The 67736-nt window shown below is 36.9% G+C and overlaps 2 protein-coding genes across 2 annotated transcripts; both read right to left on the reverse strand.

Annotated features, from left to right (window-relative positions):
* Positions 1-11939: 11939 nt before the first annotated feature.
* Positions 11940-12987, reverse strand: LOC141393088 (uncharacterized). Its single transcript, XM_073966039.1, has 2 exons — positions 12872-12987; positions 11940-12807 (listed from the first exon to the last, which is right to left on the reverse strand). Exons 1-2 carry the CDS (start codon positions 12875-12877, stop codon positions 12370-12372), a joined length of 444 nt encoding a protein of 147 aa, XP_073822140.1. The 5' UTR covers positions 12878-12987; the 3' UTR covers positions 11940-12369.
* Positions 12988-25799: 12812 nt separating this feature from the next.
* Positions 25800-30882, reverse strand: LOC141393089 (uncharacterized). The gene is made up of 2 exons (XM_073966040.1): positions 30755-30882; positions 25800-26636 (listed from the first exon to the last, which is right to left on the reverse strand). The coding sequence occupies exons 1-2, from the start codon at positions 30758-30760 to the stop codon at positions 26175-26177; spliced, it is 468 nt and encodes a 155-aa protein (XP_073822141.1). The 5' UTR covers positions 30761-30882; the 3' UTR covers positions 25800-26174.
* Between the last annotated feature and the right edge of the window lie 36854 nt (positions 30883-67736).

Genomic DNA, 67736 nt, shown 5'->3' on the forward strand with positions numbered 1-67736 from the left:
TCCGTGTTTATACACCTTTTTAGCGGGGTCATCATCGCTCATTCTTATGATATGGCCTAGCCAATGCAATCGCTGCATCTCGATACGTTTAACAATATCGTTGTCGTTGTACAGCAGATACAGCTCGTGGTTCATGCGATGTCGATATTCACCGTCAACGCAGATTGGTCCGTAAATCTTTCGAAGAATTTTTCTCTCAAACACACCAAGCACTGCCATGTCTGCTTGCGCAAGTACCCAGGCTTCGGAGCCATACATCAGCACGGGTAGTATCAGTGTTTTGTAGAGCGTTATTTTTGTTTGACGAGATGTGGCTTTGTTTTTAAACTGCTTACTTAAACCAAAGTAGCATCTGTTGGCCAATACAATTCTTCTTTTTATTTCACAACTGATGTCGTTTGTTGTGTTTACGGAGGTGCCGAGGTAGACGAACTCTTTTACTACCTCAATATTATAGGAACCAACTTCCACAGTCGGTCCGAGCTCAATGGACGCATTGCGCGTCGACACCATCAATTTGGTCTTCTCACCGTTTACCGCCAGACCCACTTTAGCAGATTCTCCCTCGACCTTAATAAAGGTATCAGTTACTTCTTTTACTGATCGGCCTATGATGTCTATATCATCAGCATAAGCAAGTAACATGTGACTATTGGTGTAGATTGTGCCATTTCTTTTGACGTTTGCCTCTCGTATAACCTTTTCCAGCAGGATGTTAAAGACATCACACGAAAGGCTGTCTCCTTGTCTGAAACCTCTTTTGGTACCAAACTCTTCGGAGAGGTTCTTTCCTATTTTAACTGAGGACCTCGTGTCAGTTAAAGTCATTTTGCAAAGCCGAATGAGCTTTGCGGGGATACCAAATTCAGACATGGCTTGGAATACCTTTGAACGCAGCGGGCTGTCGAAGGCTGCTTTATAATCGACAAAAATGTGGTAGGTGTCGATCTGCATCTCTTGGGTCTTCTCCAGGATTTGCCGCAGGGCAAATATCTGGTCAATGGTGGATTTGCCAGGTCTAAAGCCGCATTGGTATGGCCCAATTATCTCGTTGACCATAGGCTTTAGTCGTTCGCACAATACCCCTGACACGATCTTGTAGGCAATAGGGAGTAGACTTATGCCCCTATAGTTAGAGCATACAGTCTTATCTCCCTTCTTGTGGACGGGGCACAGGATACTCAGGTTCCAATCGTCGGGTACTCGTTCTTCCTGCCAGATGGTGCTAACTAGCTGATGAATACACCTTATCAGCGTGTCGCCTCCGGTTTTGAACAGCTCGGCTGGTAAGCCATCGGCTCCTGCTGCCTTATTATTCTTCAGCCGATTTATTGCTGTCTTTACCTCATCTTGGCTGGGCGGTATACAATCAATACCATCTTCTGGGATTGGGACTGTGGTATCTTCGTCGTCTTCGCTGCTATTGGATACCAAAAGTTTTGAAAAATGTTCTTTCCATATCCTGAGTACACTATCTGTATCAGTTACCAAATTACCTTGCTGGTCTCTACAGGAGGATGTGCCTGTACCAAAGCCATCAGTTTGATGCTTGACCCTTTGGTAGAATTTTCGGACTTCATTCTGGCTACTGTACATCTCGATTTTTTCGATCTATACCTACAAATTTCTGGCGGAAAGTATGTAGAATCAAAGAAGACTAAATACCAAATTTCCGATATTTCGGTAAAACTTTCAAAATTCCGAAAATCAAGAGGTAGGCTTCTATGGAGGATATAGAAACCCGCGGACTCATACTGATAATTCTCTTCTGGAATATTTTATAAACACATGCAAGACTAAATATCAAATTTCAGTTTTTCGGTGGGATTTTGACGTCGCAACTTTTAAAATTACAAAAATTAAATCGAAACGTGGACCTATACCGACGAATTACAGTCAAAAAGGTTTTTGTGGCCACAGCCTTCAAAATAGCGAAAATCGGGAGGAAACGTTCTAGTGGGGCTATATAAAGGCGTGGACAAATGTCGGGGGGAAGTTTTATACCACCAACGAAGACTAAATACCAAGTTTCAGCCATTTCGGTGGAATATTGAGGCCACAACCTTCAAAATACCGGAAATAGGGCGGTGCCGTTCTATGGGGGCTATACTAAGACGTGGACCTGTACCGACAAATTTCATATGATAAGTTTAATACCCCAAATGAAGACCAAATTTCTAATTTCAGCCATTTCTGAGGAATATTGAGGCCACAACCTTCTAAACACTGAAAATCGGGAGGTACGTTCTATTGGTGCTATATTAAGGCGTGGAACTATACCGACAAATTTCATATGAAACGTTTAATACCTTAAATGAAGAGCAAATATAAAATGTCAGCCATTTCAGAGGAATATTGAGGCCACAGCCTTTAAAACACCGAAAATCGGGAGGAACCGTTCTATGGGGGCTATATGAAGTCGTGGACCTATACCGACAAATTTCTGGGGGAAAGTTTTGTACCCCCAACGAAGAGTTAGTACCAAATTTCAGTGTTCTGTGTTATAGTGAGGCTAAATCCTTCAAAACACCGCAAATCGGGTGGTACCGTTCTATGGGGGCTATATCAAAACGTGGACCGATATAGCCCCTTTGCAATGCCAAACATCCTAGGATAAATAGAAACTTCTATACCAAATTACATGGTTATATCGACTTAGAATTTTACCCTGATTACGATTATATATACTTTATAGCGTCTCCGATTAATATTTCGATGTGTAACTAACGGAATGACAAATTTATTTATACCATCCATATTATGGTGGAGGGTATAAAAATGTGACATTTGGAAGCGATTTATTTAAAAATACCCCCAGCCATGTTTTTCTTGTTTCTGGATTTTTCTCATCTATGAACATTGTTGTTTCAGAATCCGCAAAAGCTTCCCAGGTGTAAGCACCTTTCATTTAAAGTTCGTTAAGGCGCATCGTGACATCCGAGGCGTTGATCCCACATCTAGAACATATTTTCAGAGCTTGTTTGTGTTAATCGTTCATTTCGGTTCTATGTGGGTGTCTTGCTCAAAGTTGTGAAAAACAAATTGATGATCTGTGGTCTGAGACCCCAACTCTTAACAATGGAATACTTGCATGAATATAGAGCTATTAGACCTCTCTCGGTACGCTCATTACAATACATTTCACACGTTAAATTGTGGTCCAGAATGATGCCGAGGTACTTGACTTCCAAATAGGGCTCAATGTTGGTCACATCCAACACCGGTAGGGTGAATGGTTTGAATTTTCTCTTGCTCGTGAACAAAACTAGTTGTCACTTTGGAGGAAACACCTAAGTTTATGAGTAAACACTCTATCAAGTCAACGGCACCAGGCTATAAGGTATCCAAGGCAATGTGGCCAATTCTCCCCAAGTGAAGAATTACATCTCTACTTTCAAAATCCAACCTGAAACTAGGAACAATTACGGGTTACTGCAGAATCTGTAAGAGATGAAATATAAATAAATCAGCGTGAGTACTAATGATCTAGTGACGTTAAATAATATAAAATCAATGTTTTGCAACTGAGAAAGAGATGAAATTGCTAACTACTGAAGGTTATAAAGAAACAGAGACACTACGAATCATGGGTGAACACATGCTGAGCCAAGAAGTCTGCCTCTCCCTGCCAAGGATCTGAAATAACTGCAGCGAGGGGGAACTGCCGTACCACAAAATATGGCAAACTCTCTCTCCCTTCTTAACATCTAACATTTACAATATATTTTGATATCTTGGGGACTAAGGTCGTGGCTTATGCTGAGAGGTATTCCTCCATAAAGACCGAAAATTTGTTGAAACCCTGAGAAGCGCACAAAGAAAGGCTTAATCGCACTCTACTTCTGTAAGAAGCGCTGTAGCGCGTATTGGCTCAGCATATGAATATGTGGGGCGCTTCCACCCTTCACAAAGGAAGCTGTCTGAGCCCTGCAGAAATCACCTCCAGAGCATCGAAGATGTTGACTCCAACTAGGAGGGAGAGGGCGCTGGAGTCGGTCTTGTTGGCGAGTGGTTCAATGGATTAGTAGAACCAGATCTGTACTGTCTTCTAAGCGGAAGTGGAAACTATTTTAAAGAACCTGGTGCTGATACAAGCCAACTTAAGTGGTTCTGAGAGGCCGGTGGTGGTGTTTGTCGACAGTCAGACTACACTCTGGTTACTTAAATCCAGCTTTACCAAATCCAAGGGTGTTAACATGTGACGAGATTTGCTAGTATACAGAATTAAACTAATGGGTACCGGGAAACTGTGACATTGTCGGGAACTAGATTGCCGATGAGCTAGCACGTGTGTTACCGAAGTCTCTCAGTATTGCATTTGATTAATCTGTACATAATTTGTTGTTGGTGGGATGTAAGCAATGTCGATAACTGCAGGTTATGTAATGATGAGGAGGAGACAGAGACTATCGAACACCTACTATGTCAGTGTCCAATGTAAAACAATAATAGGCACAGGCTCTTCGGTGATTATAAGTTCTCGTCTGTTTTGTATCCAGACTTGGAATCAATTTAGATGCCTATAAAGGTTTGCACCGCCAACGAAGACTAAATATCAAATTTCAGCTATTTCGGTGTGTTAATGAGGCTATAACCTTCAAATTACTCTAGAGGTACCCTCCTATTTGGGCTATATGAAGGCGTGGACCTATACCGACAAATTTCAGATAGAAAATTATTCCAAATTTCAGCCATTTCGGTCTGTTAATGAGTCTAAAATCTTCAAAATACCGAAAATCGGGAGGTACCGTTCTATGGGGGCTATATGAAAGCGTGGACCTATACCGACAAATAAGTACAAAATTTCAGCTATTTCAATGTGTTAATCAGGTGGAAAGTTTTGAACCCCGAAAGAAGACTCTATTCCAAATTTTAGCCATTTCGGTGTGATAATGGAGCAAAAACCTTCTAGATACCGAAAATCTGGAGGTACCGCTCATTGAGGACTATAAGAAGGCGTGGACCTATGCGAAAAATTGTTGGTGGACATTTTTCTACCTTCAGAGACGATTATATTTAACATTTCAACTCTTTCGTTGTAATAATGGGGTTAAAACGTTCAAAATCGGGAGGTACCGTTCTATGGGGCTATATAAAGGCGTGGACCTATACCAATAAATTTTTAAGTGGATAGTTTTGCACCCCCAATGAATGCTTAATACCAAATTTTAGCCTATTTGGTGTCATATTGAGGCTAAAACCCTCAAAATACCGGAAATCGGGAGGTTCCGTTTTATGGGGACTATATCAAAACGTAGACCGATATAGTCCATTTCCAATATCAAACATCCTAGGAGTAATACACATTTCCATACCAAATTAAAAAGCTCTATCTTACAAATTGCGAGCTGTATCTTGATTTCAACAGATGGACGGACATGCTTATAGTTTTATGCTGATCAAGAATATATGGGGGTTTCTGAGTGAAATCGGACACTTTTTCAAGATGAGGTTTTTGATTTCCTTTATTTTTTGCTGTGGTGATGCTGCTCATTAGCAAAATATTTTAGTATAGTTTCAGATTTGTTTGACTAACGGTTCCAGAGATATCGCGCCTTGAAAAGGTCAAATTCTGTAAAAACTACATGCAAAGAAATACTCATAACTTCTTTAATATTGGTCCAATGTGAAAAATTTTTTTTTGTATGCTTTGTTTTTTTATCAGCTATTTAATAAAAAATAGCAAAAAAATTTGCACAGTGGGCTTGGATGCTATTTTCGCGATTTAATATTTAAAATCAATTTTTAAAGATGTTCGACCATGTTGTGTAAAATAACAAATGTTTCACGCTGGTATAAAGGAAAAATTGTATTGACAAATTTTAAAAAATTCAGAAAAAATAGTAATAGTCCGAATCCCATTACCACACAGGACATAAAAGTTTTGTAATTGAACGTAGTTTAATACAAAAAAATTTAAAGAAAATCGTAGGGGTCGAACATCTTTAAAAATTGATTTTAAGTATTAAATCGCGAAAATAGCATCCAAGCCCACTGTGCAAATTTTTTTGCTATTTCTTATTTAATAGCTGATAAAACAACAAAGCATACAAAAAAGATTTGTTCACATTGGACCAATATTAAAGAAGTTATGAGTATTTCTTTGCATATAGTTATAACAGAATTTGACTTTTTCAAGTCGCGATATCTCTGGAACCGTTAGTCAAAAAAAATCTGAAAATATACTAAAATATTTTGCTAATGAGAAGCATCACCACAGGAAAAAAATAAAGGAAATCAAAAACTTCATCTTGAAAAAGTGTCCGATTTCACTCAGAAACCCCCATATATACTTTATAGGGTCTGCGACGAATATTTTGATGTGTTACAGATGGAATGACAAATTTAATTATTTCCTCCATATTATTGTGGAGGGTATAAAAATACACAGTCACACGGCGGCGGATTCTTTAATAACTGTTTGACCCGGAACCACACTACATCAGCGTTTCTGCCAGCGGATGTCTCCTCAGTGTACACCTATTTGTATTTATATTGATTACACTGGTCAACAGGACTTTTGTTTCAATCGAAGTTGCAGTTGTTTCTAGATGAAATCGGCGAGTTATTTTCAAATCCGGTCCCCGTTTTTCTCCATCAGCTCTTGTTTTTGAGATATAGCTCAAAATCGGTTTTTACGAGTTTAACCCAGACTGTCGTTATTTTCGGATACAAACAAATATTTTTTTGTGGGTTTTTCGACATTAATATATTAAGGAGATGTTGTACGCTCGATATAAATCGTTTTTGAAATAGTTATGGTGAGTATATATCAAAAAAATATAGAAAATATACGACGGACCTTGTAAAAATTGCATATTTTGAGTACTTTAAGCTGTAATTACGTCATCGGGGGAAGTCATAGGATCTTCATATGGTACTCCGGATATGCTTAGGGTGTCTACTATATAATCCAGTATTCAAATGTATAATATAAAGTTCATAGCCCCCATGATTCGGCCATAAGCTAAAAATCGACATGAAGACTGCTAAAGGGAAATAATTTACTTGTGATATCATTACCACATAAGCCATTTACTTTTCAATGGCAGTCTTCATGATGATTTTTAGGTTATGGCCGAATCATGGGCGCTATGAACTTTATATTATATATTTGAATACTGGACTATATAGTAGACACCCTAAGCATATCCGCATTACCATATGAAGCTTCTATGACTTCCCCCGATGACATAATTACAGCTCAAAATACTCAAAATAAGCAATTTTTACAAGGTCCGTCGTATATTTTCTATATTTTTTTGATATATACTCGCCATAACTATTTCAAAAACGATTTGTATCGAGCGTACAACATCTCCTTAATATATTAATGTGGAAAAACCCACAAAAAATATTTGTTTGTATCCGAAAATAACGAAAGTCTGGGTTAAACTCGTAAAAACCGATTTTGAGCTATATCTCAAAAACAAGAGCTGATGGAGAAAAACCGGGACCGGATTTGAAAATAACTCGCCGATTTCATCTAGAAACAACTGCAACTTCGTCTGAAACATTCAACTTTTTCAATTTTGTTGAGCAGTGTTATCTGTGTTGGGAGCAGCTGCGACTGCTCCGGATTCTTTTGGTCCGTGCCGTGACGGAGAAAAACCCAGGACCAATATGGTTGTTCTCAGTTTGTCACATCCGCATCGACAACACTCAAACATATATGCAATAGACGCCGGGAGTGAGCGCTCAGGAGTGGCTCTATACTAGTGCTTGCTGCGTGAACACAGCTCCCAGTTAGTCGTCGTCATCAGAATACGATCACTTAACACCCGCCCTAAAAATTCATCCTTTTTGCTATTTAATTGCAATGGAATCCGAGGGAAGTTCGAGGAAATAGTGGATTTCATGAGTCGGAATACATCATGGGCGCGGCGGTGCATGAAACAAAACTCAACAACTGCTGCAGCTTACAGCTATGTGATGGTTACAACATACTGAGGAAGGGTCGCACCAGAAGTGGAGATGGGGATTAAATTTCCTATTGCTCCCGAGCCTGGCTCTAATGACTCATATGGAATATACCGCTAGCAGACAGGTGTGGAACTTCCGAGGTACATATACTCGTACATCCCGCAAAATTGGTCTAGCTTCAGGGAGTTCACTGTAGCTTTTTCAAAAGTAATTCAAAATTTCCAGTTGTAATTCGTATCATTTCATTTGTAACTCGATTATTGTATTTGTAATTCGAAAGAATTCAATTGTTATTTGAGAATTCCAATTGCAATTCGAATTATTTCATTTGTAATTCGAATTATCCCATTTGTAATTAGAATAATAATTCCATTTACAAATAGAATAATTCGAATTTCAAATGGCATAATTCGAATTACAAATGGAATAATTCGAATTACAAAGGGATACATTCGAATTACAAATGGAATAATTTGATTTAATAGGTATGTATGAAATAATAAGTAATTTCATGGGCGATGAACACTTGGTAGCTTTTCAAATCTCCCGGACCAGACGGTGTGTGCGATGTTGCAAATCTCGCCAAGGGTAAGAGTATCACTTGAAGTGTAGACCCAAAGGCTGTTGACCAATTAACCTTTCTTCCTTTCTAATAAAACCCCTTGGATGGTTAGTGGACCTTGAAATTTGATCTAGCAAACCATAACATGCTTATTCCAAATGAAAGTATATCGAAACCGCTTTAGATGACGTAGGGGGGTACATCGAGAGGAACCAGGAGGGATCGAACTTCAAACTGGCTACCTTCCGCGATTAATAACGTGACGCCCAAATAAATTCACAGATTTTCGAAAGACCTAAATGTCTTCGCTATCGTGAATGGGTAGATGATTTTCGATGTGCTAGCACATGCTTGATGACAGTCTCTCAATATTACAATTGAAGAAGATGTCATTTCATAAAAAAGCTCCATTCAGATGTAACTGTTCCTGAATGACAATTCGTGATGGGCAGTAGAACTTGTTCCTTACTTCTATTACTCTACTACTCCGTGATAGATATTTTCACCACTGCTTAGGCCAATAAACGAGATACTAGAGGACTACGTAGACTTGGGGACTAAGATCGTTGCTTATGCTGATTCTTATAAGCGGCAAATTTGATTCAACACTGTTGGAGCTCATGCAAGGCGTTCATTGTCGGCTATACATATGTGCAAAACTCAACGTGCTTGGTATAAATCCGACAAAAAACTGAGCTCGTACTTTTCACAAAAAGAAGGAAAATCGGTAGTTCTTCACCAACGGTTTAAGATGGTATACTATCAAGTTTTTCTACAGAAGCAAGATATCACGACATAATCCTTGCGAAGGAAGAGGAATACAAAGAAAAACATAATCGCACTCTCCTTCTGTAAGAAGTCAATAGGTAAAATATGGGGGATAAGACCTATGGTTATACATTGAATTCAGTCGGTGGTATGTTACGCCTTGATATTGTTGTAACAACTTGTATTTGCAAGGGCAAGTACATACTTCCTGCGAAAATGGCCTGAAAGCTCTAAAACCCCGCTATGGCTCCATGTGTTGTGGATGAGGCGCGCGGTAACTCTCAAACGGATAAACCGATTCGATCCAAAATTTGGCAATCGTAATATTTTGCCCAAACTTAAATCATGATCTAAGATGAGCCTTATCGGCCCACTCTTTCGGTACCTCCCCCACAAAAGTTCAAAACTTTTCGCTAAAATAGTGCGCACGATAACTCTCGAAGGCAGTAACCGATTTGGTCAATACTTTGCATATCGCAATATTTCTACTAGGCATGGGTCAGGCTAGAACATGGACTATATGTCAACTCCTTCGGATACCTACCACACCAAATTTCGGAAAAGTGCAGATTAGTACATCCGAATTGTTTTGATTTTTTTGGAACAGGTTGCACTCAATGTCCCTATTATGATGGTACATGGTTTATCAGTGGCAAGTCCATACATCTTGAGAAAATCCGGAAAACTGTAAAAAAAAAATCTACCGTCAGCATGTGTGCACGACAAATCCCGAACCGTATACTGCGTTGGTCCACACTTTGCATATCATTATATTTCTTAGAATATTAGATGAAATTCGAAGATGGTGCTTATAGGTCAACTCCTTCCGGTACATCCCCCAAAAAAGTTAGAAAATATCCGGTAAAATATCTCATAAACGGAGCAACCGATTTGGTCCAAACTTTGGATCTCGAAATATTTTGTCCAAACTTAGTTTATGTTCAAAAGTGGACCTTATCAGTCCATTCCTTAGGGTACCACACACTCAAATGATCAACATTTTTGTTTAAGTGCGGTTAAGTGTCTGTGCGAAAATCTTTTGGTACTCCTAGTAGCCCTGTTTACAGCGATATGATGTTTTTTGTGGGCAAATCCATGTTTCCTGATATAATGGTTCTATCGAGAGGCATGACTCCCAAAATAAGACACACTTCCAAAATGGACTATGTCGGTTCACTCTTTAAGATACATCCCCCTCAAAACTCTTGAGATTTTATCTTAATTCATATCTTTATCGGCAAATTCATATCTTTACGCCCAAAATTCTGAAGACCTACGTTTTTTGGGAAAAACAAGTGTTTCAATTCACACAGGCTGAGGGTATACATCTGTCGACAAAGTCGGCTGATACTTTTATACTTCTTTAAATATAATTTTATAATAAATTTTTGTATAATAAATTTTTCAATAAATAAATACCTCTCACCAATATTCAACTTCATGGCTGGCTAAAATCTTGATTCCATCTGGGAGTCACACGAACCATGGAAGCTTGGCCATATATAGAAATGGCTCCAAAATGGAAGAGGTCATAAGAGGAGTTCGATAGGATAAGAGGAGTTCCAATCAGATCTGTATCGTTTTCCACGAGGAAATACTGTATATTTTAAGGGCCCAAATCAAGTTAACTGGCTCGGAAAGGCTGGTGGTGCACAGTGTTTCCGCAACTATACAAAAGTGGACAGAAATAGAAGGCGTTGACCTAGGTTGATTAATTTTTTCACAAGTACTCATGAGGGTACCGGAATGAAAAATATCAACTTTGGTCAATATCGGTTCAGATTTGAATATAGCCCGCATATATATCGTTTTCAGATTTTGCTACAACTCGTTCAATTTTGATCGTATAGCCTTCAAATTTAATATGTGTTATTTTCTTAGGCCCCTGAATAGCTACACCGATTTTCACAAAAAATCGGTTCAGATTTGGATATAGCTTCCATATATACTTTTCCCCGATTTTGTTATAAATCGCTCAATTTTTGATGAATAGCCTTCAAAATTTGACATGGGATGTTACCTCAGGCCCCTGTTCAGTTTTATTGTTTTTTTTTATTTGATTTGGATATAGCCTCCATACATATCTTTCCCCGATTTTGCTTTGTTTGGTGCCGGAACATTGTGACATTGTCGCAACGTGATTTTCGATGTGCTCGCACATGCTTGATGACAGTCTCTCAATATTACAATTGAAGAAGATGTCTTTTCGATGTGTCATTTCATAAATAAGCTCCATTCAGATGTAACTGTTCATGAATGACAATTCGTGATGGGTAGTTATGTAGAGTAGTAGAACTTGTTCCTTACTTCTACTTAGCAAAAGTTTAGTGGTTTTTACGGGACACTACTATGTAAGATCCCGAAATTTTTGTTGCGATGTAAACAATGGCTTTGTGAAGATGAGTAGGCGACAAAGACATTCGAGCACCTACTATGTCATTATCCGAAGTAAAACATCATTAGACACAGAATCTTCTGTGATTATGAGTTCTCGCCTGTCTCGTACTTACCAGTCCTTTCCTAAAGAAGTCTATGATGGCTTTGGAAAAAGTACTCTGAATGATTCGACTTCCTCCTTGAAGGCTCACGGCAAAATACTTTCCCGTAAAATACTCTTGTCTATATTCCCACCTTTTTCATTTCTCGATATACCGGCAGGATATTCAATTAAAATTGTGCAACACCATTTTGAGATTTTTCATATCTTTATTATACTTTCAAAAGATATTTGTTTTTAAATTTTTTTTAGATTTATGTTGTTGCAATGTTTTGTTGTTTTTTTTTATATTTACAGTTAAAGAGTACAGACAGAATATGGAAAATAAGGCATAGAGATAGAGTTTTGTGTTCTGTTCGTAGTTGGTGTTGAGTATTGCCATTGTTCTGGGACTTTGGGTGTACAGGACTTTGGATGATGTTGGATATTTGGCCCAGAAACGCCTCTATAACCAGATGATGGTAAAGGTTGTGTGTGCTAGTGGTGAAGTTGGCTATGGAGGACGTAAACAAAAATAAAAACCGAAAGAAACTCCTTAGATGTGGAAAATGGGATTGAAGCATGAAGTATCGTAGACTTTGTAAAACCAGGTTTGTCAGTTCGGTAGCTTAATAATTATTTAATGGGTACCAGGAGCAGGGGCCAAATTGACTGAGGTGGCAGAGTTAACATGACCAGCCAAGGGAGCAGTGTGAACAGCGCCACGAGTCTTAGCAACATAAACACCATGTCCGTGACCACCAGGTCCACCGGGTCCTTGGCTCAATGCAATACCGGGATAGCCATGGCCGGTAGGACCCCAAGCACCATGACCGGCAGGACCCCAGGCGCCATGATCACCAGGACCCCATGCACCAGCTGGTCCCCAAGGTCCAGCAATGCCACCCCATACACCAGAAGCATGAGCACCAGCCCAAGGTCCACCCCAAGGACCAGCCCATGGAGCGCCACCAGGTACGGCTGGAGCCACAAATGACACACCAGGTGCAACCTGAGCTGTTAATAATGATGACTGGACTCCGGCGGCAAGGGCCAACATGACTACGGCAAAAACGAACTGAAATGGAGAAACGGGAATGATTAGGATAACCCAAATTTATTTGGAAATAAATTATATGTACCTTCATGTTGAAGGATTTAAGGATAAGGAGGATATAAAATATTTCGATAAATTAACAACGTGTTCAATGAACGCTCTGCAATTCGATTCTATGCAGTTAATTGAAAAGTTGCTAACTTTTATACACAAAATCTCGCCTGTGATATACAACATTTCTGACAGTTTTCTGCTTTTTGTTGCTGTTTGTTTTATTTTGTGTGTGCCACGCCAAAAATTAGAAAAACTACAACTAAACAATTCAAAACTTTGGACATTGTAATCAGAGAACTAAAACTTAAATCAGCCACCACTCACACACACACGCTAACATGACTACAAAGTTGAAGTACACGCCCGTTGTTGCAGCAACAGAAGAAGTTGTAACAAAAGGCAGAGAATAGGAAGTGCACGGTCTTGTTTATTGTTTAAATAGTTCAATTTACATTCCTTGTCTTGTCGAATTCCTTTCTCTTACAATATCGAAAAGATACGAGGTCGTATGTTCTTGCAACATTTTATGTAAACAGAATCAATCGATCGAATTATGTGTTTGTTTGAATTTCAGTATTTAATCCTTATAATTATACCATTTAGAGTATATTAGATTCGATGTGCCAGATAAATTATCCACCAGATGGTGGGAAGTACATTTTATACTGTCAACGTTGTCTCTGACTAAATTGTAGTAATGAAAGAGATTAAGAAGCCGGGAAAATGATGCCATGCAAATACGCCACGAAAGGTTATACCAGGCTTGTTTTAGCTTAATCCAGGAAAATCCTACAGAAGTCTTTAATATGATGAAAACTTATGAAAATATGGTTGTCGAGCGGGCATCACCGCCGACAGTCTGCAAGGAAGCAGAACTAGACAGACTGAAAGATTCACCCACGCTACTTACAGACAAAATATAAGCCTCGGGAAATGAACTACAAAAGAGTATGTTAACCCATTTCATACTTGGTGTTCGATTTTTCGAACAGCAAAATCACAAAAATAACAAAAAACAATAATTTCAAAAAAAAAAAAAAAAAAAAAAAATATGGTAAGTTTTAGTATATATATCAAGTCTCATCTGTCAGCAAATAAAAAAATCTTCCCTTGAAAACTACCACTCCCCCCTCGATGGTAGGGGTACATTAGACTGGCTTTAACTCAAAGGGAAAAAATCGATGTCGGATTTTTTATGCGGCACCCACCTAAAATGTTTAGGTTTTTTATAAATAAAGATTGCCAAAGTTTGAGCTCAATCGGAATATGTTAACACGTGCCACTGGGGCCTCAAAGTTTCCATGAGCCCTTTAAATAGCTAATATTAAAATCTGACCCGCTTTTCAAAATTTTTTGTAGGATTACTTGTTTAGCCACTACAAAGAACTGGTAAACTGTTTTCATCGATTGGACAAAAAAATTTGGTCTGTAGAGTGATTTTGTGAGAATTCGCCTTTGATCCCGTACAAATTTTAAAGAAATCGCTCTACAGACCAAATTTATTGTCCAATCGATGAAAACACAAGTAATCCTGTAAAAAAATTTTGAAAATCGGGTCAAGTCGCTCCACGGACCATATTTATTGTCCAATCGATGAAAACAGTTTACCAGTTCTTTGTAGTGGCTACACAAGTAATCCTACAAAAAAAAAAAAAAAAATTTAAATCGGGTCAGATTTAAATATTATCTATATAAAGGGCCCATGGAAACTTTGAGGCCCCAGTGGCACGTGTTAACATATTCCGATTGAGCTCAAACTTTGGTAATCTTAATTTTTAACAAAACTAAACATTTTAGGAGGGTGCCGCGTACATTTTTTAAACCTACATTTTTGGATACTTTTTAAATTCGACCGGGCCGAACTTGTTTTACCCTCCATCACGAGTTGTATTGAAGAAGAATGGAAAAATTAGTTTCCCTTCGTTTAAGAACAAGACTAAATATTAAATTTCAGCAAGTATGTGGCAATGTCGATCTATACCTGCAAATTTCTGGCGGAAAGTTTTTAGACTCAAAGAAGACTAAATACTTCGGTAAAACCTTCAAAATAACAAAAATCAAGAGGTACGTTTCCAGGGGATATAGGAATTCGCGGACCTATTCTGATAATTCTCTTCTGGAGTATTTTATAACCCCATGGAAGGCTAAATATAGGGGTGCTATATGAAGACATGGATCTATACCCGCAAATTCTATATGGAACGTTTAGTACCCCAAATGAAGACCAAATACTAAATTTCAGCCATTCTGGTGGAATATTGAGGCCACAACCCTCAAAATTTTGGAAATAGGGAGGTGCCGATCTATGAGGCCTATACTAAGGCGTGGGTCTTTACCGAAGACCAAATACGAAATTTCAGCAATTTCGGTGAAATATTGAGACCACAACATTCAAAGCACCGAAAATCGGGTGGTACCGTTCTATGATGGCTATATGAAGGCGTGAAGTGCTAAATTTCAACCATTTCGGTGTGATAATAAGGCTAAAACCTTCAAAAATACGGAAAATCGGGTGATACCGTTCTATGGGGGCTAGATGAAAGAGTGGACCTATACCGACAAATTTCTGGGCGAAAGTTTTGTACGCCTAACAAAGACTAATTACCAAATTTCAGCCATTTCGTTGTGATAATGAAGCTAAAACATTCAAAATACCGAAAATTGGGTGGTATCGTTCTATGGAGGCTATATCAAAACGTGGAACGATATAGCCCATTTACAATACCAAACATTCTAGGGGTAATAGAAACTTCTACATTAAATAACACAGCTCTTTCTTAAAAATTGTGAGCTGTATCTTGATTTCAACAGACGGAATGGTTATATCGACTTAGAGTTTTACCCTGCTCATGAATATATATACTATATATGGAGACCCTATATTTCGATTTGTTACAAACGGAATGACAAATTTAATTATACTCTCCATATTATGGTGGAGGTTATACAATTATTAATAAATTAAAGTATCAGTCGGCTTTGCCTACAGAAATATACTCTCAGCCTATGTGAATTAAAATTTTCATCTACGGACAGATCGACACAATTGTTGAACTTTAGTGGGGGAGGTAACATAAAGAGATGATCGATATCGGCCATTTTAGAAGTTGAGCTAAATTTGGACAAAATATTAGGAGATCCAATGTTTGGATAAATTTGGTTGGCCCGTTCAACGGATATCTTGCATAACATTTTAGTGAAATTTTTAAATATTGGAGGGAAGTACGAGGGCGGTTCGGAAACTTCTTAGCCTATCAATGAAAGAGAATAGTTAGTTTTTCAAAAATATTTTTATTTTTCAATATAATCTCCTGAAACTTCAATACACTTAGTCGCTTTTCTAGCAATTCTATCCCTTGATTAAAATAGTTTTCCTCAAGGTCTTCAAAACAGTGGTTTACAATTGTAATTGCATCTTCATTTGAGGAAAACGCTTGCCAGCAAGGAATTTTTTTAGATTTGGGAACAAGTAAAAGTCACTGGGAGCTAAATCAGGAGAATAAGGTGGGTGGTCAAGCAACTCGTACTTTAATTCGTTGATTTTAGCCATTGTTAAAACACTCTTGTGCGCTGGTGCGTTGTCTGGATGAAAAATTATTTTTTTGTGTTGTAAGCCAGGACGTTTTTCTCGAATTTGTACATTTAATTGATCCAAAAGGTTGCAATAGTACACTGAATTTATTGAATTTACAGATAGTCAATCAATAAAATACCTTTGAAGTCCCAAAAACCCAGTGTTCGAAAATAAACACTATGATATCGTACCGTACCGTTCTGTACCGTACCAAGATGGATAGGTACACTACGATAGTGTACCGCTCCGGAACACAAACACTAAAAAATATTTTAGTGATACTGTACCGGAACACAACGATAATCGTAGTGTACCGCATGCCGGAGCACTAAAAATCGTAGTGCTCCGACTGCGGAGGACTAAAAATCGTAGTGTTCCGACTGCGGAGCACTAAAAATTTTAGTGTTCCGAGCGCCGGAGCACTAAAAATCGTAGTGCTCCGACTGCGGAACATTAAAAATTTTAGTGCTCCGACTGCGGAGGACTAAAAATTTTAGTGTTCCGACTGCCGGATCACTAAAAATCATAGTGCACCACGTGTTGGAACACTAAAAAATAATAATGGTATTATGTTTTTTAGGAAAATTAAATATTTGGGTAAATTTGATCAAATAACAATTAAGATAAACTGTTACATCCATGTATGTTTAAATTAGTTAAACACATTGCGAAATTTGGTCAAAATTGTGAAAAAACTATATTTAGTTTTTGTGGAATGAAGCACAAAGATCATCGTGCCGGAGCACTAAAAATCGTTTTGTACCACGTTTTGAAACTATAAGCTAATGAACCATACATTAATTTATTATGATTTCTGAGGAAATTAAATATTATATATATGTAAATTTTTTTAATAAATAAAAATTAAAAAAAAAATGTGAAAAACATCTGATTTGGTTTTTGGACAATGAAGCACTAAAAATCGTAGTGTTCCGACTGTCGGAGCACTAAAAATCGTAGTGTACCGACTGCCGGATCACTAAAAATCGTAGTGCACCACGTGTTGGAACACTAAAAAATAACAAAGGAATTATGTTTTCTTAGGAAAATGAAATATTTTGTTAAATTTGATTAATAAAAATTAAGATAAAATGTTACATACATGTATGTATGTTTGATTTGGTTTTTGGACAATGGAGCACTAAAAATCGTAGTGTTCGACTGCAGAACATTAAACATCGTAATGTTCCGACTGTCGGAACACTAAAAATCGTAGCGTACCACGAGCCGAAACGCTAAAAAGTAACGTTAAGGTAATCGTCTGTTTATTATGATTTATGAGGGAAATTAAATATTTTATGTTTTTAGGATAAATAAATACATATTAATAAATAAAAATTAGAAGTAAATGTGTAAAATATCTGATTTGATTTTTGGACAATGGAGCACTAAATCGTAGTATACGACATTGGAGCACTAAAAATCGTAGTGTTCCGACTGCTGGATCACTAAAAATTGTAGTGTTCCGACTGCCGGATATCTAAAAATCGAAACAATGGAACAATAAAAATCGTGGTGAGCTGATGGCCTTTGTCGCTAATGCTGTATCTTGTATATTAGTCTTATATTTACTATAAGCCTAATTATAAATAAATAAATAAAAATCGTGGTGTTCGGTTGTGAAAAACTAAAAATCGTAGTGTTCCTACTGCCGGATCACTAAAAATCGTGTGTGCCGACTGCCGGATAACTAAAAATCGTAGTGTACCACGTGCAATACAATATGGTAATGTACCACACATGAGTTTATTATGATTCGTGAGGAAAATTTAATATTTTATGTTTTTTTAATAAATACATATTAAGAAATAAAAATTAGTAGGAAATGTGAAAAACATCTGACTGATTTTTGGACATTGGAGCAGTAAAAACGTTACTGTTCGACGTTTAGGTAATCATCTGTTTATTATGATTTATGAGGAAAATTAAATATTTGATGGCTTTCGGGTCAAGTAAAAATTAACAAATACAAATTAAGATGAGAATGTTATATCCATGTACTTAAAATTAGTTACAAAATTTGAGCGGTACAAATTTTTATAAAACACTATTTATTACATTTTTTGTTACATATAATCTAAAATATTACACGTTACTGTGGTTGCACATTTAGACGCTCAGTATATACTTAATTTTTTAATGTGAACAAAAGAAATAAGGAACGGAAAATATTGATAACAACACAATGTTTGCGGAAATTGTACCTGTAACTTTTTGTATCAAAAACAAAATTGCTCAGTGAATGCAGTTGAAGAAAGTATGTGGATTTTCCCAAGTAGACTTGCACGTTTGAAGACACTTATTGTTTTGGGGAAATTGTACATGTTGATATTTGCCAACAAACAATATCACTCAATGAGAATGTGCTGATTTTCCGCAAGTATGATTGTACATTTAAAGTCGACTTTATGATTTCGGGATATATACAACCACACACTTCTTATTTTGGGGAAATTGTACCTGTTGCCATTTGTACAAGAAACAATATTCATAAATTAATGATGATGATTTTTTTCTAATTTTCTACTAAAGCTCTCAACGTTTGTAACTAATTTAAAACACGTGCGTTTTATTTATTAATTTTTATTTTTAATTTTTACTCGTCCCACAGCCCATAAAATATTTAATTTTCCTCAGAAATTATAATTAGCAGCTTTTCGATTTTTAGCCGAACACTACGATTTTTATTGTTCCATTGTTTCGATTTTTAGAGATCCGGCAGTCGGAACACTACGATTTTTAGTGATCCGGCAGTCGGAACACTACGATTTTTAGTGCTCCGCAGCCGAACACTACGATTTTTTTGTTCCATTGTTTCGATTTTTAGAGACCCGGCAGTCGGAACACTACGATTTTTAGTGATCCGGCAGTCGGAATCCCGCGATTTTTAGTGCTCCGCAGCCAAACACTACGACATTTTTCTTTCATTGTTTCGTTTTTTAGTTATCCGGCAGTCGGAACACTACGATTTTTAGTGATCCGGCAGTCGGAACACTACGATTTTTAGTGCTCCGCAGCCGAACACTACGATTTTTTTTGTTCCATTGTTTCGATTTTTAGAGATCCGGCAGTCGGAACACTACGATTTTTTGTGATCCGGCAGTCGGAACACTACGATTTTTAGTGATCCGGCAGTCGGAATCCCGCGATTTTTAGTGCTCCGCAGCCAAACACTACGACTTTTTTCTTTCATTGTTTCGTTTTTTAGTTATCCGGCAGTCGGAACACTACGATTTTTAGTGCTCCGCAGCCGAACACTACGATTTTTTTTGTTCCATTGTTTCGATTTTTAGAGATCCGGCAGTCGGAACACTACGATTTTTAGTGATCCGGCAGTCGGAACACTACGATTTTTAGTGCTCCGCAACCGAACACTACGATTTTTATTGATCCATGTCCAAAAATCAAATCAGGCGTTTTTCACGTGTTCTATTAAATTTTATTTTTTAATTTGTATTTATTAAAAAAAATTATAACATATCAAAAAATGTTGTCATGGCGTGTTAGCGTTCAAAGCCAACTCATAACTTCAAAGTCAGCGCAAAAAGCGTTTGTCATGAAGAAAATACATTTCTGTGGCCAAGTATCCGCGTTAATGTACAAAAACACATTTGCATTTGAAAAACGATAAGTTCTAGGACAGAGAAGCCATTACATAGTCGATACGTCCGAAGATTTGCTTTACCACCAATGAAACCAGGTAACGTAATTTGGTGACTATGTGGGTTCGAGTCCTTGGCTTTCCTTTTTCACTTGCAAATAAATTCAGATCATCAAGCTTAACTCTAAACGAGAAAATTAACAAAAATATAACATATTTAATTTTCCTCAAAAATCATAATAAACTCATGTATCCACAGTCAGAACACTACAATTTGTAGTGCGCCTTTGTACAACAACCGAATCAATGTTTTTCATATTTTCTACTTAAGTTCCCAACGTTATTAATTAATATGTATACATACAAGGATTTAAGAGGTGTATCTGAGTTTTTATGTCTTAATTTCTACTTATCTCAAAAATTATAAATATTTAATTTTCCTCGCAAATCATAATAAACTCGTGTGTGGTACATTATCATTACGTTATTTTTTAGTGTTCCGACATGTGGTACACAACGATTTTTTAGTGCTCCGACTGCGGAACACTACGATTTTTAGTGTTCCGACTGCGGAGCACTACGATTTTTAGTGTTCCGACTCCGGAGCACTACGATTTTTAGTGTTCCGACTGCGGAGCACTACGATTTTTAGTGTTCCGACTGCGGTACCCAACGTTTTTAGTGTACCAAAATGTGGTACACTACGTTTTTCGTTGTGCTCCGGAACAGTATCACTAAAATTTTTTTTAGTGTTTGTGTTCCGGAACACTAACGCTAAAAATATTTTAGTGATACTGTTCTCGGAGCGGTACACTATGTTAGTGTACTGTTTATTTTCGAACTCTGCAAAAACCGTTGCCATAACCTTACCAGCCGATTGAATTGTTTTTGCCTTCTTTGGGGCACTTCCTCCAGCTTCAGTCCATTGTTTGGATTGTTCTTTTGTCGCTGGAGTATAGTGGTGGATGCATGTCTCATCAACAGTTATGAAACGACGCTTAAAATCCATTTTATTTCGCTTAAAACGATCCAAACAAGCTTGAGAAATGTTCATTCTTATGCGTTTTTGATCGACTGTTAACAAATGCGGCACCCATCTTGCAGAAAGTTTTTTCCTCTGTAGTTCTTCATGCAAAATTAAATGGACTCGATCATTTAAGATGCCCATGATATTAGCAATATCACGCACTTTTATTCGTCGATCATTTTGGCTACAATTTCTGTTGTTGCTGCTATTTTTGGACGTCCACTACGTGGTTCATATTCAATGCTTGTACGACCACGTTTAAATTCAGCAACCCAATTTTTTACTGTTGCATATGAAGGAGCACTTTCACCTAACACATGCACCATATCATTATGCATTTCTTGTCCCGATAAACCTTTTTATGTAAATATTTAATGACAGCACGCATTTCTAATTTTTCCATTGTAAAAAAATTGCGTATGCGTCTTTTTTTGAACACCTTTTTCTATATGTGTTCATAACAGAGATGGAAGTTTCCAAAACACTTAACTTTTTTCTGTTTATACCGCGCTTTTTGTGCTAGGCTAAGAAGTTTCCGAACTGCCCTCGTACAGAAAGTTGTTGCCAATCTTCGAACTGAAACTATGTTTGGACACCTTTTGGGCTGTTTTCTTAAGAAGTATGGACTTGCCCATGAAAAAGCCTTTATCGTTGTAATTGAGGCAGCGAATGCAAGTTGCTTCAACAGAAAACAAAGTGATTCGAGAGCAGGTCTTAAAGTGAATTTATCCAAAAAAATTTTGTGGGAGGTACCCGAATGAGTGGACAAATATAGTCAATATTCACACCTGATACACAGAAAAAAAAATATTTCAAGAATTTTTTCATATTTTCGTTCGTGATGTAGCTTTTCCATACTGTAGAGGTACCTCACATAAGATACATGTGCAGTTTCTTATATCAAAACAAAAGCCACTATTTTTTCAAAACTATGTAACTATGTAACTATGTAAGATTTTCATGTGATGTAAAATCACTCTCCTGTTATTCCCTACATTCTCATCGTCTCACCATCACATTCACAATGTATCAACAAACAACAACACAACCACCACCATCGTCTCATCATCACATTCCCAGCAAACACAATGTCGGACGTCCGACGCGTCTGCTCAAAGTCGGAAGTTTTTTCCGACGCGTCTGACCGACTTCGGTCCGAACTCTGTCCGACTAGTCTGACGAACTTTTCCCGTCCTCTCTCTCCCTCTCTGAAGGGAATTTTTCTATTTTCTCTTGTGCTGCTTTGGCAAAATTAAGTGTAAATAAGCAGAGAGAAAAGAAAGTGTAATTGTTGATGCAGTACTAACGAAAAATTTAGTGCTCGGGTTTTAATTTCTGTATCGGGGAACAAATTTGGTTTACTTTTGTTATGCGTGTTGCATAATAGTGTTTAAATGTTATTCATAGTGATCGGTTGCATAGATATTTCTTTATTTTTATTAAGGTAATGAAAGTAAAGATTTTCTTCGTCAAACTTCAACACTATTCCGTGGAAAGTCATATGTTTTATATTTGTATATGACCAAATTTAAGTTTTTGAACACTTTTATGTGTATCAAAATTTTTTGCATGTGAAGACATGTATTTTTCATATATTAATAACAATTGTTTTACATCTTTCACAGATCGTGTTGACGAATTTTTTGTTCTCCACAGTTTGTTTTTCCACCAAATTTAACACAGCATAAGATGATATTAAAACCTTTAATATGTTTATAGTAGATAAACTTTTATAGGATTTGGATATTTCATGAATTAACTGAGTATTTTCAACATCTTTTAATAATAAAAACAAATTCTGTTCGAATATTGGTAAATAAATCAGAAGTTCATACGATATATCATCTGACTTCGGACCAAATTCGGTCCGAAAGTCGACAAACACTTTCGAATTTCAAAAGATTTTACTTCCGAATTCGGACCGATATCTGTCCGATAGTCGGTAAATAAATCAGAAATTTATACGACAGTTCATCAGAGTTCGGACCGAATTCGGTCCGAAAGTCGGCTAAAACATCCGATTTTCATCCGAATTTCGGTCAGAGAACACGTCAACCACGCCATATGACTTTCGGACAGAGTTCGGACCGAATTCGGATCCGAACTCGGACGTTTCATCCGACTTTCGGACCGAATTTGGTCCGAACTCTGATGTTTCCTCCGATTTTGGTTTGCTGGGTTGAGACTATCAACAAACCACACACACAACAACTAACGCTGTCGCAAGAATTGTTGTTAGTTAACTGACAAACCAAAGAACTACAGTGCGTTTGGTGTCGAAAAAAACAAATTTTGTATAGTCAAATACTTCGCAACTACAAATTTGTAATTTCTTTAATATAAAGGCAACATCTAATATCTCAACCTAATGCTGATAGACTTAACATGTATGTACATATGGTTCATATTGTTCTGCTATGCTTACAAGACGATAACAACTACAGTGAAAATCTTTAGAAGAAATCGTAAGTTACAATATTACAAAATACAAGAATTAATAAATAACAAGTAAGAACGGCGTTAAGTTCGGCCGGGCCGAACTTGTTATACCCTCCACCACAAGTTGCATTTAAGTAAAATGGAATAATTTGTTTCCTTTCGTGTATGAAGATGACTTAATACTAAATTTCAGCAATTTCGGTAAAACAATGTGAGGCACCATTCTATGGGGGCTATTTCAAAACGTCGATCTATACCGACAAATTTCTGACGGAAAGTTTTTAGGCTCAAAGAAGACTAAATACCAAATTTCCTATATTTCGGTAAGAGAATGTGGCTAAAACTAAAAAAATACCGAAAATCAAGAAGTAAGCTTCTATGGGGATATAGGAAGACGTGGACCTATACTGATAATACTCTTCTGGAATATTTTATAACTCTTGGAAGACGAAATAACGAATTTCAGTCATTTCGGTTGGATATTGACGTCGCAATCTTCAGTATTACGAAAATCGGGAGGTACCGTTCTATGGGGGCTATATCGAAACGTGGACCTATACCGCCGAATTTTAGTCACAAATGGGGCAATATGAAAGCGTGGACCTGTACAGATATATTTCTGGCAAACAGTTTTACATCACATTGAAGACTAAATACCAAATTTCAGTTATTTTGGTGGAATATTGAAGACACAACCTTCAAAATACGAAAAATCGGGAGGTATCTTTCCATGGGGGCTATATGAAGGCGTGAACCTATACCGACAAATTTAAAGGGGAAGTACCCCCAACGAAGTCTAAATACCAAATTTCAGCCATTTCGGTGGAATATTGAGGCCACGACGTTCAAAATACCGAAAATCGGGAGGTACCGTTCTATGAGGGCTATATGAAGGCATGGACCGATACCGACAAAATTCTGGGATAAAGTTTTGTACCCCAAAGAAGACTTCGTACCAAATTTCAGCCATTTTGGTAGGATAATGAATCTGAAACCTTCAAAATACCAAAAATCGGGAGGTACCGTTCTATGGGGGCTATATGAAGGTGTGGACCGATACCGACAAAATTCTGGGGGAAATTTTTATATCCTTAAAGAAGACTACGTACCAAATTTCAGCCATTTTGGTAGGATAGTGAAGCTAAACCCTTAAAAATACCGAAAATCGGGAGGTACCGTTATATGGGGGCTATATCAAAACGTGGACCGATGTATCCCATTTTCAATACCAACCATCCTGCAAGTAATAAAAACTTCTGTACCAAATATTGACTCTCTATCTTTAAAATTGCGAGCTGTATCTTGATCTGTATCTTGTATCTGTATCTTAATATATATACTTTATAGGGTCTCCGACGAATATTTCGATGTGTTACAAACGGAATGACAAATTTAATTATACCCTCCATATGGTGGAGGGTATAAAAAAGCAGCAAAATTTGTCTCTGCTTTGTTTGGTGGTGTGTGGTGGTTGTTAGTCAATAAAAACAAAACAAAAACTCGCCAAAATTGTTTTGTTTTTAATCTCTCAGAAAAACCAGTATTTTTTTGCTTTATGAAAGGCGTTCTTGAAATGGAGAAATTTGATTCTTGGCAAACTATATCAATGATGCACAAAATAATATGTGTGACTGTATTTATGCCATGAATCGACGATAGAGTACTGCTTTGTTCATAGCTGGACTATATGAACACTATTTTCTGTGTAGGAATACCAAATTACACCTATGTAATTTGGGCGGAAAATGTAGCTTAAATCCCCCACAATACGGAAAATCGGGAGGTACCTGATATTTTTGATGGAAAAGTTTAGTGACCACTAGTTTAGTGACAACTAATTTGGAAGGAAAGGATTGCTTAAATCCTCAAAATACCGAATATCAGGAAGTACCGTTATATGGGGGTGTTTCATCTCTACACTACAACATGCTATACCAAAATATTAGCCAATCTTATTGATATTTAGTCCATTATTACTTACGGACACATACTACGTTTATTTAAAATTTCAAAAACATATCTTCATTCGTTTGCAAGTTATTAATTTCGCGCCGCTATATTAGTGATTTCGACCACTGTGTAGCGGTTAGATAAATGAACTACTCTCTAACATATAAATGGGTTCCTTTGTTGTTTGGTTTTGTTTGTATGCAACTACATTTAACTGCCATAGAATTCATATGTAATGTCACAAGATTTTTGGTAGATTAAAGATTGCAATGATCGATGTTTCTTCATGGCTCGTGGTAAAAAGTATTTTTATTTATTGTGCTTAATAATTTATTTAATATTTCCATATAATAAAAAACAATGCTTAATTTTTTGGTTTTATTTATTTGTTTAATTTTTTTGATATTTTTTGCTTTGTTTTATTTACAGTTGATATGTGTATATAATAGGGTATACAGGTACAGTCGAAGAAAATAAATCCTTTTTAGGGAGAAGAAATGTGTAGAGTATGAAAAAAGTGTTTGGAAGTTATTAATGAATATTTGATAGAAGAATAGATGGAGAGTAGAGCATAATAATACAGTTTAACAGCTTAACAAAGTTTGAAAGGGAAAGAACAGAAGAAAGACGAAAAGTGATGAAGAAGGTGATATGATTAGAAGCTTAAAATTACGAAGCTAGCTTAAAAACAACGTTTCGTCATTTGTTGCGAATAGATTTTCTTGGTGGGATTGTCGTTTCTCTTAATGTGTACCAGGAGCAGGAGCAACGTTAACGGATGTGGCTGAATTAACATGACCAGCCAATGGAGCGGTGTGAACAGCACCAAGAGTCTTAGCTACATAAACACCATGTCCGTGACCACCATGTCCACCAGGTCCTTGACTCAATGAGATACCGGGATAACCACCCCATCCACCATGGCCAGCACCATAGCCCCAGGCACCGTGACCGTCCCAAGCACCAGGTCCACCCCATGCACCATGACCGCCCCATGCACCATGACTAATATCAACAGCAGCTGGTGCAGCCCAGGCACCACCATGACCTCCCCAGGGACCACCCCATGGTCCGCCCCATGGTCCTCCCCAAGGTCCGGCTGGATGTGCGGCAGATGTTACATACGATACACCGGGTGCGTGTGCAGCCAACAATGATGATCGGACACCTACAGCCAGGGCCAACATGACTACGGCAAAGACGAACTGAAATGAACATTTCAAAAACCTTTTAGTAAATAATTTAAACATAGTACTTCAATATATATTTTCTTAAACGGCTAAAAAATGAAATGATGACAATGTTTACGGAGATTCAACGAACCACGACGTCTTTAGAGATTTAATGACAGTCCTATAAAGTAACTAAAAACAAGATTCAAAAAAATTTTGAGTCGGTCAGACAAAAATTAGCTAAGATATGAGCATTAGAAAGGAAAAATTCATTGTGTTTGTAGGTAATATCGAAGTTTTAAACGCGGTTTTCTCGAAATTAAATTTTTTGAAAGTGGTGCCCACTGTAGCTCAAAAATACGATCTTCATATGCTTTTTTAGGATCATTATACACATAAAAAGCTTGTCCTTAAGCTGGAGACTTTTTTAAATTTTTTGACGGATTTATGATGAAAAACCTATACATTTTTTATTTAAAATTGAAATTTTGATATTGACAGTTCACCATTTTTTTAAAATTTGATATTTTTTAATCCCGTTTCTCTTAAGGACAAGATTATTAGGTTCCTAATATTCCCACAAAAACATATGCTGATCGGTTTGTTCATTTTCGAGCTAAAGTTGGCAATATTTTTCAACAAAAATATTTCCGAAAGTAGCTCAAGGTGTGACCTTTCAGATAAAAACAAAATCTTCTAACAAGGTTTGGTAGATTTCTTGTAAAAAAATCATAAAATGGTTTTTGCGTGGTCAATAAGTGGCCACAACCCCTTGAAGGAAGTCGTCGACCTGAAGAACGGGTTATATAAAGACGAGCTGAAGAAGAGAGTCTTTATAGACGTGCTGAAGATGGCAGTTTTTATTGACGAGTTGAAGAAGGCGTCTTTATAGAAGAAATAATATTTACCACAGGACATTAAGGCGGTGGTGCACAAAATATTTTGAACATTAGTCTTTCTGAAAGAGTCATTCCTTTGCTAGATTACGGCAGATGATTTTTAAAGAATATTTTCCAAGGTTAAATAGAGTCATAAAACGTGGATTTTTAAAGAATATTTTCCAAGGATAAATATAGTCACATAACGTGGATTTTTTGAAGAGTATTTTCTAAGGATCAATGGCGTCATAGAACGTGGATTTTTAAAGAGTATTTTCCAAGGATTAATAAAGTCACAGAACAGGGATTTTTAAGGAACTATTTCCAAGGATCAAAGGAGTCACAAAACGTCGATATTTAAAGAGCTTTTTCCAAGGCTCAATGTAGTCACATAGTATGGATTTCAAAGGACTTTTCCAAGGCTCAATGGAGTCACAAAACGTGGATTTTTAAAGATTTTTCCCAAGCGTCAATGGAGTTACAAAACGTGGATTTTTTCCCAAGGATCAATGGATTCACAAAACGACGATTTTTAAAGAATATTTTCTAAGGATTAATGGAGTCACAAACTGTGGCTTTTAAAGAATATTTTCGAAGGATAAATAGAGTCGTAAAACGTGAATTTCAAAATAATATTTTTTAAGGATAAATAGAGTCACAAAACTTAGTTTTTTATAAGAAAAATTTTCAAGGATAAATGGAGTCAGAAAACATGGATTTTTAAAGGATATTTTCTAAGGATAAATACAGTCAGAGAACGTGGATTGTTAAACAATATTTTCCAAGGATGTATAGAGTCACAAGACGTGGATTTCTAAAAAATATTTTCCAAGGATAAATAGAGTCACAAGACGATGATTTTTAAAAAATATTTTCCAAGGATAAATACAGTCAGAGAACGTGAATTTTTAAAAAATATTTTCCAAGGATAAATACAGTCAGAGAACGTGGAGCTTTAAAGAATATTTTTTGATGACCAATGAAGTCAAAAAACCAAGGATAAATAGAGTCACAAAACGTGGATATTTAAAGAGGATTTTCCAAGGGTATAGAAAGTCACAAAACTTGGATTTGTGAAAAATATTTCCAAGGATAAATAGAGTCACAAAATGTAGGTTTTTAAAAGAATATTTCTCAAGGATAAATAGGGTAAGAAAACGTGGATTTTAAAAGAATATTTTCCAAGGATAAATATAGTCAGAAAACGTGAGTTTTTTTAAGGATCAATAAAGTCAAAAAACCTAGATATTTTGAAGAATATTTTGCAGGGATAAATAGAGTCACAAAACGTGATCTTTTAAAGAACGAAATGGATTTTTAAGGATTTTTTTCCCAAGGATCAATGCGGTCATAAAACTTGGATTTTTATAGAATATTTTCCAAGGATAAATAGAGTCACAAAGCGTGGATTTTTTAAAGAGTATTTTCAAAGGATAAATAGTATTACAAAACGTGGATTTTTAATGAATATTTTCAAAGGATCAATGGAGTCACAAAAGCAACTTTATCCATGGATCAATAAAGTCACAGGAGTTTTAAGGAAAATTTTCCAAGGATCAGTAGACTCCCAAAACGTGGATTTTTAAGTAACTTTCTCCAAGGCTCAATGGAGTCACAAAACGTGGATTTTTAAGGATTTTTTTAAGGATCAATGGAGTTACAAAACGTGTATTTTAAAGGAATTTTTTCTAATCATCAATAGAGTCACATAACGTGGACTTTTAAAGAATTTTATCCAAGGATCAATGGAGTCACAAAAAGTGGATTTTTAAAGAATTTTTTTCCAAGGCCCAATAGAGTCGTGGATTTTAAGGAACTTTTTCCAGGGATCAATGGAGCAAAAAAACGTGGGTTTTTAGGGAACCTTTGCCAAGGCTCAATGGAGCAAAAAAACGTGGGTTTTTAAGGAGCCTTTGCCAAGGCTCAATGGAGTCACAAGACATGGATTTTTCCAAGGATCCATGGAGTCACAAATCGTGCATTTTTCTAACGACCAATGAAGTCACAAAACGTGGATTTTTAAAGAATACTTTCCAAGGATCAATGGATTGGCAAAATGTGGATTTTAAATAAATTTTTTCCAAGTATCAATGGAATAACAAAACGTGGATTTTTAAAGAATATTTTCCAAGTATCAATGGAGTCACAAAACGTGGATTTTTAAAGAATATTTTCCAAGGATCAATGGATTGGCAAAATGTGGATTTTAAATAATTTTTTTCCAAGTATCAATGGAGTAACAAAACGTGGATTTTTAAAGAATATTTTCCAAGTTTCAATGGAGTCACAAAACGTAGATTTTTAAGGAATTTTATCCAAGGATCAATGGTGTCACAAAAAGTGTATTTTTAAAGAAATTTTTTCCAAGGCTCAGTAGAGTCACAAAACATGGATTTTTTTTAAGGATCCATGGAGTCACAAATCGTGAATTTTTAAGGATTTTTTTCTAACGTCACAAAACGTGGATTTTTAAAGAATAGTTTCTAAGGATCTATGGAGTGACGATTTTTTTTTCCAAGGATTAGTTGAGACACAAAACGTAGATTTTTAAAGAATATTTTCCAAAGATTAATGGAGTGACAAAATGTGGATTTTAAGTAATTCTTTTTCAGGTATCAATGGAATAACAAAACTGACATTTTTAAAGAAAATTTTCCAATGGAGTAACAAAACGTGGATTTTTAAAAAATATTTTTTATCGACAAGTAGAGCCACAAGACATGAATTTTTAAAGAATATTTTCCAATGATAAATAGAATCACAAAACGTGGATTTTTAGGGATATTTTTTCAAGAATCAAAGAATTAGAAAGCGGAGATTTTCAATGAAAATTTCCAATGATCAAAGAAGAAGAAGAAGTCACAAAGAATTAAAAGTTTGATTCAACTGTGAAGCTGATTTTCATCGGACGTAGCTAAGTTGCAGAATTCTTAAGCTTGGTTATTGAGACAAAACCAGGTAAATTTAATTTTTTATTTAATTTTTTAAAATTTATGATAAAATATCAAATTTTAAAAAATTATAACTTTTAAATAAGGCATTATTTTTTAATTTATGGTCCTTGACGTAGACAACCGCCTTGATTTTTTTAATAAAATTACCACATTTAATTATCGTCATGGGTTAGTAGTATTTTGAACCGATTGTACCGTAATTTAATATTGTACCGACCGAAAATTCGATATTTTGTTTAGTATTTGTACTGCTTTTAAACACGTTTATATATACGTTAATCATTATAATTTTTTTAATCACAATATTTTTTTTATTTACCTTCATGTTGATGATGGGGATTGAGGATAAGAAGCGGTGTACAAGAAAAAGGATTGACTCTATTCGGACTGAACTCGATGCAGTGTTCAATGAACGCTGTTTGAATTTATTCTGATTCTGTTTGTCGAAATTAGAGTAACTTTTATACTACCCAAAAAACAACAAATAAAGTTTCAAGTTTGAATTGTCTTGGGGCATTTAAACATTGCCATGGTAGTTTGGGTGTATTTGTTTTTTTTTTCTCAATATGTTTTTGCTACTCTTTATATGCCACACCAAAATTAAGACAAGAAAAACAAATTCAAACTTTATGCACTTTACACACGTACAGATCAAACAAAAAAATGTTCATAATAGCCGGAGCACAAAAGTGCTTTACATGTTAACGCCACCACCAACGCTAACTGTTGCACGTAAAACAAACCCCCCAAAGAGAGAAAAAATGCTGCTGTTACAATTGCCCGGCAATTATCCCAAACAACGTGTGGTCGATATGTTGCAGCTAGCAGCAGCATTGTTAACTGTCGGTCGATATTCTGGGTTGTTATTGAGGCAATAACATTAATAATCGATTTTTAGAATTTCTTGAAGAATTCTAGTAATGTACGAACTTTACAGAATCTTTGCAGAACATTTCGGAGCTGAAATATGTCATCTTAACTTTATTGCAGTTTTTGAAAAAAAGACTTAAAAGGTATTGAATAAAGCGAGTAAGAAGATCAATAGGATGTACCCACAAAATCCTCATTTTATTTGATTGATGACATGTTATCTCAAAACTACAAAAACTACATCGAACAAATTTATACAGCTAGTAGCCGTTGGTTTATAGGGTCTCCAGTAAAAAATTGTCACGCCATAACTCAACGTTCGACTCACGCCGGATCTGCCCCTCGGGGTCTTAATACATTCACCGAAATGGAAATGCCACGGTGCACAGTGGTTCAGAATAGTTTTTTTTTCATGTAACTTTTGAACTTTTTTGTTTGTTCGACAGGTAACACAATCAAAAACGATCAATTATAGTTTCATAGAAATTCAAGGTGAAAGTTATTTTTTTTTTGTAATTTTGAATTTTTTACATAAGTATATATGGACTGAAAGAGGACACTCTCCCCTGAAAGTTCTAGTCCACTAAAATTGGAATTTCATTAAAATTTGGTACCTGTGGAAAAATAAAGTACCTACCTACGTCAAAACACCACAGTAATTTATTAAAATGATTCCTAAGGACAACAATCCTACCTACAAAACAAAATTTAATGAACACAATATCTGCTATAGTTTCTGACAAATTGCTATTTCTTTATCCAGAAATGTGCAAATTGAAGTATTTTTCAGTATTGGGAAAAATTGTCGTCTTTAGGAGCACCTACCAATATTTTGACTTAATTTTTGGCAATTTTCCTTGCGGCAATTGTCAGTTTGTCGGTGAGAGAGGGTGTTGAGAGGCAAAGGGTTACCATATGCCTCACCTCTCTCACCATCAAACTGACAATTGCCGCAAGGAAAATTGCCTAATGTAAATATGGACTTACTTTCAATTTGTTTACTATTGAATCCCATATTGGTAACGACAAAAATTGGCGTTTTGGACAGGAAAATCGATTTCTTAACCATTGTGCGGCGGTCGGATGTTTGCACCGGATTGAGTTGGAGGAATGTTCGACTAGGAGCCAAAACCTCAGATATTATGTATTTGTGTTAGTATTTTTTTCACCATGGGAGCGGCAATATATCCCGGAATTTCTACTCCAAGTTCTTTTAGTCCGTGCCATCTTAGAGAAGAATGCCGGACCATGGATCTGCTCTGTTTGCTAGACATCCACTACATATGAACATCGGTGAGATGTAATGGATGTTGCAAATGGATGTACTTCCGCGGCTGCTCTGCAATACCCCCATTGTTTTGTTGTTGTAACCTCACGTGATATCTTTGTAAATCCGTTTTTTGCATAATCTGGCTTTAGGTCTATCTCCAGTTCTAAAAATGTGGCTGCTTCCATGGGTTGTAACAACAAAGCTACTGGAGTTAGTTGGGATGGTTCGGCTAGGCTAGAGGACCGGATTCACGCGATAGTTGTTTATGGCATCTACGACTGCATCTGTGTGAATGCTATTCAAACCTGCTTGACAGGCTTGCTGATCTAGGGGTTCTCTCTTGTGACGTTGGACGTCTCCTTCTAGATCATGAAGATCCCTCCTGACATGCCTGGGAGGGGGTTCTATCCAACATATGACAATTAGGATGGCTATTACGGGCAAGTGCTGCAGATTGTGCAGTGAAGACATGATGAGGTACCGTTTTGCTGTTTTCACGGTGGTATTACCACAAACCGATCTTGTGGATGTTTCCTACATCTCAGCTTTTTGCAGATAGCGGCGGCATGATTATGTGGGTGGAATACAGGAGAGGTAGAGGTAAAACAGTTCCGGAGGTATCACCCCACCCTGGGGAACTTACTGTTTCACTCTTGGTTTGGATTTCTTGTTCTTGAATTCCACGTACGACTGTCATCCACACTTATAATTGGTTATCCAACGATTCAAACTTGTCGAAGGGTTGTCTACTCAATGTCCTCAAACAGCGTGGAGAGCTTGACAGTATCAAAAGCTTTTGATAAGTCGAGCGCCACCAGCACTGTCCTGGAGGGTATAATTACTTTTGTCATTCCGTTTGTAACACATCAAAAAATTCGTCGAAGACCCTATAAAGTATAAATATTCTTGATAAAATTATAAGTCGTTTTAAACATGTCCGTCTCTCCGTCTCTTGAAATCAAGATACACCTCGCAACTTTATTGCCCCCATGGATCGGTAACTCCCAATTTTCGGTATTGCTGAAATTTGGTATTTAGTCTTCCTAAGGGATATGAAACGTTCCATCCGAAATTGTCGACATAAGTCCACGTTTTCATATAGCCCCCATAAAACGGTACCTCCCGACAATCGGTATTTTGGAGGTTGTGGACTCAATATCCCACGAAATGGTTGAAATTTTATATTCAGTGTTCGTTGGAGATAGTAAACTTTCCATATGAAATTTCTCTGTATAGGTCTACGCCTTCACATTGGAACTAGATTTGTCCACCTCTAGCCAAAATGAAGTTGGAAGAAATTGTATAAATTTCCTAGAGTTGGGTAATCTAGTTTCTAGTTCACTTGACGTATGAGTAACGTCATCAAATATAACGTGTGCTATTACGCATACGCATACGAACCAGCAAACAACGAATTCGCAAGGTCTTCTACAGCCTGCTCGCATAGCTACTACGATCTTGACTGAAATATATTCAGATTATCAGGGAAATCATGAATAAAAATTCCGTGCGGAATTTGTTCGCTTTCCCCAATTTCTCATATTTTATTCCCACATTTATGTTCAAAAGGAAATTTTTTGTCGATTCGTCGAGAATATTCCAAAATTAAAGCTTTTGTTCCAGAAGTAAAAAGTGCACTTTTACACATTTTACCACAAAAACCGTTCCCGTACACAAACAGTTGTAAAATGTTCACTTCACTTTAAAGTGACGCTTTTGAGTCCTTAAACACTTTTTACACGACAAATTTTACGTATTTTAAAGGTTGTGTCCTCAATATCCCACGGAAATGGCTGAAATTTGGTATTTAGTTTTCCATATTCCAGAAGATGACTATTTGTACATGTGTGTATGTTCACGTGTTTAGATAGCTCCCATAGAAGCGTAATTGGTCTTCTTTGGAACCCAGAACCTTTCCCCCAGAAATATGTCAGTACAGGTCCACGTTTTGACATAGTCCCCTTAGAACCGTATCATTCGATTTTCTTCATTTTGATGGTTGTAAGCACATTTTCTTACCAAAATAGGTGAAAATTGGTATTTAGTCTTCTTTGGGGTAACCAAACTTTCCCATGGATGTTTATCCGTATGGGTTTACGTTTTGATAAAGCCAACAGATAACGGTACTTCCCGATTTTCGGTATTTTGAAGGTTTTAGCCGCATTATCCTACAGGAATATGTAAAATTCGGTATGTTGGGAATATACAGCATTCCTGGAAAGAATTTTCGGTAATGGTGCACGTTTTTAGCACTTATACCGATTTGCGGTATTTTCAAGGATTAGCCGCATTATCCTACATTAAAGGGTAAAGTTCGGAATATAGTCTTCGTTGGGGATATGCAGCATTCCTCTAAGGAATTGTCGGTATAGGTCTACGTTTTGATGTAACCCCATAGAAGGTACCTCGAAATGGCTGCTTTGGCATTTAGTCCTCATTGCTGTTTGGTATTTTCCCGTTGAGAATGGCCGGTAAAGATCCAAGTTTTAATATATCCCCCATAGAACGTTACACCAGTTTTTTGCTATTTTGACGGTTTAGTCACATTATCCCATCGAAATGGTAGTATTCGATGTTGGTGCAAAATATGCCTACAGAGAATTGTGGGTAAAGAGGCCCAAGGGGCATGTATGTAGCTGCCATTGAATAATTCTTGTGGGTTCATATAAATAAAGAAAGTGATATACCCCAGCTAACATATTCCACTTCTCCTAGGAATAATCCTTAACTTGGCACCGAATTTAGTACTTTCATAAACGGAAGGAAACTAATTGTTCCGCATATACGACAGTCAGAGGTTATGAAGTCGCGTTGTCTGTTAAAGGAAGCGAAATATGAAGTTGGTGATGACGGGTTGCGGGAATACGTCATTTATCAGAATGGGTGCCTCAATGGTGATGTCTGGGGAGCAATGGCAATCTCATCTTGTCCTCGTAAAAGTGTCTTATTTCCCGTGCAAAATGTGGAGCTATCTAAATGCGCGATTTTTATATAGCGCCATTCTGTTCAAAACACACCTATATCGCTTGTGCCTGGGCCAAATGCAATGTATGAGTGAAGCACCCAGGTGTGGAACTGGCGGGGTAGAGTTGCTTAATCTATATATCCCGCCAAATAATAGCTGTTTTCCAGGGGTAGGGAAAAACAAGTAAGAGAAGTCTATAGTCGGACGAAGCCGACCATGGGATACCCTATACCACTATCCATGGACAATCGCTCTCCACGGAACTTCTTTTGATTGATTGTGAAAATTTAATTATCAAATATCAGAGATGTATGACCAAAACCAAAAAGTTATCTAGCGTGACAAAGACATTTGTGTAGCAGGAAAATGTAGTTCACACAAACTAAAATGTAATGAAACCCACTTATGAAATTTGAAATTTTTACCAATTTCACACAAAAGTTTCAGTCCATTTAACCCGCTAAGTATTATCTGATCTTCACGTTAGTTTGTACGCTTCCTCTTCATCATAAACTCAAACTTTGTTTAAAATTTTGCGGGTTATTATTTTGACCTACATAGCCGCTACAAAATTGGTTAAAATTTTGTTTTTGGTCCATTTCATCCCCTGAACATTTCACGATCATCACCAAAAACTAATCATTTCTATTCTGGCCCGAACCCAACCTCCTTAAATTCGTTACAATCGGTCCATAATTGCGGCCTTAAGCTTGTTTACAATTTTTAATGGACGGACACACATCGCTAAATCGCTTTATCTCGTCGAGATATGAATTTCGACATACGAAATATGGGGTCTAGAACGAATATTTCGTGGTGTTACATAAACTTTTGGAGAGACAATAAGTAGCATGGGATAAAAATGTGGTTCTACAAAGAACCCATTATATATTAGGCAGTAGGCCCGTTATCGAACAAATACTTTATTGATATTTACATCAGAGGAAAGGTCAATAGTTTTTTTTCCATATGTAGGCTACTTTGCGAAATATATATGTCCTCAAGGAATTAAAATATCGACCAAAAATAAAATTTTTATATTTTTCATACAAAAGTAATGGTCCATTTCACCCGGTAAAGAATATCAGATCATCAATCAAAATTGTAGGCATCTTTTTCGACCTATATTCTTACCCGGTGCAAAATTTCGTGACTATTGATGTATAATTGCGACTTCTAGCGAGTTTATTATTACACTACAAACAAATAACGGAATATACTAGGCCGTAACTCTGTTATCTGATCATGCACACCAACATAGTTGGCATCAATTGAAAGGTCAAGCGTTCCACTTTCAAGTATATCTCACTTGTCCGGAATGTCACTTCCAGGAATTAAGATATAAGCTGTATATTAAAAATTTTCACAATTTTCACACAAAAGTTTTGGTCCATTTAACCCTCTAAATATTATCCGATCGCCATCTCAAATTGCAAGCTTCTCCTTTGTGATATACTCTTACCTTATTTAAAATTACGCGTTGATTGGACTATTATTGAGACCTACAGAGCCGTTAGAAAATTGGATAAATATTATGTTTTTGGTCCATTTCACCCGCTAAATATTTCACGATCATCACCAGTAAGAATAGGGATCTATTCTGATCTGAACCCGACCTCCATACAAAATTTCGTGAGGAACGGTCCATAATTGCGGCCTGGAGCGTGTTTACAATTTATAATGGACAGACGGACGGACGGACGGACTGACGGACGGACACACATCTCAAAATCACTTTATCTCGTCGAGATATGAAGATTGGTATACCACATTGGGGGTCTCCGACGAATATTTCGCGGTGTTACATGAATTTTTACCAAAACAAACTTATAATACCCTTTTCCACATTGTGGTATAGAGTATAAATTTTGGAAGGTCATAACCACCTGGTTTTTGGTGATTTCAATTCTCATCTTGAATTGTGCCAGTCGGTCCTCGGAAATACCTGAGGGGTATAGTGCTGGCTGAGATGATTGATAATTCCACGTTTTGCACGGTCAATGGGGACGCACAATGTCGCGAGTTCATATTAACTGTGGCCAAAAATAGAAGGAGTTGTCGTAGGTGCATCAATTTTGGTACACGTACCTATTATTGACTTACAATCTTCAGGACAAAAAATTGGGTTGGTCGGTCCACGTTTTGATATAGCTCCCATAGAACCGTACCTCCCGATTTTCGGTATTTTGAATGTTTTAGACACAATGACCAACCGAAAGTATTCAAATTTTGTGGTTAATTTTCGGCAGAGGTATCAAACATTCCAACAGAGAATTGTGGGCTTAGGTCCACGTTTTGATATAGCCCCCATACAACGGTACCGCCCGATTATCGGTATTTTGAAGATTTTAGCCTCATTATTACACCGAAATTGCTGAAATTTGGTATTTAGTCTTCGTAGGAGGCATTATACCTTCACCTTGAAATTTGTCTGCATAGGTCCACGCCTTCATATAGCCCCCATAGGACGGTACTTTCCGATTTTCGGTATTTTGGAGGTTTTAGCCTGATTATCACACCGAAATGGCTGAAAATTGGTATTAAGTCTCCGTTGGGGGACTTATAACCTTCCACCAGAAATATGTCGGTATAGGTCCTCATCTTCCTATAGCCCCCACAGAACCGTGCCACCTCATTTTCGGTATTTTGAGTGTTGTGGCCTCAATATCCACTCGATATGACTGAAATTTGGTGTTTAGTCTTCCAATTGTTTGTGAGCATATTGAATATATCAAAATCTTGTCTTTATATATGAGAAATTTCCTTTAAAATTTTTTTTCACCGATTAGTGTTCAAAAAACGGTAAATTTTTTGTAAAAAATCGAATTTTGATTTCGCTGTTCACAATTTTTTTTGAAAATTGATATTTTTAAAATTCTCTCGTTTTAAAGCAAGATTATTAGGTACTTAATAAGCCCACAAAAATATATGATGATCGGTTCATTCGTTTTCGCGCTTTAGCCAACACTGCAAAACGATTTGTTAAAAAAGGGGGTATCCTCTCAGTGAGGTGGTCGCTGAAAAAGAGAAATGGCACATTCGTCTGCAAAACTCTGCAGCTGGGACCTTTATATGTTTGAAGTACTCACTTTTTACTACTCATACAGCAAAAAATATCGATATACACTTTTATACAATTTTTTTCCCACTCCACTCAATTTAAAATTTGCTTCAGAAAATTAATAAACTTAGTAATAAATGTTTGGGTAAATGTAAACACCATATGATTAATATTTACATGCAAATAAAAGTGTAGCCAAGTTTATTGCATCCCAAGATAACTTAGGAACCATTTTTGCAGCGACCGTCACTTTTAAATTTTAAATATAAACGCATGATATAATTTATTAATTTTAGAAAAAAACAAGTGAGCAAAGGCTATAGTCGGGACGGGGCCGACCATGTGATACCCTACACCACTACCCCTGTGCATAAACTTTTCACTGGTAAACATTTCTTTTAGGGAATATAATCCGACTACCACCAAAAATAATATGCCTCTTTCTCTCTGGGACCCCCATAAGCAACCATCCGATCAAAATTACGACCTGTAGCTTGATTGCAAAAAATGGAAGAATTGGATGCATTACCGACTATTGTGGTATCTCCCTTGTTTGACCACCTTCGCCAACCTGCTTTACACCAATGTAAAGGTAATATTTTCTTCTTCCATTGACAGGCCTTGCCGTTGGAATATCCCTACTAGAAGCCGATATATTCACAAAGAATAAAACTTTGAATTTGTCTCCAAATGAGTTTTTCCCCATTCCGACCCCTAAATATTACCCGACTATCACCAAAATCAATACGCTTCTTCCTCTGTGGGGCCCCCATCTACCCCCAAAAATTTCGTCACTATCCGATCAAAATTCCAACTTGTAGCGTGATTACAAAAAATGGAAATATTGGGTATATTACTGAATTTTGCAATATCTCGGTTTGGTCACTTACGCCAACATACTTTGCATCAATATAAACGAGATCTTTTCTTCTTCCATTGACGGGTATTCCTTTTGGAATACTCCAACCACAAGCGGAGATATTCGCATAAGAAACGTTGACTTTTCTCCACATAAGCTTTTCGCTTAGTCCGACTCCTGAATATTATCCGACCATCACCAAACTAAATAGGCTTCTTCCTCCGTGGGACCCGCATCAACTCCCAAAAAATTCGTGACGATCCAATCAAAATTGCGACCTGTAGCGTGATTACAAAAAAATCGGAAAATGGGATGCATTATCTACTATTGCGATATCTCCGTTGTTTCACCACCTACGACAACCTGCTTTACATCCTTGTAAAGGTGATATTTTCTACTTTCCTTGCCAGGTTTTGCTTTAGATATACCTCTTAAAGAAACAGAGATATTGGCTTTGAAATAAAACGTTGACCTTTCTCCAAATAAGTGTTTGCCCATTCCGATCCCTGAATATTATCCGACCATCATCAAAATCAATAGGCTTCTTTCTCTTTGGGACCCCCATTAACCCCCAAAATTTCGTGACGATCCGATCAAAATTGCGACCTGTAGCGTGATTACAAAAAAATCGGAAAATGGGATGCATTATCGACTATTGCCATATCTCTGCTATTTGACCACCTACGACAACCTACTTTACATCGTTGTAAAGGTGATATTTTCTACTTTCCTTGCCATGTTTTTCTTTTGATATACCTCTTAAAGAAACAGAGATATTGGCTTTAAAATAAAATGTTGACTTTTCTCCAAATAAGTGTTTGCCCAGTCCGACCCCTAATTATTATCCGACCATCACCAAAATCAATAGCCTTTTTCATCTATGAGACCCCCATTAACCCTCAAATCTTCGTGACGATCCGATCAAAATTGCGACCTGTAGCGTGATTTCCAAAAAAATAGAAAAATGGGATGTATTACCGACTATTGCGATATCTCCGTTATTTGGTTACCAACGCCGACCTAGTTTGCATCATTGTAAAGAGGGGATCTTCTGCTTTCAGAGTCAGACTTTGCTTTTGGAAAGTTTTCAACCAAAGCTGTGATATTCGTCAATATAATTAAAATCGCAAAAATGAAAATTGGGGTTTTATTTGCTTCTATTGTGATATCTTCGTTGTTTGATCACCTACGAGCACCTGCTTTACATCATTAGAAAGGTGATATTTTCTACTTTCATTGTCAGGTTTTGCTTTTGGTATACCCCATATAGAAGCTGAGATATTCACTTTGGAAAAAAACGTTGTCATTTTACCCACCTAAGTTTTTTGCCCTTTCCGACCCCTAAATATTATCCGACCATCACCAAAATCAATAGGCTTCTTCCCCTCCGGGACCCCTATCAACATGCAAAATTTCGTGACGATCCGATCAAAATTGCGACCTGTAGCGTGATTACAAGGTTTAGATGGACAGACGGACAGACGGACGGACGGACGGACTGACGGACGGACACACATAGCCAGATCGACTCAGCTCGTCGAGACATTTATTTTGGTATATATAAGTATGGGTCTGCGACCATTATTTCGATGCGTTACAAACTTTTTGGCCAAAACCAACTTATAATACCCTCCCCACACAGTGGTGTAGGGTATAAAAACACAAAAATACGTATTAACTAAAATTGTCGGATTTAAATCCTCATATAGCAAAAACTACTTCACGTATCAGTACCAAAATTCAGATTCTTCTTAATTAATATGTTTTCTATCACTCACCATCAATAAATTTATTCAACGAAGTATTTAGTTTTTACCATTTTTGGCCACGATCGTGACACTGTGGGACGCCTTACCAGTATTAGCGGATATCATCACAGTTCGACAGATATAACCACCGTGTCACCTGGGCCCTATTCCACGAAACAACTTATCAACTTTTCATTTTGCACTTAGCAATATTTTTGACAATTCGAAAATTTTTGCGTTCCACAGAACCCTTATTTTTGATAAGTTGCTAAAGATATGTTGAGTTTGCTAAGTTTTTATCAAATTTTTGCTCTCTTTTCGATTTCTGTTCCATAAGAGAGAGGGCGTCTTCTGCTAAGTGAAAAGTTCTAACTGCCCAGAAAACTTTGCAGTTTGTTTTTGCAGACCAAATTTTGATAAGTTTGCCAAAATTTGCGGGGTAAACGTCCTCTTTGACAATCTACATTGTTAAAAAAATAAAGTTTTTAAAACATTACGACGGGAGATTTTGCTCAGAATAATTGAAAACACATTAATGATAAGAAATTATAAGGATCGAATTAATTTCAACCCTCCGTTCTATGTTCTTTCTGAATTTTCGGCATTTTCCTATCTGCTCAAGTTTCCCAGATATCCACGTTTCGACCCAAAAGCTTAACAATAATAACTTACAAATTAAAAAATACATTCCAAAAACCAGGACTTTAATTTTCGTTTTAGAAAGACAAGGATGGTCAATTTTTTGCCATTGCATCATAAGTGTGGATATGGAACAACCCGACAAAAATTCTATGTTCAAGCAAGTGAGAACGGCTTTAAGTTCGGTCGGGCAGAACTTTTTATACCTTCCACCACGATCTGTATTGACTTCATAACTTCTGACTGTCGTAGCTGAGAGAATTTTCCGGGATATCATTACAGGTGCAGCCGCTCACTACATACCAGCTGGCCGAATACCAGAGATTAGACCAACATAAGCGTTATGAGCTTTGTCTTATGAACCTTGGAAACCCAAGAGTTGGGGAACGTACTCTTGAAGTCAACATGCTAATAGGCGAACGGAAGCATACAATATCACTTTTAAATTACCATCACTCTCGAATCCAAGGAAGAAGGATGATAGTACTGCTGTTACAATCAACGGCCCGAAAGATTCGAAGATGTGCGCGAGTTTTTTAACCGGTAATTTATAGAGACTCCGAGAGTGATTGGGCTACGTCGTAGAAGAGCTCTCTCAGCGGAGGAAGTACCACAACAACTTACAATGAGCGATGTTACAAATGTCTTTCAAAACTCGAAATCATCCTAAGCGTATGGCTCATATCAATGGTAATGATTAAGTTGTCGTCAATTACTCGTTAGCCGCAAATATTGTACCAGAACCATGATACAATATTGTTGGCAAGGTGGTCCCGCTACTGAAGCCTGGGATCCTTGTCTTGGCCACTAGCGAAGATTCTTGGTAATGAGAAATTCTTGGTATGGATTTCCGGAAAATGCGCAGTGTAACACTAAGTTGTCCAAGGCGGGGTGATATCTCCGTAACAGTTTAACTCTATCTTTCTGAAATTGCACACCCTCCAGACGACATGTAAATGCGGATGTATGTATGCGGATGATTTTACGATCTTGATGTCGCATATAATAGGTTAAATATTTACATAGCTGGCTTCGTAGGGCAGTTCTTCCATCTAAGGATGTACTGCCAAACTCTTTACCACTTGGACGGCTGAACACAGGCTCCCACTGATTCAGTCCACTAACTACCCCAAGATATTGGGTATAACGTTCGACAGCATGTTTAAGTCTTCCGCACAGGCAATCGCTATTTGCTACAAGATCAGAAGTAGGAACAGGATCCTCAATTCGCTGACCGGCCGCATTTGGTGTGCTGACAAAGAAACCTCGTTGATCTCTTTTAGAGCAATAGATCGGACTGTGGTAAGCTATGCGGTGCCAGTGTGATATGCAAATGTTAACGCTACGCATTGGAAGAATATTCAATCCTGCGAGAATGCCGCCGTGAGGACTGCAAGAGGATGAGTCCTTATGACACCGGTGGACCATCTTCATAAGAAGGCGAAGATTTGTTCGGTGTATCAGCACAACAAGATGTTGCCGATGCAGTGCATATGTCACGAATTAATGGACAGGTGTGGAAAGCCTGGACGTCAGGACAGATCTTGAGAGAGAGGGCCAAAGGTTTCAACGAGAATCTTAGATCAACGGGCCTATCACACTGATGCAGTCGCGCGGCAGTATAAAGATACAATATGAAGGCTGTACTTGGGAACCACCCTCATGCATCGTAGAAGAAAAACGGCAGCTGAAAAGGCAGTTAATATCCGGACGATGCAGCCGCCTCATTTTGTATTAGACCCGAATTGATGCCACGATACCCAACACACGCCTACTATGTCGCGAGTTCATATAAATGGGGACCAAAAATATAAGGAGTTGGCGTAGGTGGATGAATTTTATTTTTTAACGACTAAATTCGCAGAATTTGGAGGTGCAGCGTTGCAGTTGACAACAAAATACTTTCCCGAAAAAAATTATGGACATAGGTCCACGTTTTGATGTAGACCCCCTATAATGGCACCTCCTGGTTTTTGGTATTTTGAAGATTTTACCCTAGTTTCTCGACCAAATTGGCTGAATTTTTGCATTTTGTGTTCCCAGAGCACAAAAATTTTCTGTAGTAGAATTCTGTAACTCATTTTTCGAGTTACCGAAAAATATCGGTAAAATTAAATTGCTTATAATTTGGGTGATTAACGAAATTTTTTGGTAAGTTTACAACCAAAATAAAGCTGTTGTTAAATTCGAATACCGTAGTATGGTAAAACTTCTCCGAACTGCTACTGACATAATTTCGGGCATAATTTTGTAATCAGGAGAATTTTGTGAATACTTTGGCATTGGTTTTCACTTAGACCTTCTCAAATGTATAATTCCGATTACATTCTTACAACTACTCTAAAATTTATAAAAATTTTCGTAATTATAAATTTCATAGTTACGCAAAAAAAAAAAATAATTTTAAAATTAAGAAAAAATAGTTGGGAGTTATGTCCGCGATTTTTTTGGGAGTTATGTCCATGAAGCAAAGCGGACATAACGCCCAAAATCATTTTGGGAGTTCTGTCCGGGCACCTAGGATAGTAGTTAGCGGGTGAAATTGACCCTATTTTTGTGGGAAAAATGTTAAAATTTAGTTTTTGTTCCATATATTGAATTCTTGGGACTAGGAACTAGGAACGCCAAATTTGAAAACTACTGTTGATGCAAATTGTATCGGTTAAATAATAGAACTACTATTGTCGAACATATAAGTGGGTTCCTTCATCGTTTTGGTTTGTTTGCAAAGAACTATATTTACCGCATGCTAGAAAATCTCGCAATCATTATGAAAGAGTTTTCAAACCATGACAAAGATAATGTTTTTTAAATAGATGCAATTTACAATTCTGTACTGGGTCTGAAGTTTGGGTACCACTTTTGGTAAAAAGCAATGCAATACCTAGAAATATTAGTCTTTTATAGCTCAGCCTTTAGGCTAACGATGATGTTTTTAAACTCCTAGTATGTTTGGCCGAAATTCGTTTCAAAGAATTTGGAGTCGATTTAGCCCTGCCTGTCCGTTTTGGTCTCAACTTTGCACATCATATTATTCCTTCTAAACATACATACGTAGGGTTCAAATATCGGTTCACTCCTTTGCGTACCCTTTCAGCAGGTTGTCCTTGCGGCCTTCTTTACGACGGTACAAGTTAAGGCCATACTTCTTGAGAGAATGGTCTAAAAGCATCAAGAAACCTTGACGACACCAACTAAACTGACAAAACCGAAAGATAACTCTCGCAGGGAGTTTCCCTTTGCACATTGCATTATATCACCTAGTCGGGTTGGAATATGGATTATATCGGTCCCGACCTGCTGGTACCTCGCACACAAAATTTGGGAAAAGTGCAGTGTGAGGACTCGTCTCGGATCTATTTTAAATGTTAAATGTGTCATTCCGTTTGTAACACATCGAAATATTCGTCGGAGACCCTATAAAGTATATGTATATATTATTGATCAGCATAAAATTCTATGTCGATTTAACAATGTACGTCCGTCCGTCTGTCTGTTGAAATCAAGATACAGCTCGCAATTTTAAAGATAGAGAGTCAATATTTGGTACAGAAGTTTTTATTACTCGCAGGATGGTTGGTATTGAAAATGTGATATATCGGTCCACGTTTTGATATAGCCCCCATAGAACGGTACCTACCGATTTTCGGTATTTTGAAGGTTTTAGCTTCATTATCCTACCAAAATGGGTGAACTTGGTACGTAGTCGTCTTTAGGGGTATACAACTTTTGTAGATATCGGTCGACGCCTTCATATAGCCCCCATAGAACGGTACCTCCCGATTTTTGGTATTTTGAAGGTTTTAGCTTCATTATCATTATACGAAATGGCTGAAATTTGGTACTTAGTCTACGTTGGTGGTATAAAACTTTCCCCCAAAACATTGTCGGTATCGGTCCATGCCTTCATATAGCCCCCATAGAACGGTACCTCCGTTCGGTATTTTGTATTTTGAACGTTGTGGTATTTAGTCTTCGTTGGGGGTACTCAAACTTCCCCTTTAAATTTGTCGATATAGGTCCACGCCTTCTTATAGCCCCCATGGAAAGGTACCTCCAGATTTTCCGTATTTTGAAGGTTGTGGCTTCAATATTCCACCAAAGAAAATTTGTCTGTACAGGTCCACGCTTTCATATTGCCCCACTTCCGACTAAATTCTAAAATTCGTCGGTATAGGTCCACGTTTCGATATAGCCCCCTTTGAACGTTACCTCCCGGTTTTCGTAATACTGAAGATTGTGACGTCAATATCCCACCGAAATGGCTGAAATTCGTTAATTAGTCTTCCAAGAGTTATAAAATATTCCAGAAGAGTATTATCAGAATAGGTCCACGTCTTCCTATATCCCCATAGAAGCGTACTTCTTGATTTTCGGATTTCTTACCGAAATATAGGAAATTTGGTATTTAGTCTTCTTTGAGTCTAAAAACTTTCCGCCAGAAATTTGTCGGTATAGATCGACGTTTTGAAATAGCCCCCATAGAACGGTGCCTCACATTGTTTAACCGAAATTGCTGAAATTTAGTATTAAGTCTTCTTCATACACGAAAGGAAACTAATTATTCCATTTTACTTCAATACACCTTGTGGTGGAGGGTATAACAAGTTCGGTCCGGCCAAACTTAACGCCGTTCTTACTTGTTTTTCTATACAATTATAAAAATTTTTTTGGAGTAAGTCCATGCTTCCCGAAATAGCTGGAAGCTCCAAAAAAACCCTGCCGGCACATACTAAAATGTCTGATAGAAGAGATAGCCCTAAAACTTTTTTTTTTTAAAAATTGTATCCAAACTTAATTTAACGTAATTTAATGTTTAGAGTTCTCTATGAATTAGAAGTTTGCTTACCAAAAATTGTTGGTACATGTCTGTGATGTGGGGTTATAACATTACGGTGCTTACAGATTCACACGAATTTTAAGCAAATTTGTAATACAAAATAAATTATTCTGTTTGCTTCTTTTTTGGCCAGAGGTTATATCGTCGTCATCAAAGCTGACTGATGCTCTCATATTTGTTCTTTGGTCAATTCGGTAAAAGTCATCTAATCTTATTTTTAAATGCTTTTAGTTTTGTTCTTAATACAAATTTAAAACAAAATATAACGTGTTGCAAAAATATAAAATAAATTCCGGGCAAAAGTAATGCTCAGGGCAAGTGATGTAGGGTATCACGTGGTCGGCCTCGTCCGACTAAAGCCCTCTCTTACTTGTTTTAAAATTTGCTTCAAAAATTCAAGAACTAAGAACTACAGCCCTGTGTAACTGTAAACACCATATGATCACTATTTACTTCCAAACAAATATGAAGCCAAGTTTATTACATCCCAAGCAACCAAATATTTGAAGATAATAAATGCTTTTAATTTTGAAAAAATATGAAGAAAAATGGACATTGCCAACAATTATCGGATTTGAGCCCTAATATAGACAAAACTACTTGACGCATCAATGCCAAAATTCAAAATCCACCCAGTTGGAATGTTTTCTATCGAATCACATCAATATATTTGTACTCCGAGGTACTTCGTTTTGCCCATTTTTGGCCGCTGTCGTGACACTGTACACTGTTGTTTAGCTACTCAGCGAACCCCACTCCCCTGTCTCCGGATTCTTTATGGATGCAACCAGTCCAGGTTGCAGAATCTTTGAGTCTGGACCCAGAGGAACAAGAACCAGATAACTGAAATAATACACGAATGGATATACATATTTGCGTTGCTACATCAACAACAACAAAAAATTCTCACAATTTGATTGCCAAACAATGTAATCGTTTATTCAGCCTTTTTGTTGTTACAATAAATTGACATTCCTCCTAACCACATTCTCATGAAAATCTAAACAAATATTGAAATAAATACACCATCAATTATTGTAATTTAAAATTCATGTTAGCAATATAACACCCTCAAGTCTAAAACTACATTTGGCAGGACTTATAAACATTGTACATTCATACATACCTGTTTATATCATATTACCGCATATTACCGACATACCAAGAATAACTTGGTAACATTTGCAACTCAATTATATTCTGCTAGTTTTTGTTACCTTTATCTCTTTACCTTTCACAATTTGGAATGGTTAGTATCATTTGTGTTTGTTTAGGTGGAATAATTTGTTTTGATTTGTTTTTGCACCGAATCAAACTGTATTAGCCAAGTTAATGATATTTTACATAACCAAGGAATGCTGTGTTGTATGAATCAAAAATAACACTTTGGCCTTTTCTCAACAGGGATGTGATACAGATTATTTTTTTTGAATTTAATATTTGTCATTTTGTTGTGTAGCTACAATGGAATTTGCGGTAAATTAAGTATGCTATTTCATTTCTAATATTTTGAAAAAATTCTGTCATACATATTAAGGCAGTGATGACCAAGAAGTGGGAGTTTGTAGCTACGGAAACTAGAAAACAAAAACAATAATTCTTATTTGTTGTTTTAGTTAAGTTCGGCCGGGCAGAACTTGTTATGCCCTCCACCACCACTCTATTGAAGTAAATACGATAAGTAGATATTTTTCTACGTTAAGTATAATTCATTGGAGGAGAATAATATCATAAGTTATGATTAATTACCGATGATAATCACTTTATACTGATTATTTTCTGTGTGGAGGTGTTCAATCATTTTGGTGGGATATTGAGTCTAAAACCTTCAAATACCGAAAATCGGTGGGTACCATTCTATGGGGGCTATAAGAAGACGTGGACATATACCGACAAATTTAGGGTGGAAAGTTTTATACCCCCCAACGAAGACTGTATATTCAATTTCAACCCGAAAATCGGGTGGTACCGTTCTATGGGGGCTCTGTCAAAACGTGAACCGATATAGCCCATTTTCAATCCTAAGAGCAATAGAAACTTCTGTACCAAATTATAAAGCTCTATTTTAATTTCAACAGACGGGCGGATGGTCAGACGGACATGCCTATTTCGACTTAGAATTTATTGCTGATCAAGAATATATATACTTTATAGAGTCTCCAACGAATATTTCGATGTGTTACAAACGGAATGACAAATTTAATTATACCCTTCATATTATGGCGGGTTCTTCGATACCGAATTTACCCGAAACCACACAACACCCATGTTCCGGCCAGGGGGTTCCACCTCAGTTTACACATGTTTGCATTTGTTTCGTTTTTCTGTGTTGGGGCGGCATATCTAGGAATTCTTACTACTGATCCTTTTGGGACTAATTTATTTGTGCTCAGTTTGGCACATCCGCATCCATCACACCCGAACTTTGGTGAGGTACAATAGATGTCGGGAGTGGGTGCATCTCTGGGATTGTTCTGGACTCGTTCATGCGAGGGATTACGATAGGGACAATGATGCTGCATGCCTCCCAGTGTGTCGACGCCGTCATCATCTAAATACACGACAAACCGCCGTTCCCTTAACACCAGCCGTTGTTATTCTAATCCCTGAAAATGCTCCCTTTTTGCAATTTAATTGCAATGGAATACGAGGTAAGATCGAGAAAATAGTGGATTTCATGAATCGGAAGAAAATCATGGTCGCGGCGTTACAGGAAGCAAAGCTCAACAAAAACTGCAGCTTACAGCGCTGTAATGGTTACAACGTATTGAGGAAGGATCGCAGCAGAGGGATTAGCTTTACTATTGTACCAGTCTGTTCAATACAGACCTATCCCGATTGAGCCAGGATCTAATGAAATGGAATGTGTGGGAGTAGCAGCCAGGTGTGGAACTGCCGAGGTAGAGTTGCTGAACGTATACCTTCTTCCGATAAATAGCTGTACTCTAGGGTATAGGCCCAAAATTAGCCCGCTTTTGGAAGGTCATAACTGTCTTGTCTTGGGGGACTTTAATGCTCATCATGTGTTGTGGCATTCGGTGTTCGGAAACCACCAGAGGGGTATAGTGCTGGCTGAACAAATTTATAGTTCAAAGTTTTGCAGGGTCAATGAGGACGCAACGTACATATGTGGATGATTGTACGATCTTTACGTCAGGTACCTTCCCAGATGATGTGAAAGGGTGAACTCATATTTGACTGATATACTCCGCTAAATCTACGGCCTCACCACACCACATGGACGGCAGAGGTGAGAACAGAACTGAATGTCGGTAGCAACATTCTGACCACTTTCCTCTAGTCCTTAGCCGGCAGCATTTGGGTGCAGATAAAGACATATTGTTGACCACATATAACGCGATAGGTCGGTCTGTTGTAAGCTATGTGGCTCCAGTTTGGTCTGCGAATATAAGTGCAACCCAATTGAAAAATATTCAAATCTGACAGAATGCAGCGCGGAGAACTACAACAGGGTGCTTCCTCATGTCTTCAGTGGACCATCTACATGAGGAGACAAAGATTCTTCCAATACAGCAACAGAATGACATGATTTCGTTGCAATATTTGCTCGGGCCAAATATCGGCCCACTCCTTCACACTATAGTATGGATCAGCATCACATTCTGAATCGATCTACCCATGTCCGCCTGTTGTAATTTTGTTTGCTGGCAGGTCAAGTTCGAAGATGGGCTATATCGCTCCACGTTTTATTATAGCCCCACATAACGGTACTACTTCGGTCATTTGGACATTGTGGTCAAAAAACTTCTCCACCAAAAATTGTGGACACGTTTTGGAATAGCCACTAATAACCGTACCACGTGATTTCAGGTATTATGGCTTTTTGGCCATATTATTCGACTAAATTGGCTATACTTTGGCATTTTAGAGATTAATGGTCTATTTAACTAAGACGATTCGATTTTTTTCGAACTACTACGATTTTTTTTAAATATTTGATTTTTCAATCTAATAAATTCGAACGAATTTGAATTCGAATCGTCTTAGAAAAACAGGCCATAAGCAACTTATCTACCATAAATTGTGGACATAGATCCGTGATTTGGTATAGGCCCTACATAAAGGTACCTCCCGATTTCAGTCTTAATTTGCTGTAATTTGTAAGTTAGGGTTCAAAGCAATTCTGAGCAAAATAACACTATGCAACACTGAAAATGCAAACAACTTCTAGTATAGTACATATAGTTTGAAAGTACATATTTAGACTACAAAAACCCTAGTAGGGTTTTGTCCTGTCAGATCCAGTTCGGATTTTATGGTCTCATCTAAACTGGGCTAAATCTACACTTATTTGCATTTATCAGGCCTTTATCTCAGAAACGAATAGGAATTTGGCCTTGCTGTCTTTAGTAATATTGTAGCCCTAAACTAGTAGAACTTATCTTTTGAAAATACAACATAAGAAAAACTCCATCTAGGGCATCAAAATCTATAAAATATAGAAAATTTTACATAATTGGGAGTTGAACCAAGTAGCCTTTTTTAAAAATCTTCCAAATAATGTTCTAAACAATTCTCTAGAACATTCTGAAACTCTAAAATGCTTACTTCATGTTGTTTCAGCGGTATTTCGCATCATATATTTTACAAAACGTATTTCAAACACAGTTCACACCAACAGTTTATTCTCGCATTTCGGATTTCACGGCATTATTGACATGTTTATTAAATCGTCGTTGAAAAATGTACTGAAAAAACAGGATAGAGGCATTTTACAAGAATGACATGTTCTAAACAGTTGTGTATTACATTCAAGGGAATATTTTTCCAAAAGAAAATATTCAGAAAAAAATAACGGTTTTGGAGATACGGTGCGAAATGTATAAAAATTGTGGCATTTTTGCATATATTTTGAAATTTGAGGCAATAAATTTAGTTTTTCGAGTTCATTATTTCTCCAAATATTTTATTCTTGTCTTTACCTTAAAATTTGCTTTAGGGGTAAGAAGAAGATTCGCATTGATTTCAGAGATATAGCCCCGAATTTCTTTAAAAAGTCAATATTTAACCATGTTTAGATGGGGCCATAAAATCCGAGCTGGATCTGACACAACAAATCGCAACTAGGGGTTCTTGTCGTTTGGGTCTCTACTTTCAAAAAATCCTCAGTTCGAATTGTTTGCACAAGATCACCTTAAAAATGTTGCACAGTGTAATAAAAGAGAGGGAGAATTAATATTATTTTTTTTTTTATACCCTCCACCATAGTATGGAGGGTATATTAAGTTTGTTTTTCCGTTTGTAACGCATTGAAATACTCATTTGCGACCCTATAAAGTATATATATTCTTGATCAGGGTAAAATTCTAAGTCGATCTGAGCACGTCCGTCCGTCCGTCTGTGGTAATCACTCTCGCATCCACAAAAATGGAGATAGGACGCTGAAATTTTGGGAAAATGTGTCTTTTGTTTGCAGGCAGGTCAAGTTCGATGATGGGCTATATCGGTCCACGTTTTGGTATAGCCCCCATATAACGGTACCCCCCGATTTACGGTATTTTGACGTTTTTAGCTACATTTTCAGACCGATTTGGCTATAATTTGACATTTAGGGTTCCTAAGTGTCAATAAACATATATAACTAAACTTGTGGACATAGGTCCACGTTTTGGTATAGCCCCCATATAACGGTACCCCCCGATTTACGGTATTTTGACGTTTTTAGCTACATTTTCAGACCGATTTGGCTATAATTTGACATTTAGGGTTCTTAAGTATCAATAAACTTATATAACAAAAGTTGTGGACATAGGTCCACGTTTTGGTATAGCCCCCATATAACGGTACCCCCCGATATACGGTATTTTGACGTTTTTAGCTACATTATCAGACCGATGTAGCTATAATTTGACATTTAGGGTTCTTAAGTGTTAATAAACTTATATATTAGAAGTTGTGGACATAGGTCCACGTTTTGGTATAGCCCCCATATAACGGTACCCCCCGATTTGCGGTATTTTGACGTTTGTAGCTACATTTTCAGACCGATGCAGCTATAATTTGACATTTAGGGTTCTTAAATGTCAATAAACTTATATAACAAAAGTTGTGGACATAGGTCCACGTTTTGGTATAGCCCCCATATAACGGTACCCCCCGATTTACGGTATTTTGACGGTTTTAGCTACATTTTCAGACCGACTTAGCTATAATTTGACATTTAGGGTTCTTAAGTGCCATTAAACTTATTTAACAAAACTTGTGGACATAGGTCCAGGTTTTGGTATAGCCCCCATATAACGGTACCCCCCGATTTGCGGTATTTTGACGTTTGTAGCTACATTTTTAGACCAATTTAGCTATAATTTGACATTTAGGGTTCTTAAGTGTCAGTAAACTTATATAACAAAATTTGTGGACATAGGTCGACGTTTTGGTATAGCCCCCATATAACGGTAGCCCCCGATTTACGGTATTTTGACATTTTTAGCTGCATTTTCAGACCGATGTAGCTATAATTTGACATTTAGGGTTCCTAAATGTTAATAAACTTATATAACAAAAGTTGTGGACATAGGTCCACGTTTTGGTATAGCCCCTATATAACGGTACCCCCCCGATTTACGGTATTTTGACGGTTTTAGCTACATTTTCAGACCGATTTAGCTATAATTTTACATTTAGGGTTCTTAAGTATCAATAAACTTATATAACAAAAGTTGTGGACATAGGTCCACGTTTTGGTATAGCCCCCATAAAACGGTACCCCCCGATTTACGTTATTTTGACGTTTTTAGGTACATTTTCAGACCGATGAAGCTATAATTTGACATTCAAAGTTCTTAAATGTCAACAAACTTATGTGACAAAACTTGTGGACATAGGTCCACGTTTTGGTATAGCCCCCATCAGGGACGTACGCAGGATTTCATTTCGGGGGGGGCCCAACTTGGCCAAAAATCTTGAAAAATTCAAATGTTGTGTAGCGTTACGTTAAGCTATTTTAAGGGGTTATGGCCACTTATAAGTATCAGAAAAGCCATTTTCATGCATTTTTTATAAGAAATCTATTAAACCTTGAGTTACCTTCTAACTTTTTTTTTGTATAATCTTTCTGACAAATGCCCGCCTATAAAGCACTGTTTTTATTAAAGCAGTTTGCGGTACCCACTGTAGTTCGAAAAAAAAAAATAAACCGATCAGAATATATTTTTGTGGGATCATTACGAACCTAATACTCGTGGCCATTATCGAAACGGAATTAAAAAATCAATTTTTGAAAATTTTGAACAGTTAAAATCAAAATTTCGGTTTAAAAAACGGACTCCGTCAGCAGTTTTTTTAAGACTCTCTCGGTTAAGCACATGGTTTATGTGTATAATAGTCCCAAAAAACATATAAAGACCGGAGCATCCGTTTTCGAGCTACAGTGGACACCGCTTTCAAAAGTGCCACTTCGAGGAAAAGACGCTTTTAGATTCTATGCTACATACAGAACACAATAAATGTTTCCCTTCGAAAGCTAATATCTCCGTCAATTTTTGTCCGATGGACAGGAAAATTTTGGCACAAATTCCATTCTACATGTTCGATTTTTCGAATTTTATATGAAATATTGGTACAAAGTATATAAATTCAATAGAAAGAATTCATAATATTTAGGATCTTAGCCTAATTTTTAAAATATCGGCTGCCGTTGTCGTTGCTATGTTTCCAAATGAAAACATTAAGAAAAAATTAACAGTTTTGGAGATATGGTGCGAAATCTATACAAATTATATAATTTTTAGAAATATTATAAAATTTGAGGTAATAATTGTAGTTTTTCCAGTTCAATATTTGTCCAAGTATTTTATTCTGACCCTTATCTACAAATTTGCGTCAGAGGTCAGAAGAAGATTTGCATTGGTTTCAGGGACATATCCCCGTGTTGCTTTAAAAAGTCGATAATTAACAATGTTTAGCGGGGGCCATAAAATCAAAGCTAGATCTGACTCAACAAAACGCAACTAGGGCTTTTGTACTTTGGGTCTGTACTTTCAAAAAATCCTCACTTCAAATTGTTTGCACAAGATTACCTTAAAAATGCTGCATAGCGTTATTTTCCGGAAGAGATAGAGTCTGATACCCCGGTTACACTTAACCGGATTAACCAAGTGGGTTTGGATTTTAAATGTCAATTCCATTACGCAAACGTCAAATAAATCCTCTCGAAATGGGTTAACCCGGCATAAAACTATAGTGTAACCGTACTATGATTCAGGATTATTTTTTTAATTTTAATATAATGTTAAAAAAGAAGCATTATATTTTTTTTCTTAATTGTACGATTAGAAGTTTTTGGACTCGATGACAAACATTTTGATGGACTTAGTTCTATATAGTTTTGACAAATAACAATCGATCCTTATTGAACCCCACTTCATTATTCGCTAATAATAAGCTAATTCATTTTAGAAATGGATCTTATTTTGAGAGACACTCCTCTCGATAGTTACCGCCCCCATAAGCTATTTTAGTTGGTCACCGTAGCATTGAGAGCTTTGTCATGAAGCATGAACTTGTCCACGAAAAATAGGATATCGCTGTAAACAAGACCACAAAATGTCCAAATGATCCTCGAACAGTCTTTAAACTGCAGTTATGTTAGACTTGTATGAGTGACCTGAAGATGTTGTCCAAACATATTCTCTTGGAACTTGATGTTCTTTTGGAAGTAATTTTGCGAGTGGACCGAGATAGTCCATATTAGGTTCGATTTTAGACCGAATCGGTTAGTCCCTTCGACCATTTTATTGAAAATTTTTGAACTTTTATGGCGGAGGTACCGATATGACTTAAATTTAATTGGGACAAAACATTACGTGATCCATAACTTGGACCAAATCGGTTGATCCGTTCGACAGTTATCATGAGTTCCAACCTGCCAGACAAACAGAGATACAGACGGATGGACGGCAGTAAGTACTTCCATCATCTCCAAACATATTTATGTGGAGTCTAAAATCATTATTTTGATGAGACCTATTTGCATCGTATTCTAGTGTATATAATCTCGTAACCTTAAAGTCTGAGGCTACAATTAAACTTCAGTGATGATAAGGGAAAAAAACAAGTCACGCACAAAAATTCATTTGTCTTCATTATTTTCTCATACTGTTTAGCAGCAAATTTGTCTAAAATAGAATAACAAAATTTTGGCGAAGGCAGTAAAACAAATTTCTAATTCGCTTTCAAGATGTAGTCCACGAAGGACCGACCCTTCATACATTGTATCCAATAGACATTTTTTCATATACTTCCATTCCACAGTGGTCCCACTTGTATGTTTTTTTTTCAGTATATGCTAAAAATAAGTAAAAAAAATACTTTAGCCAAAACATCATCAATATGGGTCCAGGTTTTCCTATAGCCCCCATGTAGCGGTACCACCCGATTTTAGGTATTTTGAAGCTTTTATCTACATTTTCGGCCCTAAGTGGCTGTACTTTGGTATTTGGGGTTCCCAATGGTCAAAAACCTTCTGCGCAAAAAATTGTGGTCTTAGGCCCAGGTTTCGGTATAGCTCTCATATTACGATACCTCCCGTTTTCAGGTATCTTGAAGATATTATCAAAAATTTCGGCCCGAATTGGTTGTAATTTGCCATTTGGAGTTCTCAATGATCAAAAACCTTCTGCGCCAAACATTGTGGTCTTAGGTCCAGGTTTCGGTATAGCTCTCATATTACGATACCTCCCGTTTTCAGGTATCTTGAAGATATTTTCGGCCCGATTGGTTGTAATTTGCCATTTGGAGTTCTCAATGATCAAAAACCTTTTTCAGGACTTGGAAAAAAACCACAAGAAAGTATTATAAAAATGTGATTTACAGCACATTTTATGCGAATAATGTGTACAACTTTTTATGTAAAAGTAATTAGAAAACCTTGTACTAAAACTTCCATTTCGAAAAAAAATAATTTTATCCTTTCAATTTTGAGTTACTTGCCTTGTAAGAAGTCACAACCTTACTGATGTTTTTAAAGTTTCTAAGAGATTATACGCAAATGTCAACTTCTTCTGTATTGTTTTGTTAAATAGTGTTATAAATTACAAAAACAGTGCTGGAATACTAAAATATAATATGTTTAGAGAAAACTTGCTAAATTGTCGCAGAGATTTGCTGATACCGATTTTTGTCGCAGGTTGGGACCAGTGTGCATTCCCACAAAACTGAACTCGTTATTTTTGTTGTTACAGGATGAGTTTTAAGCCTCGAGAGCTCTATATAGTTCGAATATGACATAAACTTGGAGTATATTCATTAAGGAATTCGCATTTGATAGTGGAATGATATGACATGAAGAAGTAATTCAGATTTCATTGGAAGTTTCTCTCAAAAACAGCATACAAACAAACATTTTTTAAATATTTTCTTACAAAACTTGTTAATGATGTACATTTTCTGTTCAGAAACTTAAGAAAATATAAGTTTTAATTTGAAACCTCCAAAAATACAAACATTTTTATGAGAAAAAAATATAATAACTAGTTACAGCAGCTTAACAAATTTTGTTCGACCAAACCATTTCGGGGGGGGCCCGGGCCCCCCGTGCCCCCCCCCCCCCCTGCGTACGTCGGTGGCCCCCATAAAACGGTACCCCCGATTTACGTTATTTTGACGTTTTTAGGTACATTTTCAGACCGATGAAGCTATAATTTGACATTCAAAGTTCTTAAATGTCAACAAACTTATGTGACAAAACTTGTGGACATAGGTCCACGTGTTGGTATAGCCCCCATAAAACGGTACCCCCCGATTTACGGTATTTTGACGTTTTTAGCTACATTTTCAGACCGATGAAGCTATAATTTGACATTTAAAGTTCTTAAATGTCAACAAACTTATGTGACAAAACTTGTGGACATAGGTCCACGTTTTGGTATAGCCCCCATATAACGGTACCCCCCGATTTACGGTATTTTGACGTTTTTAGCTACATTTTCAGACCGATATAGCTATAATTTGACATTTAGGGTTCTTAAGTGTAACTAAACTTATATAACAAAAGTTGTGGACCTAGGTCCACTTCTTGGTATAGCCCTCATATAACGGTACCCCCGATTTACGGCATTTTGACGTTTTTATCTACATTTTCAGACCGATATAGCTATAATTTGACATTTAGGGTTCTTAAGTGTAACTAAACTTATATAACAAAAGTTGTGGACCTAGGTCCACGTTTTGGTATAGCCCCCATATAACGGTAACCCCCTATTTACGGTATTTTGACGTTTTTAGCTACATTTTCAGACCGATATAGCTATAATTTGACATTTAGGGTTCTTAAATGTCAATAAACCTTTATAACTAGTGGACATAGGTCCATGTTTTGGAATAGCCCCCATATAACGTTACCGCCCGATTTCAGGTATTTTGAGAATTTTACCTACAAGTTTTAACCGAATTATCTGTAATTTGAACATTTGAAATTCTTAGTGGTCAGCACACCTCTCCACCAAAAATTGTCAAGAAAGCCCCCATATAACGGTACCTCCCGATTTTCAGTAATTTGATGATTTTACCTACAATATAAAACCGAACTAGCAGTAATTTGACATTTGAAGTTCTTAGTGGTCACAACACCTCCATCAAAAATTGCCAATATAGGTCCATGTTCGGATATAGCTTCCATGTAACGGTACCTCCCAATTTTCAGTAATTTGGCAATTTTAGCTACAATTTGTAACAGAACTAACTGTAATTTGACATTTGAAGGTTGTAGTGGTCACCACACATCTGCATCAACAATTTTCAACATAGCCCCAATATAACGATACTTCCCGATTTTCAGTACTTAAAATGTTAAAATGTTTAACCGAACGTAAGTCCATGTTTTTGTATAGCCACAAAACAAACCTTCCGATTTTCCGTACCTTAGCTTTATTTTTTGGACGAACTTTCTGTAATTTGTTCATTTAAGTTCATATTTTCGTATAGCCCAGATACCTCCGAACTAGCTGTTAATGACATTTGAAGTTCCCACGTTATGTACCGATTTTCGATATTTTGAGGATTCTAGCTAAATTTTTAACCGAATTAGGAGCTATTTGACATTAAAGGCTCCCATCAAAAACTGTCAACATAGGCCCATGTTTTATTATAACCCCTATATAACAGTACCTTCCAATTTCTAGCCCACCAAAAATTGTCAACAGTTAGATATAGGCACCATAAAAAAGGACCTCCCGAATGAAGCATTTTATGTACATTATTTGACATTTTAACGTACTCACTTAAAGTTGGGGACAGGAATGAATATTTTATGGTGGAGGGTATGAAAAGTTCGGCCCGGCCGAACTTAATGCTTTTTTACTTGTTATACCCTCCACCATAGTATGGAGGGTATATTAAGTTTGTTTTTCCGTTTGTAACGCATTGAAATACTCATTTGCGACCCTATAAAGTATATATATTCTTGATCAGGGTAAAATTCTAAGTCGATCTGAGCACGTCCGTCCGTCCGTCCGTCCGTCTGTGGTAATCACTCTAGCATCCACAAAAATGGAGATAGGACGCTGAAATTTTGGGAAAATGCGTCTTTTGTTTGCAGGCAGGTCAAGTTCGATGATGGGCCATATCGGTCCACGTTTTGGTATAGCCCCCATATAACGGTACCCCCCGATTTACGGTATTTTGACGTTTTTAGCTACATTTTCAGACCGATTTGGCTATAATTTGACACTTAGGGTTCTTAAGTATCAATAAACATATATAACAAAACTTGTGGACATAGGTCCACGTTTTGGTATAGCCCCCATATAACGGTACCACCCGATTTGCGCTATTTTGACGTTTTTAGCTACATTTTTAAACCGATTTAGCTATAATTTAACATTTAGGGTTCTTAAGTATCAATAAACTTATATAACAAAAGTTGTGGACATAGGTCCATGTTTTGGTATAGCCCCCATATAACGGTACCCCCCGATTTGCGGTATTTTGACGTTTTTAGCTACATTTTCAGACCGATTTAGCTATAATTTGACATTTAGGGTTCTTAAGTGTCAATAAACTTATATAACAAAAGTTGTGGACATAGGTCCACGTTTTGGTATAGCCCCCATATAACGGTACCCCCCGATTTGCGGTATTTTGACGTTTTTAGCAACATTTTTAGACCGATTTAGCTATAATTTGACATTTAGGGTTCTTAAGTATCAATAAACATATATAACAAAAGTTGTGGACATAAGTCCACGTTTTGGTATAGCCCCCATATAACGGTACCCCCCGATATACGGTATTTTGACGTTTTAGCTACATTATCAGACCGATTTAGCTATAATTTGACATTTAGGGTTCTTAAGTGTCAATAAACTTATATAACAAAAGTTGTGGACATAGGTCCACGTTTTGGTATAGCCCCCATATAACGGTACCCCCCGATTTGCGGTATTTTGACGTTTTTAGCAACATTTTTAGACCGATTTAGCTATAATTTGACATTTAGGGTTCTTAAGTATCAATAAACATATATAACAAAAGTTGTGGACATAGGTCCACGTTTTGGTATAACCCCCCGATTTACGGTATTTTGACGGTTTTAGCTACATTTTCAGACCGACTTAGCTATATTTTGACATTTAGGGTTCTTAAGTGCCATTAAACTTATTTAACATAACTTGTGGACATAGGTCCACGTTTTGGTATAGCCCACATATAACGGTACCCCCCGATTTGCGGTATTTTGACGTTTGTAGCTACATTTTCAAACCGATTTAGCTATAATTTGACATTTAGGGTTCTTAAGTGTCAATAAACTTATATAACAAAATTTGTGGACATAGGTCCACGTTTTGGTTTAGCCCCCATATAACGGTAGCCCCCATTTACGGTATTTTGACGTTTTTAGCTACATTTTCAGACCGATGTAGCTATAATTTGACATTTAGAGTTCTTAAATGTCAACGTTAAATGTCACGTTTTGGTATAGCCCCCATATAACGGTACCCCCCGATTTACGGTATTTTGACGGTTTTAGCTACATTTTCAGACCGATTTAGCTATAATTTGACATTTACGGTTCTTAAGTATCAATAAACTTATATAACAAAAGTTGTGGACATACTTCCGCGTTTTGGTATAGCCCCTATATAACGGTACCCCCGATTTACGACATTTTGACGCTTTTATCTACATTTTCAGACCGATTTAGCTATCAATTGACATTTAGGGTTCTTAAATGTCAATAAACTTATATAACTAGCGGACATAGGTCCATGTTTTGGAATAGCCCCCATATAACGTTACCGCCCGATTTCAGGTATTTTGAGAATTTTACCAACAAGTTTTAATCGAATTATCTGTAATTTGAACATTTGACATTTGAAATTCTTAGTGGTCACCACACCTCTCCACTAAAAATTGTCAAGAAAGCCCCCATATAACGGTACCTCCCGATTTTCAGTAATTTGGTGATTTTAGCTACAATATTAAACCGAACTAGCAGTAATTTGACATTTGAAGTTCTTAGTGGTCACAACACCTCTCCATCAAAAATTGTCAACATAGGTCCATGTTCGGATATAGCTCCCATGTAACGGTACCTCCCAATTTTCAGTAATTTGGCCATTTTAGCTACAATTTTTAACATAACTAACTGTAATTTGACATTTGAAGGTTGTAGTTGTCACCACGCATCTGCATCAACAATTTTCAACATAGCCCCAATATAACGATACTTTCCGATTTTCGGTACTTTGAGGATTTTACTTAAAATGTTTAACCGAACGTAGGTCCATGTTTTTGTATAGCCCCAAAACAAACCTCCCGATTTTCCGTACCTTAGCTTTATTTTTAGACGAACTTTCTGTAATTTGAAATTTAAAAGTCAACAAAAATTGTTCATTTAAGTTCATATTTTCGTATAGCCCAGATACCTCCGAACTAGCTGTTAATGACATTTGAAGTTCCCACGTTATGTACCGATTCTCGATATTTTGAGGATTCTAGCTAAATTTTTTAACCGAATTAGGAGTTATTTGACATTAAAGGCTCCCATCAAAAACTCTCAACATAGACCCATGTTTTATTATAACCCCTGTATAACAGTACCTCCCAAGTTCTAGCCCACCAAAAATTGTCGACAGTTAGATATAGGCACTATAAAAAAGGACCTCCCGAATGAAGCATTTTATGTACATTATCTGACATTTTAACGTACTCACTTAAAGTTGGGGACAGGAATGAATATTTTATGGTGGAGGATATGAAAAGTTCGGCCCGGCCGAACTTAATGCTTTTTTACTTGTTTTTGTTCAGTTCGCCTTATGTCAATTGGTATAAATGACAGAAATGTGAAAAATTCAGTATCTCCCTAAAAGAAATATTTACGAGTGAAAAGCTTAGGCACAGGTGTAGTGGCGTAGGGTATCACATAGTCGGTCCCTTCCCGACTATAGTCGTTGTTCACTTGTTTTTTATACCTGCGAAGGTCATTTTTCAACAATAGGATGAACGCTGTTGCTTTTGGCGAGAATCGGTTTAGATTTGGATATAGATTTCATATATTTTTTACATATTCTCAGTAGTGTATGGTATTATATAGTCGGCCTCGCCCGACCTTGATCCTTTCCTTACTGGTTTTATTATAATTTGTGTAGCATATAGCACTATCGCCACAGCCAACTATAGGTTTCCCGTTTATTTTGTTGTAATTTACTAAACTTAATGACGTTTTAACTGGTTTCGTTGTTCCATTGACTTCGAACTAGGAATTGGTGTGATACCGTATATTTAGCGTGTAGTTGGTAGATAATTATTATTTTTCATTGCAGTTCATATCTCAGCAGTTGAGTTTGCATTGCCAAAAAGCTTTGGTTTAAATTCATATTGTAAACTGCTTATGCGGCTATGTGACGAAGTCAATGGGAATTGTGTTATTTATCTTCCCTTTAGCTAACAATGCTCTTTTGCATTGCTCTCAATTCGGAAGCATTATGCAAATAGGTAATTTGCTATCTTCACGCACGACCTGAAGTAAATGTGAGAGTACAAATTATCTTCACGTCTATGGTAGGTAGATTGATGATAATCAACAATTATGAGCAGAACGTGAGCAAATATGGTATTTTTTTCAAGGGTAAAATATTAACTACTTCGGTGGCACCCCAAGTAAGCTATGTGGAAATGCTCAACTAATCTTTAATAACTAATTGCTAAAAACAAAACTGTGATTTTTGCATCAATTAAAGTTAGGCGTCTGATATTAGACGACATCTTCATTATATCTTGATGTCTGTTTTTAAACTTATGAGAATTAATTCATTGGCGATATCTGCATTGCACACAATATATAGAAAATATTTTTTTTGCTTAGCTTAGGTTGATCATAAAGAGTAAGGGAAAATCTGGACAAAATAGGATTTTGGCAGATTAAATTTCAATACAATTCTTCATTTCGAGAGTGAATTGGAATTATGCAATGCAAAATCAAACATTTTTCCGAAGAGCTTTTTTCAAATTGGCACTATCCAATATGAATTCACATTAAATACAATGTAAACGTAAAGAACATCAATGTACATTTATTGCGAACATCTTGATTGACACTTATTAAAATTTACTACTTTGCGATATGCTCAATAATATCAAATAAAATCTCTAAAGTCTCTACGTTTATGGCTAGAAAAAAGAAAAGCGACAATTTAAGTATTCCCAGAACATGGCCTAGGCAAAAGATTTATGAATGAAAATAAAACTGTGAATGTAAATTTTATGAAAATTATCTGACACGGAAATTAGTAATGCAAATCATGTTCAATGGAGAATGAATAACACAAATCGATCAAGTCGACAGATATGTAAACAATCGACGTCAAAGTCAATTGAAAGCGCCATTTGGACAAAGTGACATTTGTATGTATGGACTGACGGACGACAGCTGTAACAATTGTCTCGAAATAAATGAATGTGAAAAAGGGGATATTCACAAAACACAGAAGAGCTGAATATAATTTCCTTATTTATAGAGAACAAAAACCAAATTTCCATAATTTTTGGCAAAATCTTGCTTTTGTTGTTGCGATAAACTCAACAACAAAAGCCTTGGTTTTATACGTTGTTTAAATGAATTCATTTTATAAAATCCTAAGTTTATTTACCTCGGCTTTGAGATCAACTGATGTGAATAGTCACATGGTCATATAACTTGACTTGTTTCGAAAATAAACACATTATTCGGCAGCATCTGACTCTATTTCCAGGCAGCTTCGATGCGTTGTGACCACAAATCTACAGTGGTTCGTGGAGCAGGTTTGGCAGTGCAGATCAAAAGATGTGGTTTGTTGTGCGGCTCAGTAGTTAAGTCAAAACTGCTCTGATCGAAAAATGACCTCATTCTAACGATAGTTGTTTATGACATCTGCGATTGTATCTGTGTGAATCCCATTTAAACATTGTTGATTACAGGTTTTCTCTTGTAGAGGAGTCCTATCCACAATACGGTGATTAGGACGACAAGATAATACGAGCAAGTAATACAACGCCGTAGAAAGAATCTTTGTCTCCTCATTTGGATGGTCCACGGAACGGCGGCGTTCTGACAGGTTTGAATACACTGTGCAACACGAAAATTATTAACCATATTCTGACACCGCAGTGTTATAGAACACCAAAAATGAGAAGACACGTGTCTCGCCGTTTTTCCCTATCTCATCAACTTTCGCGGTTATAGGCCTCCAAATGTTTGAGGCTTTGATGTAGAAAGGGTCATTTAGTCAGGACAATATCTTCCAAACCGTTAGGAAATTTTAATTTATATTGGAGGCAAAGTTGTAGCTCTTGTCTTAAAGAACAAAAATGGTGAACACATACAATCCATCAAGCTTCATCTGCAAGGTCAGAATCGCCATGGTCAAATTTCTTTTAAAATTTTTTCTCAAGTTTTGTTTTACAGCTTTCAAACCGATCAAATTTGAAGCAAACAACCAACTACAAAAATGTACCTCAGATCTCAATAAACATCTTTCTAGAATATACGAACTTTGTAGAAACGGATCTTAATGGTCAAAATAGCAAAACAATTGCGATTTTAAACCTCTTTTCTAGGATTCTGCTCCATAGATATTAAACCGTTCAAAATTCAAGAAAACAATCAACCACAATAGTGTAGCAAAGGCTTTAATAAACAACTTTCTGGAATGTGCGAAATGTCTATGTATAGTGCTGAATGGTAAAAATAGCAAAAATCTTTTGAAAATATCCAATTTTTATACTTTTTTCTCCGACTCTGGTCCAAAGATACGCAACCGCCCAACAATTAAGGATACCGTCAACCACAAAAATGTACCTAAGATTTCAATAAACAACTTTTTACAACATATAAATATTCAAGGAATGATTCTTAGGGCTGAAATTCATTAACATTCCCCCTGCTCAGGTTTGGAAATGACAAACTGTTAAAAACTCAAGGAAATTTGAAGGGATTGTTATTTACGAACCTGAACAGGAAAGAATGATCTAAAATAATCGAATTTTGAGCTTGAAGAATCGTTCCTAGAGTCTTCATTTGTTCTAGAAATTTGTTTGTTGGCACATTTTTGTAGTTGACTTAATTTACTTAAGTATCCTTAATTTTTGGGCGGTTGCTTATCTTTGGACCAGAGTCGGAGAAAAAAGTATAAAAATTGGATATTTTCAAACGATTTTTGCTATTTTTACCATTAAGAAACGTTCATACACATTTCGCATATTCCAGAAAGTTGTTTTTTGAAGCCTTTGCTACACTATTGTGGTTGATTGTTTTCATGAATTCTGGCGATTCTGACCTTGTAGATGAAGCTTGATGGATTATATGTGTTCAAAATTTTGTTCTTTAAGATAAGAGCTACAACTTTGCCTCTGAGATAAATTCAAATTTCCTAACGGTTTGGAAGATATCATCAAAGCCTCAAACCTTTGGAGGCCTATAACCGCGAAAGTTGAGGAGATGGGGAAAAACGGCGAGACACGTGTCTTCTCATTTTTGGTGTTCTATAACACTGTGGAGTCAGAATATGGTTAATAAAACATGACTCAAAAAATTACACACAGTGATATTGTACCATTGCATGCATTTTTATTCGTGGACCACATCGGCCACGTAGACCGACCTATCGTGTTATGTGTGGTCAACAAGGTTGCTTTGTCTATGGATAACGTGTATTATGAGACCCCTGTAGTAGTGGCGGATATTTGAATAAGATCAGTCAAATAAGAGGTATCTGACACTAAGATCTTACAATCAGTTCAGCTTTTCACAAATGACATCAGGGAAGGTATCTGACACTAAGATCTTACAATCATGCGCATAAGTTACCTTAGAATACAGGAGAAGTAGAGGTTAAACAGTACCGGAGATATCACCCCCTCCTTGGGGAACTCACTCTACGGGGCTTGAACTTCTTGTTCCTGAATTCCTCGTACGGCATGCGTCCACATATATAATTGAATATCCAACGTTTCAAACTTCGCCGGATAATAGTCTGCTCGTGCTTTACAGTTTCAAAAGCATGTGACAAGTCAAGCGCCATTCACTTTGCTGGCATCCTTGCCTGGCTTCAGTAGAGGGACCACCCTGATCGTTTTTCACTCTTCGGGAACGATGTCAATGGCTAGCCGACTGGTTGAGAGCTTTAGATATATACTCGACTACCTGGCACATCCAGCTGTTTCAGCATTACCATGGAGATTCCATCAGTGCCCAACGCATTGGATGATTTAGCACTCCAGATGATATTCGCATTATAATCCAATGTAAATTATGGCGGATCACACTTCTCTTCGCCCTGTCACTCCCTGGGTGCTCGAGACATTGTCGATTGAAATAACTTACGCACATCTTTGGATCAGTCAGGTTAACGTCGCCAAAAGTAACTAAGGTCTTATCTTCCGTTGCCCACAATTCAACTATTGCGGCTCCAATGTTGCAACTCTTCACATGATTTAACCACTTGTTCCGCTTATTCTCACCGACCTACCAGTTAATTTACAATATCAGCTCCCTAACTCAGGGGTTAGCATTTTTCTAGTCCCGCCTCAGCTAAGAAATTTGGATTCAGAAGTGGTGATTGGTGAACTCTCTGAAACTGCGCCAATTAGTTTTGTCCTAATTAAAGAAAGGTAATATAGTTGGGGGGTCTGCTGGTGGAAACAATTATAAACAGATGGTCTGACCCAAGAAAAACGAAGGGTTGCCAGGTGACGTCATTTCTCAGACCAGTACGATGGTTATGTCTCAAGAACTATGGCATTTACCGCTAATTCTACTGGGGGCGTCCCCATTGCCAATGAAAAACGTAGAGCTATCAATTTGCTCAGCGCTATACCCCAATGGTCATTACCTAAGATCCAGTGCCATTCATCATGATGAGTATTAAAACCCCCTAAGACCTTCCAAAAGAGGGCTAATGTTGTACTTCCAACCTGGAGAACAGCTAATATATAAGTTAAGCAACTCTATCTCTGCAGTCCTGACTGCAACCCACATAGATTCCCTGTACGGGTCATTAGATCCAGACTCAATTGAGATAAATACGAGACTGGTGCAACCGTGGCATTCTTCCGACTCAGAAAGTCGACTACTTACGGAGTCCATTGCAATTAAATTGCCAAAATTATGCATTTCCAGGGGTTGGAACAGTGAAGTCCAAAGCTCTAATATTACCTGCAGTGAGCGACTAAAATGGTTTTTGGACATGGTAAGGAGGGACGGACATTGGTACAACCTTTCCACATCGTAATATTTCTCTCAAACTCCAGGGGTTGGAACAGTGCATTCCAAAGTTCTAAAATGTCATACAGTGACCGACTGAAATGGTTTGTGGACAGTGTAAGGAGGGACGGACATTGGTACAACCTCTGCACATCGTAATATTTCTCTCAAACTCAAATCAACTTCCAAGATTGACTATATAAGACAACTCCTTCTCGTACCGCCTTCAAAAGAGTGCAAAATTTTCGCTTAAGTGTAGTTGAAACCCTGATCGACTGTTTCGAAGATGGTAATTGTGCTTCTTATTACAACGATATATATTCTTTGTGATCAAGTCCAGGCTTCTGAAAC

The sequence above is a fragment of the Musca autumnalis genome, unplaced genomic scaffold, assembly GCF_047663935.1.
Source record: "Musca autumnalis isolate F117 unplaced genomic scaffold, ASM4766393v1 scaffold_2, whole genome shotgun sequence".
Lineage (NCBI taxonomy): Eukaryota > Metazoa > Arthropoda > Insecta > Diptera > Muscidae > Musca > Musca autumnalis.